We start from the raw sequence: 72,089 nt of genomic DNA, 5'->3' as shown, positions 1-72,089 counted from the left end.
CCAGTTTCTCTCGCCCCCCCCCCAAATATCATGCACTTAAACACCCAATAACACATAGGAGACCAAGTAGAAAGCTACAGCATATAATGTAAGCAGTAATCAATGCCTTGGAGGACTGCTCTGCCCACCCTGCTTGTGAATCACCCTAATATACAGGTGGAGTGGCTACACCATTCTCTGCCAATAATGCAGCTCAGAAAATAATACCCCATATAAGGAGCGACACAGACAGAGAAAAGTGCAAATTGTGGTGAAAAAGAATGTCTTGGTGACGTGGCACCTTTTGCCATTGAGAGTCTGCACCGGCTGTCTTCAGTCACAGAGCAATGTATTTCTCTGGAAGCGCTGAAATGAACCCAGACTGCCTGAGGTGTGGTGTTCAGGCACTCCACAGTCCTCTGCCCTTGCTCAACAGCAACCGTCTCCCCTCACAGAATGACTCAGAAGAAAGGAAAACACAGGTTTTTAGCAGCTAGCACATCCCCGCCCACAACATCACCATACCATGTGCATCGCTGAGTGCCATGCAACAATTTCTTGAAATGACTCACATTTCTCCAATCGTCGTCATATTCACGTGCGTACCATTACAGCTGGAGCTGCTTACCTCAGGACAACGTACTGAAAAACTTGCCACAAAGTGACCATATCCCTGCCCACAACAACACCATATTGTGTGCACCCCTCAGTGCCATGCAACAAGTGCTTGAAATGACTCACCTAGCTCCCATCTTAATCAGGGCGTGCTTAATCACCTTGTCAACTCACATAGATAGAAGTGCAGAACACAGGAACAAATGGACAGCCTTGAGGTGTCATGTATGGAACAAGGAATGTACACAGCATCAGTCCACCCAGCAGCACCCAAGGGTGGGATTCCACCTTTGGTCATCTAGTGCCGTGCTCTCAATGCCTTTGAACATTGAACTCCAGAGTGGGCTGGGGCCCGTGTGAGGAACACTGCTGAATACTGTGACTGGTGCACTCCATTAGAGGCTGGTGCACAATGGCTGGGCTTGCACCCATGGACGCCCGGGACTCTGGCTGGGACACTTTTAAATCATGCCCCTTGGAGAAGTCTGGGGCCCCTGAATGCCTGGGCAAGCCCAGTAGCACTTCCTTGGGACACCTACTGGACCCTACCTTCCATCTGGGCCATTAGTTGCTGGGATTGTTGGTCCACACCTGCTCCAGGGACCCAGTCCGAACATCGAGGAGTCTGTCCAGCTCCTGTGACATGCGTCTGTCCCACAGGGAGAACCTACCCACCTACTATCATGGACCCCTGATGCAGACAAATGTAAAAGAAACCCGTACCATCTGTGACTCAGGCTATTTGGTCCAACTGCTGTGGCCATATGTCAAGTTGGGCCTAGCTAAAGGATCAGATGGCCCGGGATGGTCTCCTCCACCACCACTCTGTGGTCATGGGATCACGCCTGACATAATGCCACCATCCATGGTCTGGTGGTTAAGCAGCCATCCGCAACCAAGGTCCAGCCTCTCTTCCCTGACTCCCACAGGCTGGATCATGCCACTCAGCTGCTGGGTGGGCCACGGCCAGCTGGTGATCAAGGCACACTGGAAAGGGAGATGAGCACTCAATGCTCAGCCTGCATCTCTGCAGGTGCGCCCAGGGTGTGTGGGAGTTTGCTATGCACACTGTGGCACAGCTGGAGGAGAAAGAAAACTGACCCTTGTGGCACCGCCACTGTGACAGCACCATTTAAAAAACCATGCCCCAGAGAATGACTCCCAATAGACTGCAGTGAGCTAGCTGTTCTGCTACTTACAAACCCCTGACCCAAAATAAGGTTGTCTACAAGTGACAATATACCACATTCTACACAATCATGTAGTGCACTATGGGTGTCAGAGCTTACCCTTCTATGTCCAATATCAAGTCCTGAGGCAAGCAGCACTATGCAACGGCACACAGGCTGGCTAGCTTCTGTCAACTGAGGCCCGATAGTGCTGTTTTGCCATCACAGTTTAAGGGGGATACTGACTGAAAGGCATTCATTCATAATCCCAGAAATGGCCTCTTGGCCAAATTGACTCCTCAGCAATATCAATAGTGAAAATAGTTTGAGATTGATTAGGCCCCAATACCTCAAATAATTTGCTGCACCAGATGAAACTGGGGTATCTGAGTGCCAGTCATCCTGAGTGATATGTCAGAGGGATCCAGACACTACATGGTTTGGCATGCCATCTGCACCTGTACCCAGGTCGGACTAATGATTAGCATGGCAGGATCGCTATAGACCTCCACCACAGTACACTCTGGCTCCACCCAGCCCAGGTATACTGCCCCATTTCTTGGGTCCTGTCACACACACTCATGCAACACCTCCCCAACAGTGTGGATGAGAGGTGCTGATTGTACCTACCGTTCAATTGGATCACACCTTAGCTGCTCTATGCCATCCCTCACCTCCATATGGCCACAGGCTTTGTTTTGGATCTCCAACTCAGACAAGTTGGTCTGTGCAACTAGATGGGCGGGTGGGTAACTGACATCACTGCAGACCCCTGCAAACCTTTGTGGGCCTTCATGCCAGTTGGTGCAACATGGTTGGGGTACACTGAGGACATACCCCCAGTTGACTGTCGCATTGGGAGCAGTGGGCTTGGTCCCCATCTCTGCCCTGGTGACCCCCAAGAGATGCTAGGATGGTTGCCCAAGGAGGCCATGAAGGTGGTCAATCTCCCTCAACCACACACACATTTTTAAAATATAGCTAGGGGTCAGTAACTCTCTACACCAGAGTGGTGTCCCACCTGCCACCTGTGGCATTCCCAGCCAACCTGGAGTCAGTCACAGTGCACCACTATGGATGTAATGAGCCCTACGTCAGCTGGATGTGTACAGGTGGTGGTCCTACAAAGGGATCCGCTGGTTTGCATGTCCAAACAGCCCACTGTGTAAAATCCATACCTGTTCACCTCTTGATGGTATCATGTCCTCTGCAACTCACTCTTCAATGTAAGTTGACTGACACAACTCTATTGAGTCCATGAGTAATTTGAATATTATCACAAACAAGAATGTTTCTTCACATCTTGATTTATTCTCAAGATCTACACAAAGCACAGCCGACACGTGTTTTGACCTGGCGTGTTGTCCTCAAGGCTGTTAATAACCAAAAAGAAATCATATCAGTTCAAAATATAAAGTATTACATACCCATGTTACAAATTGACATTGGGTGGGGTGAGCAAACAAAGAAGATAAGACAAAATTACATCTGTCAAAAATAGCACATAATACTCTTATTGATGATTGTATATATTTGATTATTGTTGCTGATTGGTATGCCCAATAACTTCAAATATTTTGCATGAAGAAACCCTGATTCCCTGAAATTCCTAAAATATTCTGTGTGATCTGCCAGTTTCTACCAAGGTTTGGGTGAGAAAAGACCCATAAATGTGCAATTTGAGTCCCCCATCTACACAGCACGTGCTCCATAAAGTAGCTGGAAGCATGCTCAACATTCTTATCTATAGTGCCTAAGTGATTCAGTACAAAAAAGCGCTAATTATACCACCCAAGTAATTGGTGTGGTGATCTATTCAATGCCACATATAATGAACTGAAACTCACCAAACTCTTCAAGTTTTCGTAATTCTAAATCAAAAAACATTAAATATTAGTTCTTGTGTACTATTATACACTCTAGTGCTCGTGATCTAGATTCTTGATTGGCGGATTGACTTACCCTGGTGGAGTATAGTCAGCACGATTCCCCTGGATGTAAAGTTCTGTAATCAAAAAATCCTGTATGCCTACAGTTACAGATACTCTCCTTATGCGATAGAGAGTGTAAGTGGGATGAGTCCCAGTTCGTAACTGTGGAAACAAATGTTTTTTAAAATATATAGACTTCAGTATTTGCGCTGAAATCGTAGCTGATAATACTAAAACATCTTGGCCTGTTCATTTTGTTTTAATAGCATATTCTTACCTATATAAACGTGTACTTATTAGAATGTCCAGTGATACGAAAGAAAAAGTATCATATGCTGTCCTTAAGTCTCACACTATCTCCAAAGCAATAAGTGTGCAAAATGCGGCGCTGTTAGGCAGAATCATATGCAGTACCCTTGGGAACACCACACACAATTAAGACTACAAGTGACAGTACAAATTCACCTTTGGTACAAGCCTGTACTACACAGTAAAGTGGTAGTGATGGCTAAGCAGCCAGACTTATCTCAAGAGTAATGTGAGCAGTATCAATAGTTACACAAAGGACAGCAATTACTATGGTTCAACAAACACTGACCCAAGGTTTCTGAGTAGAAGAATAAACATGTATTTACACATTAGTTATAAAACATTTCACTATTCTCAAACAGTTGAAAAATAACAATTTTAATACACTACACCACACCCAATAGATTCTGGACAAGTTAAGCTCAAAATGAAGTCTGAGCAAAATGGCACTCCAGTAATTTGAAAAGGGAGGGAAAGACAAAGTTAGACAAGAGTTGGGCAGCACAAACAAGTAAGTAAGCAGGGCAATCTAGAAAAAGTAACTACAGTGAGGAAATCAAATCAAGAGGCCTGGGCCAAAGTCAATGGACCAAATGCTTTGCAGAGGATCACACAGTTCAGAGTAGTTTGCGGTTAAGTCTTTGCCAAGAGTTCAGAACGAAGTTGGTTGGACGAAAAGTTACTTTAAAGAATAGAGAAGGACAAGCCCTTGGATTGGCAAAAGATTTCAAGCACTTTTACCCTGGTCGGACGGAACGAACGACCGGATTTGAACAGAACCTTAAATGGAGAAGAAGGCTGTAGCTGAGGCGGACGTTCCTGGCAGGTCCTGCAGGGTCACGGTTCCTGAAGCGACTGTTGGACTGACATGATGTAGGAAGAATGGAGGGTCCTGCACTGCCCAGGGAAGAAACCAGAAGCAGAGCAAGCAACAAATAAAAGGTGCGCCTGGCTATCCGGTTCACTGTAGCTGTGCACAGCAAATTCGACCAGAGGCGGGAGGCCTGGCTTGCAGTTTGGCGAACTGGTTGATCCCACTAGCTCAAGGGGAGAAAATTCCTTGCAGATCTTCCCTGTCGTCGAAGTTTGGAGATTCGAACCCGCAGCAGGGCTTCACCGGGATGTTCAGTCATAGTAGAGGTCCTCTTCTGTCAGCTTCTCTTCGGTTCTCTCGATCCAGTGGCGACTCTGCCTTCTCAGTCCCAGAGACCTGCTTTTTATGCAGTTTTCCCCCACTCACACAGCCTGGCTGTCAATCACACAGTAGGGTGGCTGTCCCGACGGAGCAGTCACCGCAGCCAATCACACATAGTGCGACATGGGTCTCCACGGATACCCTGTGCAGGGAGTCTATAACCCCTTCCTCACATCCGGACCCCCTCAGACATTCAGTCACCTAAGGAGGGCTTCTGTGCAGAAGCCCGCAAAAGGACAGTGAACAAAGGAACCAAACCTGGTATGGCGCGCAGAGTAAAACACGAGAAAGTCTTTTACAAAAAGAAATGGCGAATAAACCCAGCCAGAACCAAATAGAAGTAATTGTGGTCCAGCGGGTTTAAGTTTGAGGCTACTAAAATAGCCTAAAACAGTACCAAGGATATTTAAATAGACCGCGGTAGGAAAAATAGGGTAGATACCACTGCCACCAGACAAATCTTAATGAAAAGGGAACAAAATAACGTTCCATGAGAAACAGACAAAAATGGATAACTATTAACCCTTTCCAGAACTCTATGTAAGATAGTTTGTACTGGGTCTGTGGATTTAAAAAGACAAATAAAGTCAATGGCAACTTTACATGTTCTGGGAGACAGTAGTCAGTCCTAGAAAATGGAGTTTAAAGTGGGAAGTCTGAAAAACAACAAAAAGACAACCCTGAGTCACTGCACTGAAGGTGCTGTGTAACACACAGTAATAAGATGATGCCTATGGAGTAGGTGAGGCTCCACAGTCTATGAACACAAACATGTTAAACACACACAGCAAAACACATGTGAGAATTGGAAAAAAAGGCTCACACTCTTACCAGGTGAAAAAAATAAATCCTATAAATCCAGCAAAGCTGCTGAGGGACTCAGTAGGTAAGGGAAATTAGCCATTCTGAAGAATTCTCCCTAACAGGCGCGCATAATATGGCGGCTCCCGTTCCTGGTACAGATACTTGAAGGTGGGTATGTGTCACAAAAGTACCTGTCATCAAAAAACAATATGCAGTTGAGCAGGGCTCATAACGGCAAAGTCCTCACCTGTTATAGCTTATTTAAGTGAGTTGGATCCCGCGTTGTCTGTTATGGCGCGCGTCCTACGCCATACTGCAATACTACTTGTATTGTAAACAATGCGCATGACATCACAAGCAACATGTGATGTCACACGCATGCGCAGAATATAAACTGCGCTATCAGTAATGATTGAGAAATCACTGCTCATCCGTTCAAACTAAAGATGTGGAAACATATTTGGGCCATGAATCCACTCTCGTGCACTGGATTTGTAAAATGATTGGTCCCTAATGTTCAATGACAAATTGGCAGGAAAGGTACTCAAAATATTTCTTGTTGCAAATCTGATTTGGGAAGTGGGCAAACTCGAGATTAGGAAAAATGTTGCATGTGACGTCACGCGCATTGTTTACAATACAAATAATATCGCAGTATGGCATCGGCCACAAAAGATGTCATGTTGATATGGAGAAACATTTTTACAGCGCATTAGATTTACTAATCCCTATATCTCATGAACATTACAACCGTGTAATATGGAACACAATGCTCATTCTTGAAAGACTACATTTTTAGTCTTTCCTCATTTCCTAATCTCGAGTTTGCCCACTGCTCCATTCAGATCTGCAACAAGGAATATTTTGAGTACATTTCCTGCCAATTTGTCATTGAATCATGATACAAATCCAGTGCACCACAGGTGCACCACAATCCAACACCACAGATAGCCACACGTGGCACAGCCAGCTGGCCTGGGTAGGGGAATGTGCGTTGATGTGTTCAACCCATGACCACCATCACCAGGTGCATGCTGTGTGTCAGGCTCTCCTGACACACAGTATTGTCACTGCTCCAGGTCCCAGGATTCAGCAAATAGGGACCCTCTGACAGCAATTGCCCCATGGCGAGGGCCATGGGGCAATTGATGTTGAAGTGACCCTCAGACAGTCATAGGGCCTCATTACACAGTAATCCCTTCCCGCCCTACACCGAGGTCCCTTAGCGGATCCCTTCCCTAACGCCTGGTTTACCAGGCGTTAGGGAAGGGACCCGTTGAGGGACTTCAGAGCTAATAATAGGCCCGCTAATAGTGGGCCCATTATTAGCTCCATCCCTATTGAGCCCTATGGGGGCACAAATGGGAATGGGGACTGGTTCCCGGAATGGGGATTTACCGGGTCCTCCATGATCGGAATGACCCGGTAATTCCCTATTCCGGGAACATGGACCCAGAATGCGGTAAGGGGGTAGCCATGGCGCTAATAGCGCCATGGCTACCGCCTACCATGTAATGAGGCCCATAGCCTCACGAGGAACCCGAGCTGCATGCTGAGATCGATGTGACAATGATCAATGTGTCCCACAATTCACACAAATACATTGCAGCTAGCTGCATTTTTCATTGATGCATGATCCGAGTGATCCACCAACAGGAATCACAGACAATTGTTATCCATCTAGATGTCAGCCTGAACCTGCCGGCACAGGAGAGGCTGGGTGGAGGCAGCACCACCCAATCTGCTTGTATGGTGAAACGGACCCATGCCCTTTTTAGCATCCCAACCGGGATTCCAACAAGACCATTGTGGTGTATAAAAAATTGGTTCCCAGTACACAGCTCAGTAGGTCTGCCTTCTGTCCTCTTTGACAGTGTGATAGGGCTTCACATAATGATGGCGTCCAGTGCTGAGACAGGCATCTGTGTGCCCTCTGCCAGACCACCAACTCCATCACAGGACCCAACTATGAGCACATACAAGTGCAGCAACTATAAAATAGACATGTGGAGCTGGAATAACCACAGCTGCTGCCGCCAGACTTGCCCTCCTTTGAACAGACGTACAAGGATGTGAAGTGTACACATTACAATCACAGGGCCACAAAAGAGTCCTGTGACGCAAATGTAAGTCACTACCACCCCAAATTGGGATTGTGTTACTTGCATGCCTGCTGCCTTCCCTGAATGTGTTAACCTTTTCTCAGGTTCACTCTCTGGATTTGAATACTGATTCACCCTTACCTGTGATCACCATGGTAGGCACAGGTAGTTGACAGGGGACACACCACAATGTATGTATGCATTCACAAGGAGGTGCGAACTGACCAAGAGTAGCCACAGTCACCAAAGCAGAGGGCCACGCCATATCGGACTAGGTCTGATTAGTGTGGGTATCCCAGGAGGTCAGCGTTTGCCACCATGTATTTGCTACACATTCAGCACAGTAATCCAAGTAACAGATGCAGCCATGAAAGGGAACATCACCAACTCAAAGACCCATTTGCATTGTCACTGTACTGGAAATGTGTTCAAACACATGTATGGTTCTATCTTTGAACAAGCATATTCCACTGGCAGGATGTACCCGGTAGCTACTTGTGCTAGAGGCTTGAAATGGGGGGATACTTACACCAACCTCGGCTCGATCTTCACGCCCTCAGGAATGTCTGCTGGTGAAAAGCAACAGAGCGTGCACCCTCCCTAACACTTGGGGTGGTGGACAGGTCAACCACATGGGTAGCAGCAGACCAGCATGGTCTGGGGGTACTTTTTGAAATGGAGAGGCTGGGCTCAGGCACTACTAAAAGTGGGAGAGGTCCCTACAGGCACCACCATCAGTGTGGTGAGAGGGGGTTTGGCAACCCACAGAGTGTTTGTTCTGTACCGCTGAACATGTGTCCTCAAAGGGGAAGGGTGAACAGAATGGCAGAAAAGGGCTTTACTTGGCCTAACACCACCCAACCCTGTCCTCTCTGACTGACCACCACTGAGCTGCCAGGATGCTCAGCCTTTGCTCGGCTTGGAAGTTGAACACACCCACATAAGGGGGCCCACCCAAGGTAGCATATCCTTGACATGGTCCAATGGTGGTTGGAAGCCAATTGCTTAAAACAGCAGCCTGTGAATGGGGGAGGCCATGAAAATATGAGGAACGGCCATGTGAGAGACCCCAGCCCCAGGCAGAGTCACAGTTGTGGAGCAAGGGATGACAGACCTGGTGAGGTATGTTGTATGTAGAGATTGACTGGGTCCTCCCAATAACAGACAGGTAACACCAAAGAGTGTAAGAATCAAAGAAGACACCAAAATCAGAACTCCGGAACAGATACATTACTGGCAGAGGGGTAAACACATTGCCAGCAAAGTATGTTAGGTACACTGGACACAGGGGTTTGTCTGTTCTGGGCTGTGGACACAATACAGGGCTTTTATGGCAGGCATACATGTTAGAGTCACCCACTTTCATGGGCCCATGGGGCCTGTGGGATACCCTTGGATGCATGGGAAGGAAAGGGACACCAAGGGAGGAGGGTAAGTGTTGGAGAGGGAAAGTACGAGTGGGGAGGCTGCTGGAAAAGAGGAAAGAAATGGGAAGGCTGCTGGAAAAGAGGAGAGATAGGAAAGCATGGGTTGCTTGGGAGCAGAGAGAGATAGTGGGAATGGGTAGCGAGGAGGAGATTAGCTGGTGAGTAGATGTGAGACTAATCAGCTTCCGGGGCACCAGTGGTCCAGGGATGAATATCGGTTTCTAAATCATTAATCAGCCCCACACTTCTAGTACACCAGAAGGGATCCGAACAGATTGGAAAGACAGGCAAATTATGAACATCCATGTCCAATTTTGGTAACGTGGACGGAACAGCAGGCTTTTCTCCGAAAGGGCATGAATCATTGGTTAGTTGCAACAAAGCGAAAATACAATTATTACCCATTAAAAGAGACTGTCTAGTCAGGGTTGTGGAAAAATATATGCTTTATTATTGTCACAACAGACAGTTCTAGCACACTACAAAATACAACTCAACCTGTAAAGAAATGCAGAGGACAGACATATTCAAGGAAGGAAAAGGGATGCACTCTGGATACTGACAGGTGAGTAGTCAGTATAGTAATTCACTGCAGTTAGTTAAGGATACCATGGGAGCAATGGGTCATAAAATATCACTAGGGGTCTTCGGAGAAGGACCAAGGGGACACAACCACAATGTGCCTTGTGCTGTAGGAGTTCTTGGTACTCGAATGGGTTGAGCCAGTTTCACTCTGCTTTGCAGCTGCTGAGACAGAGTTCAAGATGGGATACAGCTGTGGGTATCAGGCGGCAGGCAGTTCAGTGAGCAAAACTGGACGGATGGCTGCAGGCTGAACTACACAACAGCTCAGTGTCAGGAATCATATTCTCAGTGCTGGTTGGTGGTTCTGAAGCACTGGTCAAGGCGTCTGGGAAGGCTTTCCCGACTGCGGCATAACAAGAGTCATCGATGCAGTCGGTTGCAGCTCAAGGCAGTCGACTGCCTCAAAAATGTCCTTTAAGGTGTACGTCGGTAGATGCTTGTCGATGCACTCCTCCTAACTTCTTCACTGGGCTCGAGTTGTCCTTTAAGGCAGATAGCCTAAAGCCAAGGAGAGTGCTGCAGGCAGCTGCCTTGTCTTTGGTTTGGCTCAGAGACTCTCTGGCACATCCCACCTAGGAAGCTTGCTGTAGATCCTAACAGGTCATGCTGTGTGCTGGCTGGCTGGGTATCAGTTCTGGAGCTGCTAGAGAGTTCTCGGGATCCAGTTTCTCCTCCTGTTCCCTGGGAGATGTTTAGGGGAGGGATCTTGCTTCACTCTTTGAGGTCCTGGCCTTCCTTCACTGGCAGAAGATGTAAGGCAGACTGTACCTTCAGCCAGGGTCCTATGATGAGTTATTCCTTCTGCTTCTGTTGAAACCTTCAGATGATCTGCCAAAAGAGGGGCTCTGCCCCCTTTTAAAGACACATGGGCCACAGAGATTGGTGTAGGCTAAGCCTACCTTAATGAAACAACAATCTCCTGTATGCATGCAACTAGAGTGCTTTGCAACAGAAAAGGTAAAGAGGTGAAAACAATATACTAAGTCAGACCCATCTTCCTGTCTGTTGTGGATCATAGATTAATGGAGCTTTCTGTTGTTCCTGATTAAAGTGACAGCTCTCCCTTGAAGCTGCAGTGAGACCAGACGTTCTCTCTCAGCCAAACCACATTGTCAAGGGTTTTGACCCATGTTGAATCCTTAGACTGGGTAGATGTGGGGATGAGCTGTCACCACCCATTATTCTATCCCAGAACAAACTAAATCAATAGACTGGGTGGATGTGGGGATGAGCTGTCGCCCCCAACATTCACGCCAGAATTCAGGAGAACTACGCAGTTGGCACAAGACCACTCCAAAGATACAACCTTCTTGTGGGGGGTTCCACATCACCACTCTACTGTAAGGATGCCATCAAAACAATGTTAAGCAAGGGTCCTATACTATCAATCAAAAGACCACTCTATTGAAATGCAGTAATTCAAGACAGAGCCCAAAAATCAATGCAATACCGGTACTCACCACTATCAGAAAGCCGGCGTTTTAAAACCACCAGACTTTTGTGTAAAACTGAACAGAGGAACCCAAACCAGGCCAAGGAAGGACTTGCCAAGAGGTGGATACAATGTAAAACTATATTCTGAAATGACTTGAAGGAAGTAATTATTTATTGTATATGTAAAAATTGTAAGTTTGATTTAAACTGGGAACTAAAGTGACATTTAGCTGAATTCTGCCTGACAACTACCCCCGACAGGAGAAACCTGCTCAGCCACTCTTCCCAGGCCTAGCTGCATCCTGCTTTCCCACCAAAAGGAGTTGACACCTCTCTGATTAGATTAGGGGAGGGGCGCCTGCATGAGGTTGCACAAAGCCTTGTCCTGGACTCAGGCAAATGTTATATTGGGGGGGCCTTAAAGTGGCTTCCTCTTGGGAGAAGTGGGAGGAGAAGTGCCTCTGGGAGCCACCCGAGCTGGAGGCGGGGGCAGACAGAAGCTTCCCCCATGTGCTTTGGAACCTAAACCACACCCATCTGGGCCAGAGCATAAATTTAAAAAAGATAGATAATTCATAGTACGGACTTGTCAGAATTATATAAGTAATATCATTATTCTTGTGATTTTCCTGTGCACGTTTTAAGAGGTGTTAGGACCCTGTGGTGTATGCTGGGGGTTGCTAGCGGAAAATAGGGTCTTACTCCAAATGTCTGCATGTTAAAAATCTGACACTTCATCAATTAATGTCCATACTCCTTGCGCACATGTGTGTAATTTTTGGTAAATGTCCGATATTGGTAAACCAGTCAAAAAGCGCAAAATGTCATTTTTGAATGCAAGCCCCCAGGAAAATCAGACGCGGACAAGCATGGACCATAAGGAATATATAATGTGTACATGTAATTTCAACAAATTGTGTATCTGGGAAATATGTATTTGAATCAAATATAGATTTGTGGGCAAATGGACCAGGGGAGGATCCTCTGACCCATAAACAGACCTCATCATGATGACAATCCATTTCCTTCCCCCAATCATGGGAGAGGGGAGAATTGGGCCAATGACAAGTAGAGAGGGGCAGGCTCAGTTATGCCACGCACACACCCACTTTCAGAACATTGCATAGGGGGGGAGTGAATTGCCAGAGAAAAAGTGATTATATTATCTTTTGCTAAAATCATATCAAGTATTTCTGAACTGCAATTTATTCCTCATTGCTTTTCCCTTGAAACCATAAAAGTATTTTTGCTACCTTATCCATCCTATACCAACTCCTTATTGATCGTAAAGAACTGTGCTACTGTAGGGTTACCTATTGCTGATTACTTCTCATATTCACAAGTGTGCTATCCCTTATCAATTTATTTATAGAAGTGTGATAAATATATATATATATATATACATATATATACATATATATATATATATATATATATATATATATATATATATATATATATATATATATATATATATATATATATATTATTTAATTTTTCAAATAAACCTTTTAAGTTTGCAAAACAAGCCTACTTCTTGTCCCAATGGGGTCAAGGGGGATTCTAAGAGAGGGGTGTTATACAAGGGTTCATCATCCAGATTATAACTTGCCATAAAAATATATAAATAAGGGCTTCCCTTGGGCATCCCAGACAAGGCACTGACTTTGTGGGATTGCTTGATTGGAGTTACTTACAACATACTCGAACCTTTTGAATGGGGTCCCCCTCCGGGGATGACTACTGTAAACATGTAGTCCCAAACATGACATTTCACTGTCAATCGATACTAAGGGCGGGAGCTGGCATCAGGTGTACACAGTGCATATGAAAGGGTGCAGGCCTCTGGAGCCAAGCCCCATGTGGCCCTGTAGGAATTAAACTCTGAATAATATGTGAATGCTGTCACAAGCTACAGGGCTCAACAAAAGGACACAGCCAAATCCATGGAGCCTTTGTTAGTTAATTAGGCCGCCTAGGGCAGGGCAGAGGTTTTTACCTTTCCCTTCTGGAGAGGCATTGTGTACCTGTCGGAGCCCAGCTGTCATGGCCACTGGTCAAGGGCCATTAACGTTATGCCCTGCAATGGTCCCAATGGACCCAGTCCTGGCGCCTCTGGTGCCAAGTTCATTTACAAGTGTGCTCTGCACACAGTATGCTTAAAGCACGTGCACCTAGGCCGGGCGTGGCCATACAGAGGCATTGGAAGCATGTGCAGAAGGCAAGGGGAGTGGCAAGGTGGGGCCACAAGGAGGGGCCTAATGGGAGGGGCTGGGGCCAAGCCATATAAGCCATACCCACTGAAGGCTGGTGCTTTGTGTTAGTCTGCTGGAGCAGTGCAACGCTTACCACCATCTACAGATCCTTACCTGTTCCAGTTCAGCACGAGCATCTTAGTCTTTGGAATCCATCCTGCATCTTACCTGGGACCAACCACGTCATTGCTGGAAGTACTGCTACTCGCTTCAAACTCTGCAGCTACTGTGTGCATCTTACCTGAGACCAGCCACGCCATCGCTTGAAGCACTGTCACCCGCTTCCAACTCTGCAGCTACCGTGTGCCTCTTACCTGTCTCCTTGAATCCACCTATTGCAGCCCCTTTCATCTTTACCAGTCCCGAACACCCATTAACACAGAGTCATCTTCCGGTGCAGCATCCTCGTGGATCCTTCCGTCTGGCAGCCGGCAGGAGTTCGGAGCGCCGCTCGCAATCAAACGCCGACTGGCAGAACCTGCAAAACAGACAGAAAGGACAAGAATAGCAATTGCATAAACTTTAAATGCTGGGCAGCGCAACTCGCAAACTCGCGCATCATCCAGAAATCCAACTTTGTAGGTGCTCAGGATTGGCCTCTCTTCCATCACCAGGTACTCGTGGGCCAGCTTCATATCTAGAGGGAGAGGAAAGGACAATATAATGTTATGGACAATAATCATTGGGGAAATCACCACAAATAATACAGATTATAATCATTGTTATAAAACACTTACTTTCAAGGCGGGATTGGTCGCAGTCGGTCTGGGCCACCACGCAAAGGACCAGTGACGCAACTAGGTCCATCCATGGCACCCCTGCTGAGAGAAAGCAGGACAGAGAGCTTCCTTACTCTAAAACAGGGGAGCTTGCATGGGCAAACTTTTGCTCACTTCATTTTGGCACAAAAGGGTCGAGGGGAATTACGACACCACCACGCCATTCTCATTGCCTCTCATCTTCTCTCAGGGGCGGTACCAGCATCCAGAGCCTTCAATTTCGCAGTAGCTGGGGGAGAGAGTCTATCCAAGGGAGCCAAGTCCTGGGAGGGCTCCAACCGTGCCCCAACATCCCTGCAGAGACCAGGTGAGCGTAACACCAACTGAATATATGTCGGGGGGGACTGCATTTGTAGGCTGTGTCTGCCTAGACTACACAGGTATATGCATATGTCGTGCAGTGCGCATAGGAAAATATTGCGGATTAGCCTCACACATTGATAGCCCCAAAGGTTGATCTACCATCATTCAATTTAATTTAAAATTTCAAAAAAGCTCAGGCGAGGGCACACCCACTGTGCGGATGATCGAATTCCTCACAAGATGAGGGCAGAGAAAGGGGCTGGTAGTGAGGGTGAGGGCTGAGAGAAACAGGAAGAGGAAAAGAGACACAGAATGAGAGAGAACCAAGAGAGATAGATGGATGCAGGAGCAGAGAGGCTAGTAGGCCTACTGGTGGAACCATTCAACAGGTTAGGGATGAAGGGGGACAAAAGGAGAGAGTGTGAAGGCCAGACAGGGAAACCAAGTCAACCAGAAAAAGTGGCCTCCTCAGCTTCTCTGCCATCAACCCACACAGTCAGTACAATATGGCAGGCAACCCAGTAAGAGACCCACGTCCTTGCTCCCCACTCATATAAGTATGTGGCTCACCCACTACAGAGCCCCCCATCCTCGATGGACACAATAGGTAAGGGACAGGTCATCTTTCCCTAGCTGTTGCTTCCCTCTCATTCCATGCCCATCCCCAGTAGGAGCTGTACAGAGGAAGGGACAGGGAGGATAGAATAATAGGGTGTATTGCGAACACATGCAGTAAGACCAGATGATGTGGGGATGGGAGGATGTTTCTCAGGCATTCACCGATAAAATACAGTCACATACAAAACAGTCACGCACAGTGTAACATGTCAAAAGGAACTGGTCATTCCTGCTGCAGTCTCCACATCTCCTGTTCCCTCCCAGTCCATCTGCACATCTCTGGCTTCTCACTTCACCAATAAAACCCAGAAACTCCTGTACTCTCTCTCCTCTTTGTCTCCCTCTACCTCTCTCAGCACCCCTCTGGCTGCCTCTCCCTTTCATCCTCCTTTGTCCTCTTTCTGTATGATCACACTTGACAATGTTTCTAGACAAGTCCGATCTATGAAAGTGTTGTCCAAGCAAGTGCTCCCTTGCTCCTCCAGAACCATCAAGGACCACATCGTCACCCTCGCTCCAGCCTTGACTGATTTCTGCAATCACTCTTTTGCCACTGGAACTTTCCCCTCCACCTTTAAGCACTCCCTTGTGCACCCCACTCCTGAAAAAACCTTCACCGATCCTTCCTGTTCGTTGAGAAAACTCTTGGAAAAGCTGGCCATCTCCCAGTCTACTCTCCACACTGCATCTGTTGGTTGTCACCATGACCATAAGTCTGGCTTCAGAGCAGCCAAAGGCACAAAAACTGCTCGCCTGAACACTCGTGAAGATCTGCTCACTAATCTCGGCTCTACCCTACCTTCTGTCCTCATCCTGCAAGATCTTTCCTCTGCGTTCAACACAGTCAATCATGCCATCCTGATAAATCGTTTCTGTGAGAACCTGGTTTTCAAGGATCGTGCCCTGGCTTGATTGACCTCCTTCCTCCTGGACTGACCCTCCCAGGTCCAACTTGGGTCCTTTCTTTCCACTACCTCTCTCTCCACATATGGTGTTCCCCATAGCTCTAACCTCTCACCCTGGCTTTTCAACATCTACTTGGCGCCCTTGGCCCACCTCATCTCTACCTTCTGGGCTAACTTTCAGTATTGTGCGGTTGACACTCAGCTCTCCTTCAGGCTCCCCTCAGCCTCTTCTCCTCTCTCGCTCATGTCTATCCATGATTCAGGAGTGGTGCACCTCCAACAATCTCTGCCTTAAAGCCAGTAAGACTGAGATCGTTCTCATTAGGATCCCTGCTCCCGCTTTCCCTCTTTCACTCTGGCGGTCCTCCTTCGGCCCTCTTCCTGCACCTTCCTGTGAGGCAAAAAACCTTGGTGCCATCTTCGACTCCACCCTCTCCTTCTCTCCTCACATCACAGACCTCGCTAAGAAGTCCCATTACCAGCTGCTCCTCCTCAGAGGTATTCTTCCTTTTCTCAATTTACCCCAGAGGCTAACTGTCACCAGATCCCTCGTTCACTCTAGGCTGGACTACTGCAACAGCCTCTTTCTCAACCTGCCTCTGCCCTCTGCAACTAATCCAAAACAGGACTGCAAGACTTGTCTTTGGCCTCAAGCACAGGGTCCCTATCTCTCCAGCCGTGACATCTCACTGCTGGTTTCCGGTGGCTGCAAGGGCCAAGTTCTAGGCCCTCTGCATCATTCACAGGGCTTTCTGTGGATGGGGCCTGCACTACATCCAACTCTCTCTTCCTAAACATGTTTCTTCTCGAGCCCTCCGCTCAGCCACCTCCAACTCTCTTAGAGTCAGACGCTTCTCCAGGCAGAGAGTGGGTGGTAGATCTCGCTCCTCTTCCGTTGCCTCCCTCTGGAATGGCCTCCCTGCCCCTCTAAAAATGGAGCCAGATCACCTAAGGTTCCAGAATCAGCTCAAGACCTTCCTTTCGCATCTGCTTTCTCTCTCTCTCTCCCCTGCTGACCTATCTGACTGCTGCACTGACTAGTTGCCTGGCTACCCTCAGAATCTCAATGGGCACCAGGCTCCTCCATGACCAGTAGCCCCAGCACTGCTCTTGGGCCTACCGCACACTTGGGGCTGTATCTGTAACCCTACAGTCCCCTGTCTCCTTGGACTTACCCAGAGCCCCGCTGCCCTGGCTAGAGTAATACTGCCCTGATTGCACTTCTCCCTTTCCTCCCCCTGATACTTCTACTCTCCCTCCCCCTTGCACTTGCACGATCTGAATGACACAAGGTCTACATAAGATCATTTGTTTTGTCCTCACTCTATCTTCCCTACCTTGTCTTGTCACGGCTAGAAACACTTGTTTACAGGCGTGCTATAAATGACTCATCATGTCATATTATATGAGAAAAACATTAGGTAAATGAAACTTCACGCGATATATTGAAGATGAAGAGAAAATACAGTATATGAACTGTAAACAAGAAGTGACATATATGTGAAACACAGGAAAAGACTATCAGGGATCCACATGTGCCAAGCAGTCCAAACCTAGATGCCCCAAGTGTCCCAAATCCTTCATGTGGAGTGCAGGGAGACATAAAGGCAGGCTGCCCTGCCGTCTGTGAGCAAGTCAGCTTAGGTACTCATTTGGCCAGGCACACTGCCAGCTGGAAAAAAGCAGGACTCTCTGAGAAACATCACAGGCATTACATATACTACGACACTGCCATGGGCCGACAGGGTGCCCCAGCAGGGCAAGCTGTGCTGGGGCATTGCGTGGGGCATGACCTTTCTCTGGCTAGGGAAAAGGAAGAGCCAGGTTCTGAGTTCCTTCCAGAATGAAAAGTGGTCTTCTACATGGAGGATGCTGAGTGGGAGTGAGTTCCATGGTGTAGGAGCTTGGTCGGAGAAAGAGGATCATTCCACTCAAGCAGAATTGAAGGAAGGGATCACAAGGAGAAGTGCAGAGCCTGATGTAAGATTTCTGGTGGGTTGGTAGCCTGTGAGTCAGTGTGTAAGAAGGTCAGGACCTGTCTTGTGAAGGGTGCAGTGGGTCATGCATATGTCCTTGAATGTAGTGTGTTAGCCAATGGAAAGCCAGTGGAGCACCCGGAGGGCATGTTTGATGTGTTCTCTGTGGGCAAGTGCAATGACGAGTCTAGCTGTGGAGTTCTGGATCCATCAGAGCTTACTGAGTTGATTTGTAGCGGTGCCCAGAGAAACAAAGGTGGTGCAGTCTAGGCAGAAAAGGATGATAGGCAACATTGCCATGACTCATTGAGGGTGGGAGAGGTAAGCGAAGATACATCTAAGGATGTGGAGGAGTAGATGTCAGGATCAACATACATAGATGATTGTTTTGAGAGAGTGTTCTATGAGAACCCGTGTTACATCCCAGTTTCTTTACTAAGCTGGATGCTGTGTGCGGGGTGCCAAGGGAGGATGGCCAGGGGGGGGGGGTTGATGGAAGATTGATGCTCACCCGCAGACAGTATCCAGTTTCACCACGATTAAGGAGGAGGTGGTCAGCCGTCATGCAGTAGTTGATTACTCTGAGGCACGAGATGAGGCCACAATGGGGATGAGGTGGGGTCTTGAAGATCTAGAATATTATCTAGGTGCCATCTGCATAGTTATAGCAGCGGCTGACCCTATCCCCATTACCTGCGGTGTCCCACAAGGTTCCTGTGTCTCACCCACCCTATACAATATATTCACTAAGCCCCTATTCGATAAGCTGGACAATTTGGGTGTCACCTACACGAACTACGCAGATGACACCCAGATACTCCTCACCTTATCAGGTAACTACAACAAGGACGCCAAATGGATCAACGAAGTCTTCTCCATCATTCAGGCATGGATGGCCACACATGGCCTGTGCCTGAATGATGATAAGACTGAACTGCTCCTTGTCGGTTCACCTAACACCATCCGAAAACTCTGTCCCGGCTACACTAGCTTTACTATTGACGGTAACACCATACCCATCGCCAAGAGCGTAAAAACCCTCGGCTTTTACCTAGACACGAACACCAACCTAGCTGAACAAATCAACATGACTGCCTCAGCCACTGCCTACACTGGTAAATTAATTAGGGCCTGCAGACCATTGATCTCCCCTAACAACTGTCTCATCCTAGCCAGAGCACTCATTCAATCCAAACTGGATTACTGTAATAGCCTCTATGTAGGTGCCAACAAAACAGTAATCAATAAATTGCAAGTCCTACAAAACAACGCACTCCGTGCCGCCCTCAATATCCCCAGAAGAGAACACATCTCCGCCACCAGAACTGCTTGTAAATGGCTGTCCATCCAACAAAAAATAGACCTAAAAACTATATGCCTTACATACAAAGCTCTTAATCATCTTGCCCCGCCCTACCTCTCTAACAAATTTACATTAAGACAGAATACTAGAACCACCAGATCGTCTAACACATTACAACTAACAGTACCCAAATACTCCCTCAAAAGAGCCGGTGGATCCAGCTTCCCAGCTCTGGCCTCACAACTTTGGAACACTATCCCACTGGATATCAAATCCACACCCACTTTCCAACCCTTCAGAACCAAGATCATCTCCTGGTTACTTAACAAATAACCATCCTACCATATATGTATGCATTCCCAATGTCCAATTGTTTTCCTATGTTATTTGCCTATTATTATCTATGCATTAACTGCCTTCCTGTTCAACTTTCCTATGCCCTATTACTACTGTACTATTGTCCGTTACTTGTAACATGATGTTAAAGCGCACATATACCCCTGGGTCAAGAGCGCTATACAAATAAATAAACAAGCAAACAAACATAGCAGGTTGGGCCATGTGAGTGGATAAGGGCGGGGAGGGGGCTCAGGTAGAGTTTTAAGAGTAGTGGTGATCAGGATACCCCCCAACCCCGGTGGGACCCGGTTGAGTCAGGCTGGGGAGGGAGAGCCTATGATGGTGATTTGTGAATGGTCAGTTAGGTGAGAGGAGATCTGTCATAATGCATAGTCCTTGATGCCTACAGAGAGTAGAGTATGTCCGTGAAGATGCTGTGGTCAATAGTTTCAAAGTCTGCCAATAGGTCAAGGAGAATGGGCGCAGCACAGCCTTTCCGAGTCTGCTTTTATTTGTGGATGTGCAACCAGAAACCCAAGGCGCATCCATGGCTGGCCAATGAGCCATGCACACACACACAGACATGTAGGCCAACTCACATCTTCAGTGACAGTCACTATCATCCAATCATCACCAAATCACATAATCCATGCTAGCCCTACATGTGCCACTGCAATCCATAACTGGTCTGCAAATGTCACCAGCCATGCCCAACCTTACCTAATGGTACAGCTGTTCCGATGTAAACCACTCACAACCTCCAACTAACAATGTGCCTCCACATTGGGGCATGGAGGGCCAGTGGCCAGCAGAATAAATGCGGAGTAGGGTGGAAAAAGGCTGCTGGGTAGGCCTCTCTGGAAGTAAGAGTACTGGATTAGGCAAGATACCTGTTGCAACATGGGACACTGTTTAGGACCAGCTAAAAAAGTCTTTCATACCAACTGTACAAATGAGAATCAATGTAGATAATAATCTGCACCTGTATGTGGGAGGCTGCAGCAGTCGACAAGACCATGGCAGTTAACTTCACTGTTCATTGCCGTATGTCCAGTCCTCCAAATTAAAATGGCCTCAAGAGGGCAATGGCTCATGACATGAGGTTAAAAAGTGAAAATGAAAAAGGGTCCACCCTGGATGATGACAAACAAATAAGGAAAAAAGTCCATCTTGGAAATAAAACGAAGGCCACCCTGGATGGAGACATAAACAATAAAAAATAATTGCAACTTTGTTGGGCTGAAAGAAATCAAAATGTCCAACTCAGAGGGGAGTGGGTGGGTGAATGGGAGTCTACATATTTGAACAAGAAAATAATAGAAATAAAAATCATACCACCTGCATGGGCTCATGGACACCAGGGCACAGGTAGGAGAAGTGCTGTGGTTCAGCTGGGACCACTATCCTGTGGTGGATCTTTGGATGGTGCACTCCACCCACGCAGTGCCAAATCATGTTATTCATTGGATAAAGCCACTCGTGATACGCATGCTTGCAGAATGGCCCAAATTCCAATAAGGTCATGATGCTGTTCATCACGAGTGACCACAGAGTCATCATGCGTGCTAACAAGTGACACATCCAACTGCAGGGAGAGAATCTGCCTTAAGGAGTTTCTCTCTTGGTGGAAGAGGTCCCTTTTGGCCAACTGCTCATTGTGCAGAGACTGCTTCATGGTCTCCATGATTCAACGATGGGATGTTCTAGATGCCAACATTTCCAGCTGCACGCATTTCTTTCTGGGTGGCTGCGTCTCTATGCAGGGATTCCTGCCGCAATGCCATATCTGCTGCTGGCTTTTGATCTGGCCATCCACATCTAGACGGTGGGAGAGCTGTGAGGCCTCCAAATCTGCATGACGTTTTTCCATCATGGTGCCGTTAATGATCCCTTAAGGCAAAATATTCTTCATCCTGTGCAGCTGTTGAGGACATGGTGTTCCCAGTTAGACGATGGAGGTCCCTGGCCATCTTCTGCAGAACATTGACATGTCGGGTGGGTGCTCGCATCATCTGCTGCTCTCACTCAGGCTGTCCGGCAGGCACACATCCACCATGCGTGCAAGGCCTACCAATGTGGGAGGCTAGAGTCCAGGTCCGTCGCAGTGGTTCACCCATCATTGGCTACCTCTCTGCAACCATCTATTGGTCACCAGCCCCTGCTGCTGATACCATCACAGGTGAAGGCAATCTTGCAGCCGTATCCACTGTTGATGCAGGCCTTCCAAGTGCCCGGACCAAGCTCTCCTCCTCAGACTTATCGGCCTCATGGAACTCTTGGAGCTCCATGGCATCGAGATTAGCCATACTGGAACCCTCCATGTCCCTCGGTAAGTCCTCCACATCCCATTTGGCAGTTTCTTATGAAGTGTTCGAAGAGTCTGCAGTCCTGATTGCCGACAGGCTGAGGGGATTCTCACCAGGCACAACCCCCCGGTGTGCACTGGTGGATGGTTGTGAATCCTTCACCTCCTCCTGCTCCTCTTCATCATCTGCATCATCACCTGCACAAAGACCGACAGCAACATAGAGAACAATGAGTACCTAAAAGAACATGCATATGTGAATCAAAATGCATACATGCAGACATAAAATACCAAGCCACACATAAATCACACATTGTAACTGAGCACACTATGACCTTTAAGGCACAGATGAATGGCATTAAATGTCCAGCGCAATCATGTCAGGGCAAAGTAGGTTGTGCAACATGGCATGATTTGTAGGATCAGGAGAACATACATGCACACAGACATGATTGAGAGTGTGATTCACCAGTGGGTGGATGGAGGTCCATGCATCATCAGTGAGCCCCTACTCTACTTCAGCCTTGTCTTCATGCAACATGTGGAAGTCTGGCATGTACACCTGCAGACCTGAACTGCATTCAGGCATATGTGTTGCCATGATCTCCATAACCCACATTGCCACATTGCCCTCGGCCAGATGCATGCTGAGTCATACTCACATTCATCACAAGCATGTGTGAGGAGTGTGCAACATGAAAATAACCAGTGCATGCTTGCATGGCCACTGAACTATTGACACTCCAAATGTGGAATGTACATCACTCAAACAGCTATTGTCCTTCCACTTCTACTCCTCTCTGTAAGACGGCCTCATGACATTGTCACTCATCCATATCCACTGGCAGCCAGGGCCAGGGAATTGATGACTGTGACATCAGCCACACCTTGCTGTCATTCCCTGTGAATCATGATTTACATTCATAAAGAGCTATCTGAATGCATGGCACTGTGACTGTTTCCTATGAGATGTGTCTTGCATGTCATTGCCATATATAGGTGTATTGGCACAGCAGTGAAATACAAAATACAGTGATGTGTACTCTAAAATCAACGTGAACCCCACGCAGACACCATGCAACCAACTCCCTGAATGCAGATCATGTGATGGAAGTGTACATGGTATGGATGGCTGAGGAAGAATGCAGCCACCTCTACCACATTGTGAGCATACCCTGCAAAAATGGAAGCACATATGAAATTCACACATGGCACTCACCTGACGTGGCTGCATAGTTGTCCATGCCTCCAACACAAACCACCTGCTAATTGCTGATCAGTCCACTTGCGACCTTATCAAATGGAGTCAGTTCCTCCTCCTCTGCCAAACCGCCTCCAGTGGCCCGGGCAGAGGCCAGTATCTCATCAAGCTTACCCATTGTCCATCGCAAGAGGTTGCCCATCCCCTTCCGAACCTGTCTTGCAGTGCACCTCTCCACGCCACAGGCATTGATGAGGTCTGTGACCCTCTGACAAATTCTCATCTGCTGGGTGGAAATGAGTTTAGTGCCAGCTGAAGGATAGAGCTCCACATTCCTCTGTAAATTCCATGAGGATTTCGAGCTCCACATTTGTAAAGCACTATTTCCTCAGTGGCCCCTTCTCCTTCGAACTGTGCATCTTAATGGGGTGGTGCATCCTCAAGCTCCGCAGGATGGCTCCTCTTGGTCCAGGTGGACCTTGGTGGTGCTGGGGCACCTGTGGTCACACCACTTTCCTGCCCTTGTCCTCACCCTCTCCCTCTCTGTAGAGCCTTCCCACTCATGATACAGTCTCCAATGGAACCCCAGAAAAATAGGCTACATGATGCACAACGTAAAAAAGTAGTTTTGCAAGGCTCTGTGATGTATCCCCCCAAAAAGAAATAAGGTACGTGATGCCTAACTTAAGAGGAAAGAATCGCAAGGTACCTCCCCAAATAAATAAAGTAAGCAATGCCTAACTTAAGAGGAATGGCTCGCAAGGCACCCCCCCCAAAAAAAGAAGGCACCCAATGCCTGATTTAAGAGGAAAGGCTTGCAAGACACCTCCCAAAACAAATAAGGATGATATGCCTAACTTAAGAGTAAAGGTTTGCAATACACTTTCCCAAAACAAATAAGGATGCTATGCCTAACTTAAGAGGAAAGGCTCTCAAGGCACCCCCAAAAATGAAATAAGGTACACAAAGCCTACCATAAAAACAACTCCCAGGCACACCGAAATAAGTAGCACTTGTAAATGCATGTCTGATTTCGTAAGTCTTCCATTTCTGTACCTTCTGGCGCATGACTGGAAATACACATGCCACCCCTTAAATGCCTCTGTCACTGTGTTGGGCGTGTAGGCATGCTGTGTGCACTATGTAATGTGTAAATTATGCGCAAGGACCCCTGACTCTCATTATCACATTGTTGCCACTCGTGAGTATGAGCCACACCAGTTACCCCTGTCTCTTGCCATTTATTGCCTCATCCGCCCCCTGTATTGCCTCCAAAAACAGCATCAGTTGCTCCCTGGTAGTGTGTGAGTGCCTGCTGACCACCAGCACTGCCTTTGAGTGCCTGTTGTTCCCCCACTGCCTGTTCTCCTGTGGATCACCTCTAAAGCTCTGTGAGTGACCACCTCATTTGCCACCATGACACTTTTGGCCTGACCTCCTCCTCTGTCACCCAGAGTCCACAGACGACGAGAAAGCATAGTTGCCTTCCTCAGGCTTACTGTTGATAGTGTGTAAGGGTCCTGTCTGAGCTCCACTTGGTTCTCACTGACACACCCAGGCTCTGCACATCCACCACATGGCCAAGGGCCATGCCCCACGCAATGTGCCAGCTGCAGTTTACCTGCAGGGGGTCCTCTTCTGAGATTCTGATTTTCCGGCCCAGGAGGGTGGCTGCATGACAGAAGAAACTCAGAAGACTTGCACCTCAACCACAGGGGAGGAAGGGGAGGAAGGATAGCTCAGGGGCAATGTGTTTGTTATGGAAGCAAGACAATGCAGCGCAACACAGGTACGAATCCCGATTCTGCGCTTAGAAACCGATATTTGGTATTAAGTGTGTTGTAAATGATCAATTCAAATAAAACTAATAAAAGTAGCTACCATCTGTGGGATTATGAGTGAACACCTTTAAGTCAGAATCCCCCCTGAACAGTATTGATAGAGCTGCACTGTGGAGCCTTGGTTGGCCTTGGATAGCCAGCCTTTTGCCAATGCATAGAGCTGCTTGCCTTGGGACTCCAGTGTGGAAAGAAGGTGTCCACCTCTCTCGCCCATAGTGCATCATTCATAGACCAGTTGACTCTGGGTCAGGGTTCTGCAAGTAGAAGAGCTACGTCTCTGCCATCTTTTGGAAGTCATCCTCTGACCAAGCTTTAGTCAATGGTACAACTGCAAGAGCCTCTGTCCTTCCTGCTGTGCTGTGGGACACACATGTATCTATCACCCACCTTGGTTGCACCCATGGCCTTTCCTGCAGGTTATACTTGGATCACTTTGGCATTGGTATAGTGACGTAACAATGTTTCCTTGATATGTGTTTGTGGTCACATGTCAATGTGCTTGGTTGACATGGAATGTATCATGATTGTGACATATCATTGGGCCTAAACTTGTGTCAATATTCATGCTGATTGCATGGGCATATGTATGTGTGTTTGTGGTAGTTGCCGGTTTACTTATGCTGAATTTGTGGTATCTAAATAATGGTCTAAATAATGTGTAAGCCAGACATGCATTTATTATTTGCAGTACCGTACTTAGCGCCTTCCCCATTCCCATTGAGCCCTATGGGGCAAAAATGGGAATGGGGAAGGGCCATGGAGGAAGGGGGAATTACCGCCCCGCCAACCTTGTAATGGGGTGGTAATTCCCTTTTCTCCATGGCGGAGTCAGTAAGTTATCGGCATGGACCTTCCGCCTGGGTCGTAATGAGGCCCATTGTGCTCGTGTTGTTGGAGTGGCGTGTTTTGGTGTGTGTGTAATGGTGTGCATACTGGGATGGTTGTGGTGATGTGTGAGATGTATCATGATGGTGTTTGGGGTCTCTCATTGGGGATGGGTACTCACTGGTCCGTGTCTATTGTCATATGTTCCACATGGTTTAGTACTGTGTTGTATCTAGTGGCATCTCAATCACCTATGCACATTTGCTACTGGAGGTTGAGTTTATTGTACGTGGAGTTCTTTTCTGGTCCACTGATGTTTCGGTGTTCTTTTGCCACTTGTTTGTCAATGTGGATGTGCTCATACTTCATTCACTGGTATAGGTATTTAGCATTGTTACTGAGGTGGGATGTGGCATCACTGTGGACTAGTGGGCTACACTCACCGCTTGTGCACCAGATTGCTGTATCCCTACCATGGTATGGCCACCCACCTGCACACATCTGCAATCACCCACTATCTGATCTCATTTTATGTATTACCTCTGCCACCGCAGTTTACGGGGTAAGGGCTGCAGTTTCTCCGGGGTGCTTCTAATGGGTGTCATTCAGGGGTTGCCAGGGGTCGCAATTGCGACCCCTGAGGCCCCCCTTGCTACCCCTGTGGTCTCCCTTGCTACCCCTAAAAAAATAAAAAAATTAAACGTTTTTCTTTTCTTTTTTACATTCAGGCTCATGGGCTGTGGCCAGCAGCATGTGCCACTTTGTTTCTGGCGTGGCTGGTTTTCTGATAGCTATAGCCGGAAAGATAGCTCAGTGAGTTGAGCACCTGCTTCTGCAATGTGTGAGTGATCTGCCGGTTGCAGGTTCGACATGAGCAAGGTCAATTCAGCCTTTCATCCTGCTGAGGTTGATAAATGAGTACCAAAACAGGTTGGGTGAAATTGTATGTATATTTGTTCTATATGAAGTGTTTAAGCGTAAGTGCTATATAATAACACATAATTAGTGTTTGGCCTTGGATGTCTGCTTGCAGTCAGAGTGATTTGGTAATATGGGCCTATACGCACTGATATTAATGATGCATATGGTGATCCATTCTTGTATGAAATGTATATCACTTTACAGTGATATCGTAGCCATATCTTTTATAGTTCACTCAGAAACAATGTTATGTGATGCCACTTCCTGTTTTGTCGAGGGGTGAAAGGTTGTGTTCCACCGCTTCCCGTGATGTCACTTTGGGTCGGGGTGGGGGGGTCAAATTACATCACGTCCTGTGATGTCATCAGAGGTCAAGGGTCGTGTGATGTCGCTTTCACTACCCCTGGAATTTTGGTGAAATGACGTCCCTGTTGCTGCTTAGAGTTAGGGGGAGCATGCACAGTTTTCACTGGGTGCTGCTTTGAGTTAAGGGCACGGGCCACGGTTTCGCCGGGCTGCTTAGAGATACGGGGATAATGGGTATTTTCGCCTGGTGCTGCTTTGAGGTAAAAGGGAATGGCTGCAGTGTTGCCAGGGTGCTGCTTTGAATTGGGGGGTACAGGCTGCAGTTTCTCAATTTCTTTATTACTTTTTGACATTTGCCCAGCCCAAAGGTTCTTTGATAGCGCTAGTTTTTGCTTTTGCATTTTGTGGTCGTTCCAGGCACAACTCAGTGGACTGTACGCTGCAGGTTACTTTGAACTTTGAAATCCATGAATCTGGGAATGCACAGAACTTTTCATATACGCATGGCCTCATTACGAGTTTGGAGGCAGTGGTCGAGGTGTACGAAAAGAAGTAGTGGAACTATGTTCCCTGCTGGCCTGCCCTTGCTCCCCACAAAGCCCATTGCCACAACCCCTCCCACACACAATACACCCCTCAAACACTTGCACCTGCTGTTTAAGGGAACGTTCAGTGCAGTGCACTGAAAGTGAAGGTTTCAACTTCTTCCTACACTTTTATTTTAAAACAAAACCATTCCGGAATGGTTTCTTTTTAAAATAAAAGTATAGGAGCTGTGCAAGGTAATTTAATAAAGTATAGGAGAACCGCTCCCGACCGCTGCCGCTCACTTCGACCACTGTTTGGAGGTATTTGAGAGGTAAATCCTTTGAGATACCACCAAACGGATTTACAGTTAGCAGGTGGTGTACATCCCCATTTTCTGGAGTCCATAGGACTCCAATGGCGATTACTGTTGGATTACACGTGGTAATTCCACCGATTTTTGGAAGGAAAAGTGGACGATTTACCATGCTGGAGGTACATCCTCCACTTTTCCTCCATATACCGGCGGAATTACCACTTGTAATTCCACTGGTGGTTACTCTGCCAAAACTTGTAATTTGGTGGTGCAGGAAAAATTGAGGTAAAGGAATTACCTCCACTTTTTTCCCACACGCCACACTCGTAATTAGGCCAATCCATTAATATCCGCTCTACAGATGGGTTATGTTAAATCAGGTGGAACTGCACTCTTGAACACAGCCTTATAGCGGGACTGAAACTCTACACGCTTCAGTCTTAACCCCTCCGGTGTCCTGCATAGTCACTTACTGCAGGCTGAGCTGGCCCAAGTGAATGTTGGTTATGATTTTGCACAATTCTCATTCACGCAAATGCCCGTTGGTGAACCTCTATTTCAAAACGAAAGTGCGTGATTTCTACCTGGATCTATCCCCATTGGAAATCCATCTGTTTCAGCAGTTCAAAAAACGTGTTCAGTATTTATCTGACATTTTCAGCACAGCGAGAAAGCTGCTCTTCGAAATAAGTTGATGCTCTCGTATTTCTGGATTCTGTTCTTTCCATAACTTGCAGGCAAGTACATGTGGTGACTATCTACTAATATATGTGCAATGTAGCTGTAGTCCTTAGCCCACTATGCATGGCTGTCCACATTCAGAAAGGCACGGCATTGTGAGCGCAAGGATGTAAGTAACCTCAAGGAGGGACATGGGACATATCAATTGTCTTTTAGTTCCTGGAGGACCCCTGTGGACAGAACGCCGTACCATCCAATATAAAAAACAGTGGCTCAATTGGACAATTTAAAAATAAACTCAAGACACACCTCGTTAAATAATTAGCCTTTTAAGCTATCTGCTTGAAATCTCTATTCTAATGATCTGCGCCCGTATGCTTCCGGGCCACTTTGGTTGCGCATAACAAATAATAATAATACTAATAATAATACTAATAATAATAATAATAATAATAATAATAATAATAATAATAATAATTATAATAAGCATATGTCTTCTCCAGTACCCATCTTCAGCGGGTTGTAAGTCTTCTTCATTCCCCATCCTCATCTGTTTGTATCTGCCTTTTGCGGATGACAGTCCCCACAGTTGGAACCCTCATGACTTGTCCTCAAGCCATGCCCTGGGGGACTACCATTAGGAGAGCACACTCAGTTGATAACATTTCTTAACCTGGTCGGAGATCTGCTTTCTCCACAGGGATAAGTATAATACGGCATGCACATGGACAATATAGTTCTTGCTCACATGGGAATGTCTATGGGCTACTGAGCAAACTCCATGTAGGGTTGAAAAATAACCGAGCTGGTTCTCTCTGATTTTGGAGATTCCCTTGTCTCTGTGTGTTCCTGGGGATTGGAGTGCGGGGCCTTGAGGTGTGGGAACATCAATAAAGGGAGGCCAACCAGAAAGCAAACAACTGGGTGGTACGTATTACACAGTGTGCGAGCTCAAGACTGTCTGCTGGATCCAGAACGTGGAGGGCAGTCGTACCGAAGAGGGAGCTGTCTACCGGAGTAGACAAACAGAGAGGACCGACCTGGAGGCAACCCGGCCCACAAGTAAGGAAGACAAGCCGATGTGCTAGCACAACTCCAGGGCACCGAGGGAGGAGCAGGAGACCTGCAGGGCAGGTGGCTGGCAGGAAGAGTACAAAGAGTGAGGATTGCTGCGACACAGCGTCAAGGGAACACGTGGTGCGGCAACACAAAGCTAGCAGGATGAGGATTGGGAGGCAATTTGATAGGCGTACTGTCCAACACACGTGTGTCAACTACGCGTGCACCAGCACAAGCTGCGTATGACACAGGAGGGTAGCGCGTAACAAGTGCAGCCGTGTATTACAGGCAGCCAAAAACCGGAAAAAAAACTGGACACACACCTCCACTAAATCAACAGGGAAGTGCTTCCCCACAGAACAGCTGAAGGACCACCCTTACACCAAACATCCCAGCAGACCAATGGAGGAGACATTCACATGTGCAACATGTGCACCACGCACAGCAACATACTACATGCATATCAACCGGGCCAAAAGATCATCCACGACACAACGGGGCAAATAGGCGGTGTACGCCCACCGCAGGCACAATAGACACAGGAAGGAGAAGGAAACAAAGAACACAACACCAAGGGAGCGCACATATGGTCAAAAGGAAGCACAAATAACCCAAAAGACACAGAATAAACGTTCGGTTGAAGGATGTAACGTGCAGAGGGCACTAAAATCAGGACGCCAGTACGGCTCACAAGAATATAAGAAGTAAAGTGTACAGCAGAGAGCGACGTAAGCAAAACAAGAAGCAATGAGAGTGGAAGCAAGGCCAACAGATGACAGAGAAGCAGAAACATGAGTTGCATGTGAACGAGGAGATCTTGATGACCCCGAGGTAATGAGAATGCTGGAGAAGGCAAACAAGATGGCCACAAGAGAGACTGCCCAAGGAGGGGGCCACAGGTGAGACTGCCCAAGGAGGGGGCCACAGGAGAGATCGGCCAAGGAGGGGGCCAAGTAAGAATACTGGCCAAGCAGGGGGCCAAGGAAGAATACTGCCCAAGGAGGGGGCCAATGAAGAATTCTGCCCAAGGAGCGGCCAAGGAAGAATTCTGCCAAAGGTGGGGGCCAAGGAAGAATACTGGCCAAGGAACGGGCACAAGAGTAACTGCCCAAGCGGGAGGCACATGAGAGATTGCCCAAGGAAGAGTCCAAAGAAGAATATGCCCAAGGAGAGGGCCGGATGAGGTACCAAACAGGCCGACCCAGGACTGGTGGAAGCAAGTTTACCTAAGGGTGAGGAGGACCCAGAGGACACCCTAGAAGAGGCAGTTCCCAGTGCCAAACTGCAAGGAAAGGAGATTCAACGAACAAAGTGAGCCACAACTAAGGAACCTGAGCACAGGCCAGGAACAGAAGTTCACAGGAAACAACCATGCATGCCCAACAAGGCGACCGGAGATGGAGCATGAGGCAGCCACCCACACAGACCCCCACAACCAATCCATCAACACCAACAAGACAAGGGCTTTTAAAGAAGCTCATCCACACCAACAAAGTAGCACAAGCAAGAATACCCATACACGCAACAACCCAAGGACAGCACAGACAATGGCACCACACAGAAGAAAAGAGAGTGGGGTCAAGTCTCTACACAGGCACATTCAAGACACGGAATGACCAGCTACCAATCAGACAGGCCCAGTCGAGTGAGCAGACAAATGGGGAACTGCACCCAAACCCAAGTCCGCCAACATCTGGTGAAGCATCATCACTACCGAGCGACGCTGTAAAGATAAGGCCCAAGACAAAAACAGAAGCCCATTAGAATAAACATGAGAGTCAAGTGATGAGCATCACTAGACACTGCAGCATGCCCATCTCAATGGGGGGAGGAGGGAGAGGCAACAAGCGTCACCCAGACACCTTCGGGAAGTGGCACTCAATTTGACTGCGACGAGACTACCCCTTCCGAATGCAAAAATGATGCTATCTGGGAAACATCACAATGAGACCACCACCTGGAAGAACATAGCACCTCACAGAGTAGCGGAACACATCAAGACCGCAGTCTCGCAACAGGTGGCCCCTGACAGGGGTAACACCCTACCCACCGAGGACACGCAACCACAACAGAACAAGGGACTGGCATGGAGACAGCATGCTTCAACACCGGAGGCTCCACAAGGTCTGCAAGGGGAGAGGAACGGGTACTCACGACCCGAAACAACGGACAAAATATGGACAGTAGACCGCAAGGAAGGCGCAGGCAAACACTGGTTCTTCCCAGCTGGGGCCTGGACCACAGCATCCTTCGTAGGTTGCACCGCCACTGCCGCTGATCAGCAGCTCCCCGAGCAAGAGTCAAGGGCACCCCCCAGCTACCAAGAAGGACACGTGCAGCACAGGCAGGTCCATCAACAACATCATCGGCCTAAAGAAGGTGCTAGCAGATCTACTGGGCTAGAATCATCAACACCCACCATGACGATAATGAGCTGTAAAGAGCCTCTACTGGACAACCAGCCAAGCAGCACACCCCAGGCCTGTACCAGCACCGCAGAGATCCCGGCCGCCACTAAAGCAAACAGCACACATCCTACTACGTAGGCAGCCTGTGCTCCAACTGCGATGATCTCCGGTGACGAAAAGGCAGTCCCTGACACCTAAACCTATGATGAACCATGGATTGTCAACACAACCAAAACGTGGGACCATACAACAACATCAACCATCCATACAACTACAACTCGCTGATTGCCCAGTATGTATACTGTGGTGGGATAGCAAACAAAGCAGCCCACAACAACGGCATCCGAATAGCACACCCGCCAGCATGAAGGACGAGGAAATTGGAAGGAGAAACTGAAGCATAGGGCTACTCAACAGGATGCCAAAGAGATGGAGTACAGGGCCAATAATGTGAATGGCCAGAAACAAGATCCAAAGAACAGCCTCTAAACATGGCTCGCCAAGGAGTGAGAGAGAGAAGGGGATCAACAACAACAAATGCCAATGTTGTCTGGGTTGAAGGGAAGGGTGCTCAGATGGAAAGGCAGCAAAGGATGCCAGAGAGAACAAGGCAAATAAGGAAGAACAACGTGGAACAGGAGCGAGTGACAGGGGGTGAGGAAGATGTCATTGCCCCCAAGGTAACCGAGAGCCACACCAAAGACACCCAACAGTATGGACCTTGAGCGCCAAGACTGGGGGAGGAACTTCCCATCCTGAGCAGCTGTGCCAGGACATCACACAGGTCCCGGTGTGATCACAGAGAGGAAGAACAAGAAAAGGGAACTAGATCAAGGTGAATACTCCGTCAGCCACCAGAACACACAAGAAGAAAGACCACCCCTACAAAGATGAAAAGCAAGGGGGGTGTTGTGGCAGTCAATGTGGCCAGCCTACCTTTAGAGGAGAGCCACCTTAAGGGAAGAGAAGGGAAGCCAGAGGGCACTGGGACGAGGGGAGGAAGAGGAGGGGCTAGTAAAGCCAGGACACTTCACCTGTAAAGGGAAATAAAGAAAGTTGGAGATTCTCATGTCTCTGTGTGTTCCTGGGGATTGGGGTGCCATGCCTTGAGGTGTGGGACTTCAATAAAGGGAGGCCAACCAGAAAGCAACAGATACTTGACATTGTGAATTTCTAAAATGCAGTGTACATTCTGTAAAGTGCAAAATACATTTTAAAGTTCATAATCTCTATTGGACAGATCCAATTGTAAACTATTTATGGAGCCGACTATAGCCAATACCATTGAGGTTGTCGAGCCAACCAGACAGCACTGCCAAATGGTCTCCTCATCTCCGAGGGTACATTTCTTACTAAGCCTCTTAAAGAAAATTGATCTTTTACCCTCCATGGCTTCACATCCAAGGTCCGATAGCACAGCGAGTAGAGCAATCGCTTTGGCATCTGTGCAGAGCCTGCTGATGCAGGTTCGAGTCCCAGCAGGGCCAAACTCAACCTTTCATCCTTCCGAGGTCGATAAATGAGCAGCACACACTGTGGGTAATAATAAGCAGCGCTCAGATACCTGAGGGTTTGTAGCACTATATAAATGCTAAATTATTATTATTACATGATAACAAAAGATGTTTTAGTGTATCAGGTATTAATCCAATCTTACAGAAGTGTCAGGTTGCCTACTCTGCCCTCATTGAGCCGTATCGAACCAAAACTTCCCTGGTCGTTGTCAAGTTCCACCTAAAATGAAGGAAACAACATCTGGTGCACCTATCAGGATAGATTGAGAGATATGGAGCTAAGACACTGGCCAGTTTATGGTCACCACTCAGATGATTCAAGGGTTTTTAAGAATATAAGCCATTCACAGTGGCTACCCAATTGGCTCTAAATAGATGCTGCTTCACCTTCCCAGGATTAGAAATCAAGTCATGTTCTGTCAGACCAATTTCCCCAAGCATGCTCACACAAAATATTGAGAACTGTAGGGTATTTTGTGGAGATTTGGGGCCTGACGGTATTTTCTTACCGCCGAAAAATAACTTAGCAACAATCACTCCTTGTATTCAGATTGGGCCATGTACAACAATAATACAGTGGATATGCATTATTTCAGCACCCAGACATGCATATTTGGTATACGTGGTTGGTATGCGTGGTTGGTGGTATTTTGGTGAGCATAATTCCCTTGTTTTATTTGTGGCCCCAATGTCCAGAATCCCTTATCTTTGCTTAGATTTTTCGTGTAATCACTAGAGAGACCTCAGGCCTACATTTCAGGAATACCACATTTTCAGTGTTAGTGTTAGTGTGCCACATGGGCGATCTCACTGACTTATTTACGACAGAGAGCTACATGTGGTAATTTTGTTGTAATTTCCACTACCTTATATACGGTAGGGAACTATGTCCAGAGAGTCCCTCTTCCCGTTGGCTCATGTACCTCCAACGAGCTATGCTACAAACAGTCACTCACAACTGTCCATACTGAATATGATCATGCACACATCTGTCTTAAAATGACAATTGCACTGTTTAAAAATCTCCCCACATCATCAGCACTGTATTGGTAAATATAAAACACACCACCCGTCTGCTTTCAAATATTTTTCTGTATTATAAAAGTTGCATTTAAACACGATCTCACTCTTTACAGAAATAAATAAAATAGCACAGTAACAGCATTGTCTGTGATACACTGAAAAGAGAGTGGCGGAGAAAAGAACTCGATTTGCAACATTAACATGTGATTAAATCACAGGAATCTCCTTTCCTACACTGACTGAATATTCTCGTACACACTCAGCCCCCACACTTATGTAATTACCTTATCTGTTCAGCCCGAGTTTTCTTCAGCTGTTCTCTTTCTGAATGTGGCTCCCTTGAAGATTAACCCCAGTGAAAACGATTGCCTTTCGTTCTCAAACCGGGGTTATTATCTGGAATTCTCAGCTTTTGCAGATAGGAATGCTTCAGCCAGGAAACAGGTCCTTCTCCCAGCTCTGCCAAATCTCGACTGTCCTCCCTCTCTCTTCAAACTCCCCCCAGCAAAACCCTCATCACTGCCTCTAGCATGATACTTGCTATGACGCTGCTCCAATCAGAAATTAATCATGCCACATCCTCCCTCTCTACACAATGGCTTCTTTTTACAGTAACCATTTGTAACCAACTGATTTCCTGTACCTTCGCCCTTGGCTTCCTGAGTTATGTGGACAGAGCAGCAGAGAAAAAGAAAAAAAAATGAATGTGCGTTTAAAAGTTCACTTTCAGAGTAGGCCAATTTCTGCAGTGGAGACACATTTTTATTAGTGGGTTATGTTAAATGAATTTTTATTAGTCAGGTTGTTTATTAATAATGTTAGTTATTAATTTTCAAATGTGTCTCTTGCACCATAGGCATTTCAGGTGAAAAATAGTGTGCATTTTTTAATGTGTGTGCTTTTAACTGTAAAAATAGATTTGCATCTTATATGTTAAAATAGTTTTTGACTGAATAGCCTGTCTTTCCATGTTAATCTGGTAACACATATAGCAATGCACCGCACCCATGTGGTGGTGCTGCATAAAAAAAATTGCTACCTGTGCAGTAGTGCTGTACAATTGCTACCTGTGCAGTAGTGCTGTACTCTGTGCTGTAACACGCCAAATATCCTTACATACCCTCCTTTTGTTTTTAGAACTTGGCTACAATCCAAGCCAATTCCTAAAAACAACTTGTTCTTTCTTTTTTCTTTTAAAATGCATGTGTATTGGGATATCTTTCTCTTCCTGACGTAGCTAGTAAAATCAGTAACATTTTCATTTTTACTGATAGCACAATCAACCATCCACCCATGATTAGCACCAGGACAGCCAAACCCACTATTGAGCGTTCCCCCCAGGTTCCCCAATTAAATCTTTCCACTTCTATTATCCCCAGATTACTAATTGTAATATTGTTTTTTCTCAAATTCATTTTTATAACATGTCTTTCTTTGTGATTCAATAAATATTCCACATCCGGGTCTATTGGAAAAGTATCCCTTTGAAAAAAATCGATATTTTCCACTTGGCTTTCCCAAACATCATTTGTTACATGAAACAATGTTAACCCCTTTGGAACCTGTAAATAAAAAACATTATATTTCACCTGTTTAACCACGTATGTTCCATGGTTTAAATGTACTACCGTCATGTTCTTTAAACAGGTGCTGATCAACCATTTACCTCTGACCATCTTAGCCTGTGCCATTTCTTCACTCCCCATATTGCTAATAATCACTTCACATCCCTCTGATATACTTGGGTCAGATTTCAAACCACAAATAGCATCTGTGGCATCAGGAACAAACGGTTTACCTGGACACATATAATTTTGTTCTTTAAATTTTACACATGTTTCCAGGCTTGGTATTAAATAAACTTCAGGTTCCCATGACTGAAATGCCACCACTTCTGGAGTCTTAATCTTAATAAATTTGTCCTCTTGCCAAAATCCCAAGTTGTGTACCCACTACGTTTGATAAATAAGTTCAGGGGCTACATATGGGATGCATAGCAAAAATCCGATCTCTAGTCTTTCCAAGTCCACATATAACGGCATTGCATTACCCATTTCGAATGCAATTTTTACCTGTATTATATCAATTTCCCTCCTGGTCAATCTTTCTATCATTTGACGAATAATCTCCTGCGAAACAAAATACAAGGGGATATGTCCTTGAATCAATTGTGAAACTGCAGTTTGAACTTCTCTCATATAATTTGTTAATAGTCTATCAACAGGACTCATTATGTTCAATATTTCATTCAAAGTTCTGTCATGCTTAAGTATTATTTTAGTCGCCCGTTGCATTAAATCCGCTTGTTCATTTAGAATGATTGCAGTTTCATTTATGAATCTTACTTGTTCATCCAGTCCCCCTCTAATTCCATCTAATGTTTTTTGTATTATTTCTAGGTCAATACTCAGTGTTCCTACCGAAATAGAATTGGCTGTTGATATTGTGGTACCTATTATGGCTCCAACTATAGACATTACCATTGATATCGCGAGCATCACCACACCTCTCTTTCCTCTCTTCTTCTTAATGTCTGCTGAATTCACAAATGTTTTTTCCAATTGCATTAATATATCTCTTATTGACTGCTTAGTGTCCTCTTTTCTTATTTCCAGCCACTCTTTAGTCTGTTCAATCTTAATTCCGGTATTGTTCAAGTGTTTTTCAATCAAAATCTCAGGATTCAATAGTATGTATATATTTTGGAAAATCATCCTTCTATCACTCATGATGAATCCTGGTGCCTCTTCCACCGCAATACCAGATGCTGGTCCAGGTTCAATGACAACCTTTGCTTCTGAATTCTTGAAGATCCCTCCAAATATCATCATCATTAACCATATCATCGGTATCATCTTCAATGCTGATCGCTTTGCAGCCTTGGTCTTCACCCCTCTTTGGGGCTTTCCCGGAATCCGTCCACGTGGGCTCCAGGACTCCATCGTCTCCCGTGGGCTCTGATCCCGGAACCTCCGACCAAATAATGTTAATTTTCTAAATCAAATAGAAAATAAACAAATTAAGTACATAGCACAATGCTAACTTCACCCTTTTGCCAAAAATAAAACATGCTTGGTAAAAATATTTCGTTTTTTTTTTCTGAAATTAAACACAAGTTAAAAGAAAACAAGCACATATAAAACAGCATTCAATATTTAATACATTTTCTCTCTGCACACCAACCATGAGCTTCCATTATATATTTTTATTCATTTATTTATTTATTTTATATTATATATTTTTACATATATTACAGTGTTTATGTGCCATTATAACAATCAACGTTTTAACTTCTTTGTCACTGCCTCCTGATTGTACCCATTTATTTTCTCTTTTTGTGTTCAAGGGACTTTATCTGTTTCTACATGCTCAAGCTGCCTGATCTCATGTCTGGGATGGCATGGTTTGATTTGATTTACATGGACAAACTGCTCTATTGCCGTTTCACCTTCATTTTTCAAAATTTTATAAACTACAGGAGAGACCTTATCTATAATTCGAAATGGCCCCTGCCAGGCTGCTAGAAATTTAGAATTTTTCTGTTTACTTTTTCCAAAGTGAAACTTGTACACCTGATCCCCTACACTGTATTCCTTTACTGATGTCTTTTTGTCATAATAAGACTTTGCACTGTCAGCAGCTCTTTCCAGATTTCTCTGCACAAAAGCAAATGCATGTTCCAAATGCCTCCTCAGTTCATCAATATATTCATGAACTGTGGATGCACTCACAAGTGTCTGCTCATGTGTTCTGTATAGTAGGTGTTGTGGTAACACCATTTTCCTACCTGTCAAGACCTCATGGGGGCTAACACCTGTTGCCTTGGCAGGAGTTGATCTGTTTGCCATCAAAACCAACGGTAAACGTAAATCCCAGCTGGAACCTGCTTCTGCCACAAATTTCTTTAAAATATCCACAACAGACCTATTGCTTCTTTCAACTGTACCTTAAGACGCCGCCCGATATGCGATATGTAGTTTCCTTTTCACACCTAGTATTTGCCATACCTTACTCATTAGAGTACTTGTGAAATGACTTCCTCTGTCTGACTCAATTCTTTGTGGCAACCCAAACCTTGAGAACACATGGTTCACCAGCAATGTGGCTGCTGTTTGCGCACTACAATCTGGTGCAGGAATGCATTCAATCCACTTCGACATCAAACATACCACACTCAAAATATAACGGTGTCCCCTGCTTGACCTTTTTAAAGGACCTACATAGTCTATTTGCCAATCTGACCATGGGAGAGTTAGGCCTCTTTTCATCAATGGTGCTCTATGCATTGGTGAAGCAGGTTTAAATTGGGCGCATACTAGACATCCTCTAGTATATAATTCCACATCTTGGGACATATGTGGCCAGTAAGCATAATCTTTTAGTATTTCTAATGTTTTTTGTGAACCTCTATGGCCTGCAGTTATGGCATCATGTGCATGGTGTAGCATTAGTCCTCTGAATGAAAGGGGTACTACCCACTGTATTTGTCCTGTTATGGACTCTCTAATCATGAGTCCATCCTGTAATCTAATTCGTGTTTTGTTCTTTAATAACACCCTCAACTCCTCTTTTCCCATACAATCATTTTCTGTCAAAGAATTTTGTTCGGGATCTATCAAATGATTATAATAGATTCCCAAAATTTGATCATTCTTTTGTGCCTCAATCAAATCTTGGTCTGGCGTGTCATGACTCCACTGCACCACCGGTTGATCTACCTCCTTTGGTGCTTTAGAACGTGTGACTGCATCAATTTGTATTTCACCCATTAAATAATCAATAGGTAGCAATTCTCCCATCACAGCCCCAATCTTAGCCAGGTGGTCTGCCTTATCATTTCCCTCCTTATCCTCTCCTGGTGATTTTAAATGCCCACGAATTTTTCTCCAGTATATTGTTAACTTATTCTCTGACACCAATTTGTCTATGGCTTGTATCATTTTTCCATGCTTAAGTGGCTTTTTGTTGTATGTAACCATGCCTCTTGCTTTCCAACCAGGCAAATATTCCACAAAGCTATTCCGTGCATAGTCAGAATCAGTCACCAGGACAATTTCACTGAACTTTTTATCAACTGCAGTAGCAATTGCTTTATAAATGGCTGCCAATTCCGCCACCTGACTGCTCCTATCTCCAATCCTCATCCCTATACTGGGGACACCTTCACATTTCAACCAGACATTTCCTATTCCTACCACTAATTGTTTATTACTGTCATTTTCAATGTGAAAAGCGCAACCATCCACATATACAGTTGGCAAATCCTTGCATGTTTTTTCATCAAAAGCTTTGTGTGGTGATTGTTCAAATTCCTGCAAACTAGTTTCTACTTCCATTTCATTTGGTATTTGTTCAGCTGCACAGTCATGTAAGTCAGCTAACCCTTGAGCAATTGGGTTCTTTTTATTTTGTCCATATCTCACTTCTACGGGAAAACCTTGTAATGCCAGCGTCCATGAAGTGATTCTGGATTGCGCTAGATTACCTGATCTAATTCTTTTACTCTCTAAAAATTGCAACGGTTGGTGATTTGTTTCAATAATCACCTTTTCTCCCTGAACAATGGGGCGGAAATGTTGTAGCGCCCACACAGTGGTTAATAGGGCCTTTTCACATTCATTAAATTTCATTTCAACTTGGGAAAATGCCTTACTTGCATATGCAATGGTTTTGTGATTCAAATCGTGTTTTTGTGATAACTCTGCTGACATACAATGTTCAGAAAAACCTATTTCTATAAAGAAATCCCTGTCCTTTATGGGGTATGCTAAACATGGTGCCTTTACAAGACATTCCTTTAATTTAGCCACTGCATCAGACTGCCCTTTTTCCCATTTCCAGGGAGTATTCAGTTTAAGCAGTTTAGTCAATGGTTGAGTGATTTCTGCATAATTTTCAATGAACTTTCTGTTATAGCCTGTCATCCCTAATAAACTTTTTACTCCTTTCACATTTTTAGGATCTTTTAATCTTTGTATGGCCTCTATTTTCTTCTTTTGTGGATTTAGCCCATGTTCAGTCACTTCATGCCTTAGAAAGTTCACTTTTTTCTTGCACCATTGTGCTTTTTGCAAAGATACTTTGGCGCCTGCTTTCTGCAATTGGCCAAGTACATGTCTTATTTCATCAAAATGGCTTTTCAGGCTTTTATTTTTTATCAGGACATCGTCCACATAAACTATTGTTCCTCTTTCCGCTGCATCCGGCATGGCCTTTCTCAAAAATATGCCAAATTCACTCCCACTATTGATGTACCCGAACGGAGCTCTAAGCCAGGCATATTGAGTCCTGTCAAATGTAAAGGAAAATAAATGTTGTATCTCCTCTGCCAATGGCACGCACCAATATCCAGAGGTGAGATCTAATGTGGTAAATACATTTGAGCCATGTATCTGAGCTAGGCCCTGATCAATGAATGGCAGTGGCCATCTAGATACTGGTACTCTTTTATTTAACTCTCTCAAGTCTGCACACAGCCGCCATTGACCATTTGGCTTTAACACACCTAAAATAGGTGTATTGGATGTGCTATGAATGGGCCGGATGATTCCCCGCGATTCCAAATTTTTAATAATCTCTACCAATGATTCTAAACATGCCAGCGGTAGTCTATACTGGTGTACAAACACTGGATTTCTGCTACACCCTTCTGGTAGTGTGGCCACATGTAAATCAGTTAAACCACAATCATAAGCATCTTTTGCAAATACATCCTTAAACTCCATAAATATCTCCCTCAGATTGTCCCTCTCTTCATTGCTTTCACACGCATTCGCTAAGGAGATCTGTTCTTCTACCATTTTGGAAAATTCTGGAAAATCTTCTGGTAATGGAATCTCGGCGCTTTCCTCTAACTGTGTGGCTGTGTCTTTTTGTAAAGCTGCCACTTTTAAATATTTTGGCATATCAGCTTCCACTTCAATGGGCTGATTTTCTGTTTCATTTTCATTTAAATTAAATATTATGCAATCCTCTTGATGGCAGCACACTGTCTCATTTGAATCATAAGGATACACAGAATGAATTTTAAATATTCCTTTGGGCTGAGAGTCCAGGTGTTCTGGCAACTCACCCTTGGCATCTACATACTTTTCACGAATATTTCCAATCACCATGTTATTTAAATCTGCCGTATAATGTGATTTTTGTATGGCTATTCCTAATGGGGAGTTTTCCTCTAAATGAATATCCTGACAACCTTTATTATTTACCATAATTTTTACAGATCCTTCACCAATATCTACCAATGGAATGTATTCATAATCCAGGCCTTGCTGTTTTATGGATTCATTCAGGCATACAAATGCATCAGAACCTTTCATCTGCTGTCCATTTTTGCATTTCAGTGTTATTGCAAACTGTTTTGTAAATGCAGGAATAATAGTATCTTTCCTCATTTGTAATTCGATTGCATAAGGAACCAGTTGTGCACAATGATAAGCCCTTCTTTTGTCTTCAAATTCAGGTGCCGGACCACCTAGGCGTGACCATATTTTTTGATTAAGGAAATCTAACACCATACACATTCTGTGCATGATGTCATTTCCCATGTAAAATTCATTTTGTGCTCCACTCACTATCCATACATTATGGTAAATTGTTTTCTGCCCAATGCTAATTTTAAGCATGCATCTGCCTGCAATTCGGTTTTCAAAGTCTGGACTGTCCAAGCCAGAAACATATTGGTTTTTAATCCTAAATCTCGGGATTTCTTCCCTCTCCATTATTTTTTGCAACAATTTCTCATTAATGAAACTCCTTTCATGTTCAAGCGCTAAAGTGGCTTTTATTGTTTTAAAATAGTCATTTATACCAACATGAACCCATGGTTGCTCATCTTCCATGTGTATTTCTGCTAGAGTGGTAATGTGTTTTTCTGAATCTGTTTTAGGAGTAATATTCTGTTTGCATGTTTTCTCTTTTAGATAAAAACGTAATGTGTGCTCATCTATGGCAGTCTGCCAATTTTTCCTTGGGTCCAAGTATATTTGTACAGGTAGTTTTTCATTGTCGCTCTGCATTTTGTCTTGACACATTAATATAACAGTGACACTAGGTATGCAGCTATTCTGGAGATATACCTCCACAGCATCATTTGTTTTGGCAACGGTGTGACATTCATTTATATTGCTGTTTTGTGATTTTAGTTTCTTAGGCCTCAATGGTTTTTTGGTTAAGGACCACAGCACTCCATTCACCCCATCTATTAAGGAGACAATCTTTTCATACAATCTGTCCCCATCAGAAATGGAATTTCACAAATAGATGTGATCAATACCTCTTGTTTCATTCTGTGCTTTCCTATTTTTATGTCAACCTCAGTTACACCTATGATGGGCACCTCCTCCCCATTAAAGTTATGCACTGGGCCTTGATTTTCCTTCACTGTGATCTGACTCCGTGGGGGTCTCCCTTCATTGATACTCTTTACCAGCTCCTTGGACATAATTGTGGCCTGTGCGCCAGTGTCAATCATAGCAAAGGTGTGGCATTTTTCTTCTACAGTGATGGGTGCATAATATCTGTCCTCAACTTCCTCTAATACACATAAGAAATGTGAATTCTTACTGCTTTCAGGGCTCACCTTTCTCAGGTCTTTTTCACTTTTGGCTAAACACATTGGTAAATGGAAAGACATTTTTCCCTCCTTTTTACCCATTTCTGCGCGAGAGACTTTATTCATTTCTCCATGATCAGAGGTTTTTTGGAGTGTGGCCACTGTTCGCCCATCCACCTGGATAACATCAGAGACCACACTACAACCTTCCAACTGAACATGTGTAACAACATCATTCATCAATTTGTCATTTTTTAATTCTGTGCATTTGTGATCATTTAGTGTGATACTAGCCCTTTCAGCCTCTTCAAAAATATGTGGCTCAAAGAATTCTTCAGGTGATTGACTTGTACCCTCCTTGTGAGTATTTCCTTTTTCTGTCTGTGTTTGGTCATTGTTTTGCTTGCCCAGGGAAGGAGCTATAGCATCCCCACTTACACCCTGTCCACTGGTATTCCCCATGCAGGAGTCATTTTTCTTAAGTCTGTCCCTTTTTTCTTTTGGCATTCCTAATGTTTCTTTTTCATTTGTACACATCTTTACTGTTTTATTTAGCTCTAGATTAAACCGTACCTCTTTTTTAGAATTATTTGCACTTTCTGTCACAAGTTCATTTACTGGCACTTTCACATTTAATCCATTAGGCATCTCAGAGTCGTTATGCAAAATTATATCAGAGCAATCTGTCATTTTGGCACTGCAGTTATCATGAGTACTTAGTCACTTTTCGGAAGCCCCCCGGTCATTGCTATGGCCATCAGCCCCCTCTTTGGAAGGTTGTTTTTGCGCTGTACAGAGCTTTCCTATTTGCTCAGCTAACATTTTCACTTGGGCCTCAAGGCACTGGAACCTTTCCATCTCTCTAGGATCCTCTTTCTGTGGTCTAGGTCGATATTGGTTGTTTTCCCCCTGATTGGATCTATTCTGATACCTCTCAGGTGAATGATGTCGGTTGGGATGGTTTCTGAACTCTTGATTCATTTGTGGAGGGGAGCGGGTTGCACCCATCCTTTGATTATAATCCCCTGGTGGGGAATCATTGTACTGACGTGGATTGTAGTTCACGTTTTGCCTCATGTCCTGTCTCTCAGATTGGGGGTACTGGCCCCTAGGTTGATTTCCATTATCAGTAAATCGAGCCACATATCGGGGCCTATCCTGATTACCATATATCATGGTGTTGGGATCAAATCTGCTCTGTGTCCCCAATGACTGGTAGGGACCATCATTTCTTTGATCTTGATTTTGTCTCTGATTATTGTTCATACCTGCCATATCAGGCCGATATCCTACCCGGGGTCTGTTCCCTAAATACCTAGGGCTGATGTAGCTCTCTCTATTACTAGGATCATGTGATTGGAACATTGGTCCAGGAAATGGCGATCTTTGTTCAGGTGTCACATTATTTTTACCTTGGCTTTGAGCAGACTCAAGGGACATTTTGGCTGACCTGATTTCCATTACTGTGGCTGAGGGTTCTTTAGATTTAGGTCTAGTATCTTTCATTTTATCACTTTCTCTACCCTGACAATAGAGTACCTCATATAGTTTTGTGCTTTGATGTACAATCCATTCAAAGGACTTGTCACGGTCAAATTCACGGACCAATTGGGATATGATGTCTTTCTGTAGCCCATAGAAGTATGCAGTTTTAAACTCATTGGAATTTGAGTCAAAAGATACATCAAAGCGAGAAAATGCTCTTTTTAAGTCTTGTAAAAATTGGCGAGGGGATGTATTAGGTCCAGCAGTAATTGTGTAAGCGACTTTCTTTGCCTCCTGCAATGACTGAAAAGGAGAAAAATGACGCCTAATTTCTTTTTCAAACTCCAACCATGTCATATTCTGCTATTCATTTAATCCCCTTATGATGCTGGCCGTCGGGGCATCTAAAGTTAAATGAAAATATTGTCTTTACTGTTCCTTAGGTATCTGGAGTGCTTTAAAAATGTCATGCACCGCTTCTAAGTGATCCTCAATGCAGCATTCACCTCCCTTTTTAAATGGTTTGATCAGGGCTTTAATGGATTTCATTATTTAATGGGGCTACTTGTTGCAATGCATAGAATTGCACTATTTTGTGATTCAATCCTGTTTTCTGGTGTATGAGATTGGTGGCTGCCCCCAATGGGAGTATCAAATCCCCCAAGGGCGCTGCAACCAAGTTCAGTCACCGGCCCAGTCACTGGAGCACTAGCTCTTTGGGCAGAGCTAGAATTCACCTCCACTCCATTGAATGTGGTACCCTGCCGCCTCTCCTGGGACCTGGGAATGCACATTTGCTGTTCTAAGTCCTTACACTTTTTAAGGAGTCTGTTGGCTTCATCTTTCAAATAGTTGTTTTCACCATTCATCTTATTAATCACCTCCTGCATGTCGCACATTTGCATTTGGCATTCAGTGAACTCTTTATTTCTCTTGTCTCTTTCTTGAATCATTTTAATCATTTCTTGTTCTGCGCTCTGGAGATCACATTCTTTTTCACAATGTTCTTTTTGTAAAATCTGCATCTCTGAAACAACCTCATCTTTATCCTGTCTAATGTGATCCACTAAGGCTTTTAAGTGTGCCAGTTCTTGCTCACTATCTTCAAATTGTTTCTTGCTTTTGGATAACTGAGTATCAAAGTCTCTGCATTTTAATTGCATGTCTTTTTGGCATACATCCAATTCTGCTCTCAACATTTCCTGATTTTTACTTGCCCCATCTAATTCAGTCTTTAACCTGTTAATTAGCTGAGTATCATTCTCTTGCATTCGCAGGGACTTGTTTAAAATAAACCATATTTTGCCGCATAGCCGTATTAAACAGTCTTTCTCTGCACTTTTATCGGCTGCATTCAATAATCTTGTAAGGCAGACCTGAATAATGCTGCCTTCTGCAAAAATATTGTCTAGTTTTTCTTTCTGCACCTCAACCTGAATGCGGTTACTCCATTCTAACGTGCTATTCGACGACCAATTCCCATGTGCAAACAACTTTGCCTCTAAATATTGCACTAGATCTGAGAATGTGGTTTCCCTTTGTGACATTCTGAAATTTGTTTTTAGTGGCACACTGCTATTATAAAATGGGTTCCCTTTAATGTGCAAATGGCAGTGTGAGACACGCTTGCCACGCCCAGTAGGTACTCTATGATCACTTTCCCGGCCTGCAACGCACCATAAATATGTAGGGTATTTTGTGGAGATTTGGGGCCTCACGGTATTTTCTTACCGCCGAAAAATAACTTAGCAACAATCACTCCTTGTATTCAGATTGGGCCATGTACAACAATAATACAGTGGATATGCATTATTTCAGCACCCAGACATGCATATATGGTATGCATGGTTGGTATGCGTGGTTGGTGGTATTTTGGTGAGCATAATTCCCTTGTTTTATTTGTGGCCCCAATGTCCAGAATCCCTTATCTTTGCTTAGATTTTTCGTGTAATCACTAGAGAGACCTCAGGCCTACATTTCAGGAATACCACATTTTCAGTGTTAGTGTTAGTGTGCCACCATGGGCAATCTCACTGACTTATTTACGACAGAGAGCTATATGTGGTAATTTTGTGGTAATTTCCACTACCTTATATACGGTAGGGAACTATGTCCAGAGAGTCCCTCTTCCCGTTGGCTCATGTACCTCCAACGAGCTATACTACAAACAGTCACTCACAACTGTCCATACTGAATATGATCATGCACACATCTGTCTTAAAATGACAATTGCACTGTTTAAAAATCTCCCCACATCATCAGCACTGTATTGGTAAATATAAAACACACCACCCGTCTGCTTTCAAATATTTTTCTGTATTATAAAAGTTGCATTTAAACACGATCTCACTCTTTACAGAAATAAATAAAATAGCACAGTAACAGCATTGTCTGTGATACACTGAAAAGAGAGTGGCGGAGAAAAGAACTCGATTTGCAACATTAACATGTGATTAAATCACAGGAATCTCCTTTCCTACACTGACTGAATATTCTCGTACACACTCAGCCCCCACACTTATGTAATTACCTTATCTGTTCAGCCCGAGTTTTCTTCAGCTGTTCTCTTTCTGAATGTGGCTCCCTTGAAGATTAACCCCAGTGAAAACGAGCGCCTTTCGTTCTCAAACCGGGTTTATTATCTGGAATTCTCAGCTTTTGCAGATAGGAATGCTTCAGCCAGGAAACAGGTCCTTCTCCCAGCTCTGCCAAATCTCGACTGTCCTCCCTCTCTCTTCAAACTCCCCCCAGCAAAATCCTCATCACTGCCTCTAGCATGATACTTGCTATGACGCTGCTCCAATCAGAAATTAATCATGCCACATCCTCCCTCTCTACACAATGGCTCCTTTTTACAGTAACCATTTGTAACCAACTGATTTCCTGTACCTTCGCCCTTGGCTTCCTGAGTTATGTGGACAGAGCAGCAGAGAAAAAGAAAAAAAAATGAATGTGCGTTTAAAAGTTCACTTTCAGAGTAGGCCTATTTCTGCAGTGGAGACACATTTTTATTAGTGGGTTATGTTAAATGAATTTTTATTAGTCAGGTTGTTTATTAATAAGGTTAGTTATTAATTTTCAAATGTGTCTCTTGCACCATAGGCATTTCAGGTGAAAAATAGTGTGCATTTTTGAATGTGCACGGGTGGTTTTAACTGTAAAAATAGATTTGCATCTTATATGTTAAAATCGTTTTTGACTGAATAGCCTGTCTTTCCATGTTAATCTGGTAACACATATAGCAATGCACCGCACCCATGTGGTGGTGCTGCATAAAAAAAATTGCTACCTGTGCAGTAGTGCTGTACAATTGCTACCTGTGCAGTAGTGCTGTACTCTGTGCTGTAACACGCCAAATATCCTTACAGAACTTATTTACAAATCTATCACCCTTCATACGAAAAATGGTGTGGAGATCTGCAAGAAATGATTCCTTTTTTGGGCATAAGATTTTATAAAAGAAAGATACACATTTCCATTGGGCTCTCACTTTTAATGAAAATATGCTGAGTTCATATTGTACGGCAACCAGGAGCACACAAACCAGAACCCTATGTGTTTTTCTCCAACTCAGACCCTCCAGAACTGGTAAAAAGTCTAAAACCCAAAGAGCCAAGATCTCAACACCATATAAAATTACAGGGATGATCTTACCCTCAAAACATTTAACAGCCTGCACCATAGAGAATTTTCCATACCTTGCATCAAACCTGCAAAGCTCATTAGAGAGGACAACTACACAGGCCTTCACCCAATCTTTAAGATTAAACTTCTGAGGTTTTGCAGCAATTGGGAATCCCAAATATATAAAATTATCTAATTGCTCGATCACGTTTGAATCAATATGCCAACAGAAACGTGCACCCACTTCTGACACATAGAGGTTAAACAGGCAGGGTGCCAAAACTCAACCATGACTGACTTCTCTAAATGTTGGAATTTTGCGAGAGAGGCATCCACTTTAATCAAGACTGATTTGCACATTGGACTCTGCGTATAGCCTAAAATTGTATCTCAAGAGCCCATCTGGTATCCCCCAATTTTCTTAAATTTACCCACAGTAATCCTTGATCAACTGCATCAAATGCAGCTGATAAATCAATGGTTGCCAGAAAGATTGAGTCCTATTTTTGTAACCAATCTTGGCTCATTATACTCTTTAGAATGAAACCATTTAGAGCAGTTCCCAATGTTTCTGAAAGCTCATCTGCCCTTTCTGTATTCGTAAATTGTAGATTGCCAATACTCTAGATGCTCCAACAGCAAGGCCGCAAAGACCCTGCTGCCGGCATCAAGTATGGCCATGGGTCTGTCATTTCTCAGATATTATTGTGAACACTTTTTGTATATAGGCAGTATATGGGCAGATGACCATGATTTTGGGAATCTATAGGAGTCAGCAAAGAATTCAAATAATTTGGGCAAACTTTAAGCCCAAAGTTTAGGGTTCTGTTAAACAAAACATTCGACAATGTATTTGCACCAGTGGCCCTGGAGGTCTAGATGTTCTCAATTACTTCCTCAATCTGGTCACAACAGACATTTTTCAGCTATTATTGGGCTGTACTATTTCAATTTTTATGGGACTGATTCATTATTTTGATATATCTGTTCTTTTTAAATGTTTGGCCCTGGTAAAAGGCTCCAATCATCTTTCTCAATTCTCCTTTTCTCTGTGCTACAACAGGATGAAAACAGTGCATATGTTTCTTAATCCATACACACACTCTCACCTTGCCAATTGGAAAACCAAACTTTATAAGTTTGTCAATGAACACTTCATAGGTAACCACTGACAAAGTGTTATACCTCCAATCGGATGAGCTGGAACTCATATATTTCGTGGTGTTTTCATTCACTCGTTGCACAGTGTTAGAATTCCAAGACACTCTGCTATCATCCATGTTCATCCTTAGACCAGATGCAGTGGTCTCATCCTTGCAATTATTTGATGTTACGATTTCGAATTCCGTGATCATAATACTACGATCACTGAACTCTGTGGGTTGTATGAGCAGAGATGTACATTTCTCAAAGAGACCCTTTGTAACAAAAATGTAGTCCAACTTTGAGCAAGAGGTTCCATTAGTCCTGGTAAAATTACTTGGAATATCACCGTCCATTGAGCCGTTCAACATTGTTATGTCCATGCCGCCCAGACTAGATTGCCAGATAGACCCATAGAGTTCTTTCCCAGTCAACCTTTGAGAAAGGCCCATAATGGCATCTCTACTCATACAAGTAGTGTTTATGTCCCCAGAGAAGACGATTTTACCTTCCAAAAATGTATCAAGCCATTTGTTTGCACTTGTCAGGATGCTATCTATAACCGAGGTCAGGTTACAAAATCCGGCATGCATATAGACATTAAGAATCAAAATATCGCACCAAGTACATCAAGTACTGTTTACTGTCCGGGAACCTGCTTCTTGGATCGCGCTCCTGTCATCTGTTTCAGCGTTCTGCTTTGGACGTGGGACTTGCTCCTTGCTCTGTGTAGTGTTGCTGATTGTCCACAAGGAGGACGTCTTTTACAGCAACACCAGTTTGCCTGGAGGCCAGAAATAGAAAAAGGCGCCAAACACGCTGACTCCTCCTTCTGGAGTGCTCGCCTCGTTCTGACGCTATAAAAACATAGACTCCAGCGCACCCGCGCTGCGCACCAAGTACATCAAGTACTGTTTACTGTCCGGGAACCTGCTTCTTGGATCGCGCTCCTGTCATCTGTTTCAGCGCTCTGCTTTGAACGTGGGACTTGCTCCTTGCTCTGTGTAGTGTTGCTGATTGTCCACAAGGAGGACGTCTTTTACAGCAACACCAGTTTGCCTGGAGGCCAGAAATAGAAAAAGGTGACTGAATTGAGCTTGTTGTACGAGCTGTGCACGTTGTGCACAACTCATAACTTATATCGCAATTGTACTTCATATTAGCTCTGTGTTTAAACATGTCCCAACTTTGATTTTTTTTTTTGTTTTTCTTCTCTTTTCTTTTCCTTCTACTGTTTCTGTTAAAGGCGCCAAACACGCTGACTCCTCCTTCTGGAGTGCTCGCCTCGTTCTGACGCTATAAAAACATAGACTCCAGCGCACCCGCGCTGCGCACCAAGTACATCAAGTACTGTTTACTGTCCGGGAACCTGCTTCTTGGATCGCGCTCCAGTCATCTGTTTCAGCGCTCTGCTTTGAACGTGGGACTTGCTCCTTGCTTTGTGTAGTGTTGCTGATTGTCCACAAGGAGGACGTCTTTTACAGCAACACCAGTTTGCCTGGAGGCCAGAAATAGAAAAAGGTGACTGAATTGAGCTTGTTGTACGAGCTGTGCACGTTGTGCACAACTCATAACTTATATCGCAATTGTACTTCATATTAGCTCTGTGTTGAAACATGTCCCAACTTTGATTTTTTTTTTTGTTTTTCTTCTCTTTTCTTTTCCTTCTACTGTTTCTGTTAAAGGCGCCAAACACGCTGACTCCTCCTTCTGGAGTGCTCGCCTCGTTCTGACGCTATAAAAACATAGACTCCAGCGCACCCGCGCTGCGCACCAAGTACATCAAGTACTGTTTACTGTTCACGGTGCGCGGCGTGGGGCGTGGAGTGAGCAAAGCAATTGTTTGTTTCAACTGGAAGCAGTACGGCAACGGTACTTAAGTGTAACTGTCCTAATTTTTCCTATGTTGTGCATATTTTGAGAGCATTGTTCTATAACAGCTATAATATAATTGGCTTGACAAGTGGCTGGGTGGGAGGTGTCCGTAGAAAATTGAGCATTTTAGACTTTGCTTGGTGAAGTGTCGGCGGTACTATATTAACATACACGATCATTGTTGTGTTAGAGTTGCAGCATGGTTAAAAAGTTGAGAAATGGGAAAAGGTGCCTAAACGGGTCGCCCTCCACCTTAAGCGAGGGAAATGTTTCAGATGAAGAAGATGTTCATGAAATGTTCAATCAGACAAAAAAAAAGGCTAAATGTGTCAATAAAAGTGCTAGCGAATTTGTTGATCCCATAGTAGTCTCGAGGAAAATAGAATCTGCAATTAACCTGAGTAATATGAAGACTGTATCAGAAAACAACAAACTAGATACCCTAGCCCAAACCCACAGTGAGGCAAACGTGGAACTTACTTATCCTTTGAACCCTATAACCAATGTACCAATCACTGATAGCTCACTGTTGGGGGCGTTGGCTGAGGGATGCAATACATCTATAATAGACATCTCATTGGTTGCACCAGTGGTTCTTGCTGAACTTCATAGTAGAACTCGTCTATCAAATGGCCCATCGACACCAGCAGCGTGCTCACGTGGACTTAGAGAACAAGTCCACTTTCATGCTGTAATCGCAGACAATTTGAATCAGCTAGCAGAAACAAGGTTGAACGATATTGGTTGGGTATCAAAAGGGAAAATACAAAATGCGAGTTCACCTACGAATGAGTTGAAGGGAAACCTAACAGACATAACTTACTCACACTCTCCGGTCATTGGCTCTGACATATTTATCCCTAAATTGACCTCAGATGAATCTCGTCAACCAAATTCCTCACTTCCTCTATTTCCTCTGGAAGACACATTAGTGGATCTTAATCAACAAGAACTACAGAATTTTCCAGTTCTGGCAAGAATTCTGAACTTGCTGGACAAAGGTCATGAATTTACACATGGAGCAATTGGTGCCCTGACTCCAGCCATTTCAGAAATCAACGCCAAACTGAGCAGAATAGAGGGATTTCTGATGGCGCAAGAAAAATGCCATTCTTTTTGGGCTGATCAAGTGCTTAAGGAAAAAACAAAACAAGAGAATATGCTGGTGGAACCCAAGCCAGAGGCAAAAGTGGGGAGGGTGACTTTGTTAAAGTCCCAATCCACGCAAACGATCTCTTGGGATGAAACTGACATTACTGATATTGACATAAGGGCGAATGCCATGGAACGGAGCACGAGACAGCTGCCCCCATATGCTGAAATAGCCAAATTACAACATGAAAGGATATTAGTACTAGAAAAGATTCTGCTGGCTGCAAATCTAGTGCCAACTGAATTTATGGGGGAGAAAATCGCTGTCCATGATGAAAGTAAATCACCTACATCAAATATCACTCCGGATAGTCCCACACCCCTTACAGATTTGATTGACCTCAATGAATGCTGTAATATAGAGCAAAATGTGTCTATTGAAGCCCTGGTAAATAATGGTAATGAAAAAACCTCTACCTTTTTCATGTCTCGCAAAGCCAAAAAGCTTCATGCGAGAGCTATGAAAAGGAAGACTCACGCTGGCATACAAAATGTTAATTCACAGACAGGACTTATCATAACAAATACCAAAAATAAAAAAACAATAAAAAAAATAATATTTTGCCCTTGACAGGCAACATATATAAAAAAATTTCCGATATAAAAACAAAGGTTGAAACTGTCATTGATCTAACTCAATTAAATACAGAAAGCCAGGTGCTATTGGGGATGAAAAAAAACAAAGAAAAGGTGGATATATCCGTAGTGTTACAGAAATCTCCAGACAAGAAACTAGCTCAGGGGAGTGGCGTACCAGATGTACAACTCAAAGAGACTGAGGCATTATCAACTCCGCTTCTTGTTCAGACGCAGCTACAACGGTTCTTCGAAAAAATGGATAAGAAAATAACATCATTATCCCAATTTTCTCAAGGCTCGGGGCATAACATTGATGGTAGTGATCTTATTACTAAGACTCGGTGCGTCAGTGAGCAATGTGAAGTAAGTAACGTGGATAAAGATAATGTCCCCCTTCAGGTTCCTGGGGATGTTAATTTACAGGCTACTCCCAGCGTTTCAGAGGCATATGTAAAAGCACACCTGCTTAGTGATAGTAAAACCATAGAAAAACAGGGAGAGGGGAGAATCTCAAATGATAAAGAAATATCCCAAGTAATGAAATTGGTAATGGGGTGGACGGTAGATCCGACAAAGGTCGATAAATCCAACCTAAACCGTGCTTCTCTAATGAAAGTGTTTCACCAAATTCCTGCATTACGAAATTTAGTATCGAACGACATTGACTGGGTTAGACTCCCTTACGTGCCTAATAGCAGGATGCTTTGCAAATTTCAATCTGTAATAATTGCCTCCCTGATATGGAAACATGAAAAAGATCTCTCAACACTGGGCTATGGTTTGTCTTTGTACTCCTCGATGGAAGATGCTACTTGCTTTGTTGAACACCAACCGGCACTAACTCAAAGTGAATTTAGCCCGGATGTACGTGATAATCAGTTGGCTAGTCTGCATGAAAAGATCAGAGTTCAATCTGAATCAGTGGCACAAATTGCGACAAGCCTTGCGCGGCTAGAGCCGCTAATGAAAACCCTAACAGGGGGGTCGCAAGACAAAGTGAATCTATAAGATAATGTATTAGTAATAAATTCCTGGAATTGCTGTGGATTTAGAAACTTAGTTGCATGGTTCCAAAATTGCCACCAGGGGGATTTACCCGCGATAATAATAGCCCAAGAAACAATGGCTCTACATGATATCTACTTAGAAGGCTATATGGCTTATAGCTCACATGCTGTGAGAGGCCAACTTGGACGTCCTTCTGGCGGCCTGGCGATATTCATAAAACACGCATATTGCGTTGAAACTTGTCAAGTTTTTACATCCACAGATATCCTAGCTATTAAATTGTCATCAAGTACGCAAATATTTTCAGATATTCTTCTTATTGCACTTTATTGCAATTCTATTTTAATGTCTGTTGATAACATAATTGAAAAATTGAATCATGTGATGTCTGATGCTGTAGCAGTCAATACTAATATGCAAATCATTATAGGTGGTGATTTCAATTCTAATCTTTGTGTAAGGAGTGTGTCCACTGAGAGCACAATTAATCAATATGCGATATCATCATATGAAAGGGAGCAATTGTGGACAACTTACTTCGAACTATGGGACATGCAAGTCATGCCATTTATGGAGCAAGATCCATTATATACCTGGGCCCGTGGCACAAAGATTTCGACTATTGATTATATTGTAATCTCAGGGGCCTTAGCAAACACATCATCAATGTGTAACATCATACCTACCCACCTAAGTGATCATTGCATTTTGGAGTGTAGGCTGGATTGTAATCTTCCAGTATACAATTCTGTACCTGCATTGTCATTATTGGAATTAGATCGTAAAGCCATCTCTATTAGATGGAACTCAGGTTTATACAGGCACTTAAACTATCTGGTAAATAGGGACATAGTTAAAACGAACACTCGAATGATGTCCAAAAAAGAATTGAACTCATGCGAAAAGAAGAACAAACTCATGATACACAGTCACATGGAATCATTAGCAGCCCGAAGAAAAAACGAAAAACATATAAACTCTGCGAGTGCTTACAATGTAGCAATCGCTGCAAGGAAAAAACAGAAAAACTTTGATTTACGTAAACTATCTAAAAACTATAAATCCATAAAGTCCTATGCCAATGAAAAAAAGGCAATTTTGATCAGTTACAAAAACGATCTTAAACAACTTAAGATTAATAAATATATCAAATCAAATCAGAAAATGATCCAAGACTTGATTAAGAAAAATTCAGGGGAAGTGTGGAGGGCATTAAAAGATCCATTGTTGAAGGGTACCTCGTCGTTATGTTCAGCGGTGAGTGGAGAGGTCTGGATCGAACTATATCGGAAGAAATATGCCATGCCCCTAAAATTTAGCAAAATTCAATGTCCAGACTTCATGATAGATCTCCCCGGCCACTGCCCTTGGAGCATAGGTGATATCGAACAGGTAATAAGGAAGCTGAAATCTTCCAAAGCTGCTGGTCCGGATGGGATCCCTCCCTGCGTTATAAAAGATGACCCGAGGCTTTGGTCAGAAATTATATTAAGGCGATTGGAATGCGTATTCCAAACTAAAACTGTACCAGAATCATGGCTATCGGCAATTGTGATACCCGTACATAAAAAAGGAGTGTTGAATGATCCCAATAATTTTAGGCCGATAGCACTCATAGATGTCACAGCGAAGATCTTTGCGGCCTTAATTCTGAAGGATTTAAATGCATTCATTGAAAAACATAAGATCCTGTCTCGATGCCAAACAGGTTTCCGGAAGGGAATGGGCACTCACCTCAATGCTATCATGATGACGCATTTACTGAAGCTCTCTAGGCAGAAAAATCAAGGCCCGATCTATATGGCTCTGCTGGATATATCTGGGGCATTTGACTCTGTAATAAGAGAAATACTGTGGCAAAAAATGGGTGAGTTACACATACCATCTGAACTTATAGCTATGATAGCACTCTTATATACTAATACCTCTTATAGGATAAAGATCGACAATACCGGTCTACTAACTCCTCCGATTGCCACACACATAGGAGTGAAACAAGGATGCAACCATGCTGCCACGCTCTTTAACTTATATCTTACTGAGATTGATAATATATGGGCCACTTGTAATTCATTTGCGGTTAAACTGGGCGATTTACGTCTTGAATGGCTGGCTTTTGCGGATGATCTGATTTTGTTCGATATAACCCATTTTGGTCTCCAAAATAAACTGGAATCTCTAGTCAAATTCTGTGATACCCACAATTTGATCTTAAATTCAAAGAAATCTAATATTCTGATCTTTACGATCAAGAGAAAGATCATTAGGTATCAATGGAGTATTAAAGGGCTGCTCATACCCCGTGCTTTGGGTATGCTATATTTAGGGTACAATCTAAATAACTCAATTTTCTCTACTTCCATTGATTGAGTTCTATACACTTAAAGTCGAAGCAATAATCATCTATGGCTTAGACCTATGTTCATTAGAAATTGGGAATATCCAGAATAAAACTCAAGGTAAAATTTGGAAAGAAGTTTTGCATCTACCGTCATCTCTTCCAAATGTAATAATTATCCATGAACTTGGACTTAAGTCTCTTGCACATAGGCACCTATGGCGAAAACTTGATAGTTATGCTAAAATGTTGGACCCTGTGTCAAACTCTTTATATGAAGATCTAGGAAAAATGCTCAAGCATGGCACGCCGAAATCTGTTTATGCCGCTGGTCAATATTGTCAAGAAAATCTGATAGCGATAGCAATGGATACAGAGGACTTAATTAAACGGCCCCAAATTGTGAAGTGCAAACTATTTCAGCATGATTGGGCAATGACAGCCGATAAAATCGGCAATTATCCAGCATACAAGGAATATGCAAATTTTCGCCATAAGCAGAAACCGCTAATCCCTTATATCAGGCAGGCTCCATGCCAAAAGATACGAACAACATACATGCGTTTCAGATTTAATCTGTTCCTAACAAAAGAACGAATAAATTGCTGGCGGAACATCGAATTATCACATGTAGATGCTTGTAGATTCTGTAAGGTTCAATCGATTGAAACTTTGAAGCATCTTGTGATTTATTGCTCCTATTTTGCAAAGGAGCGCCTAAGATACTTAGGTAATTATGTGGATACATCATTAAATCATAAATCTGAACTACTGTGGTTACAATGTATGTGGGGGTACAGGCAGCCACTGATTATCGACCTATATTTTTTTTTGTCGGTGATAGTGATTGACAAATATCAAAGTTACGTATGAATGAAGATCTAAGTTTTGATAACAAATTGCTGATACAAATTGCTAATTGTAATATCACTCTGGAAGGCTCAGGGCTGATCAGATATATTTCAGTTATATGACCTAATGGCTGAATCGAAATTATTCCTATCATGTTCGTAGTATATTGCTATCTTTATTGTCTTGTATTTTGCATTATATTCTTTTACTTTTTGCTTGTTATGTTTGAACTTGATTTTTATATGACAGAATAAGATTTTAAACCGATGTTGTAAAGATTTTGATATCGGAAAACAACAAGAAATAAAAAAAAAAAAAAAAATATCGAAGTCACACTCTACGGAAATCCTGATGTGGGTTGCCAGGACACCAGGACACACACTAAAATCATCGACAATAAAAACAGATTCACTAGTTTTCACAAGTGTTAGTAGCCTGCCAAAGGACCAACAATAATCACCCTTTTTCACTGCCAGAAAATTGGAAGCATACCCATCCGGTTATGGCGCTTTCATTAACCACGTTTTCTGTAATGATATTACAGGATGCATTTTTAAAGGTTTGACCTACTGTAGGAATAGTGAGTAGATGAATGTGACCTCTTGTATTCCAAGACTTATATATTTAAGGTAATTGACTGGCCAGCCCTTGCTTCCTAACGCAAAGAGCACCTGCCATCCAATACTTATCACATGATTCATCAACTGTTGTCAAAACAATGTTCAATGTCTGTATTCTGTGACCTTGTCCCCTAACGGGATCGAAACAAACCACAATTTAATTTGGCATAAGTAGGTCTCCATCACAGATGCTTCCTCGATCCCAATTATAACCCCTATCCAAATAGGGTGTAAAATCAAAGCCGAGTGCACAAACAGTATGTAAATCACTCATTACAATATCATCTTACAGCTTAGACCTAAAATAGATAACAATGCAATCAGTTCTAAAATGTTCAATAAATACAATTCTGTCAATATCACAGGAGGCTATTGCCTTGAGATTTGGAATTGCGTTCAATAACTGCAATACATTAGTGCGGTCCAACACCACATGTTAGTTTTCTGTTAGGACGCTTTCCAATAACACCTTAAATGCAAATTCTCTACCTTAATCGTCCACCAGTAGATTTTGATTGTTAAATCCAATCGTTTTAATGAATGAGGGTCCAACTTGTAAATGATTATCAGGAATCTGGAAATCTCTACCCATTTAAACCTTTCAAAATATTATAGGTTTGATAATGATCATTCCAACTTCCACCAATCCGCGATGATCTATTAGCATCAGATCAGCTGTTACTATACATGGAATTATCTTGAAAGATGGGGAGCACCACACTCCCATCTAAGGGAGGTGCCTTACTATATAAGGTACAGAGAAGGGAATACTACTCTTGGGGGATGAGAGAGATCCATTGTCTCTTATTGGTATCAACTGGGGCAGAGTTACCTGCCCCAAACCAGCAGATATACTAAGGGATATATAATCTGTCTGGAGTGGGGTCTCAACAGATGGCATTAGTGATGAAATTAAACCATTTCGAGCTGGGGTCTACAATGTTTGTTATTTTATCAATTGAACAATGAGGCATTGCTCCTCAATCCCCATTGCTTATTTAACTAACACTTTCTTCAAAGATGAATTGACACATTTTCTTGTCACCTGTTTATTTAAAGAATAAGAATTATAAGCATATCTTTGGTTTCCCACATCTGTTTACCATCCCATCTTTTCCAGGTTTTTGTTGGATTTAATACCAACCACATGTCATAATTATTAGCAAGGCTTTTGATTTTGATTGCTACCAATTTCACTGCTGCTGACCCAAGATCATCTTTGGGAATCGCAAACATCACAGATAAAGGCATGGTTAAGTCAACTGTCTCAGTTAAAGTTAATATTGAGGAGGGACAAACAGAACTTGAATTTATTATACCTGGATCCTCAGCAACCAGTGCAATACTATGGACATCATCTTCCCTTACTTGTCCATCGGAATGTGGGTCAAAACTGTGTTGATTGCTCCACTGGATTGATCATAGCCTGCTGGAGACACACAGATACAATCCTCCTGATTCGATTCCACAGTATTTTTTGAACTACCTCTTGTTTTTGATTACAAAGAAATTCTTTGATAGTACTATGGGCTTTAATATTCTCAAACTTAAAATGAAGGGATTCCAACATGGCTGAGTGAATTTTTGTTTCTGTCTGGATTCCCTCATAAAGGGAAACCACAACACAGAGAACGTGATTAATCTCAGTCAATATATCATTTTGGCTAGCGTCACATCTGGTGTCTAGATGCCAAAGCCTTGTGTGAATTCTCCTCGGTGGCACCTCAGCTTGTGTAGAATCGTAAGATGAAAGTGAAGAATTCCTGTTTAATGGTGTTCTTGGAAATATATCAGGCAGTGTGTCTATAGTACAAGAGTCATTCAAAGAATCATGAGCAGGGCTAGGTAGCACATTAGCTGTGTTTAAGGCAAGAGGCTTGATAGTAGGAGTGAGACTTAGATCATTAGAGATCTGAGAATGATGTGCACAATCATGACTGCTTATTAAGTCTGATGGCATTGTTGTTGATGTTGCAAAAAAGATGTCATTTTCCCCTGTTCTAGACTACAGTTGATTTTTTTAATGTAAATCAGCTTGACAATGAAAAGGGGACAAAACAGCACTTACAGACTGTGACGGAACATGAGCCAGGATAGGGTCAGATCGAACCTCTGTTGGAGACAGAGGCAGGGGTAGATTGATAGCCATTAACATTTCTTGGTCGGTTTTGGGTGCCAGGTTTTTTAGCTGTAATGAAACAATCTTGTTACCACTTCTCAAGTACATGTGCAAATGTAAATAGTGTCCAGTCCGTGGCTTCTCCCACAGAAATCCAAACAAAGATTGTGCAGGCTATAACAAACAAAATAATGGAGGCAACATTCAGTGTTTGAAACTCACAGCTAACAGTTCACCCACCACAAAATCACCTGGTGTGTTAATAATTGGCCCTCGAGAACCAAAATCCTAAATCCCTGAACCCACAATTTGTTTATACCAGTGCAGTCCATTGGTTACCTGGGCACATTATGATATTATTTGGAAATATAGTATGCATTCCTGGTCAAACAAGAGGGATCTCAAATAATATGACGAGAAAAAAGTTAATAAAAGAGCAATACCAAGGTATATCATTTCACTCCCTGGCATATGGTGTTCAAGCATTGCCATTTTATGTTATATGGTGTGAATAGCTGATCATACAACATCTGTGCTCAGCATGTGACTGAAATAACGGCACATAGCACAGCAGTACCAGGGCACATAATGTCCACAACTAATATCTGGTAGGAGAATCTGCGCAAGTGACGGCATTATTTCTCATGCGTTTACAAGATCTGAAATATGACTGCACCTCTCATATAATGGCAAAGTCTGGGAAAATGGTGCCATTGCAGCATCACACTAATACCCCCATTATACAACACTGCAACATACATGACTCTACGTATACAATCACCCACAAAGCACACACTTAAATGACAAAATAAATAAAGCCATAGAAATATATATTCCATAAAATGCACATGTCCACATCAATCCCCTGTCCACCGAAACATTTCTTTATACATTGCAGAACGCATAGCCAGGCTAGCCCGAATGTTTTGCCAGTGCTTGGTGTTATTCGTATGTCTAGTGTCCCATCCCCAGCACCTCTTGCAGGGTAAAGCGTTGCTACCATAATATGAGGCACACGTAATTAGTAGAGACTGTGGTTCTCCACTTATATTGAATAGCTGGATTTGATTGTTGTGGAAGGTGAGCACAGCAAATGAATACATGACCTCGCCTCTATTTTGACCTGGACAGTTAAATATCTATCCACTGTAAGAAATGCCTGGGCTTAATGTTGGATTAATGTTGGATGTGAGCAGGGACGTAATTTCACCAAATAGCCAGGGGTAGCGGAAGTGAGATCACCTGACCCTTGACTTCTGATGACATCACGGGAAGTGATGTAATTTGACCCACCCCAAAGTGACATCATAGGAAGCGATGGAACACGACTTTTCATTGCTTGACAAAACAGGAAGTGGCATCACACAGCATTGTTTCTAAGTAAACAATGAAAAATATAGTTACAATATCACTGCAAAGTGATATACACTTCATACAAGAATGAAATACCATATGTATCGTTAATATCATCGTGTATAGGCCCATTTCCTAAATTACTGTCAATGCAATCAGACGTCCAAGACCAAACGATAATGATGTGTTATTATATAGCACTTACGCTTAAGTGCTTCATATAGAACAAATATACATACAATATCACCCAACCTGTGTTGGTACTCATTTATGAACCTCAGCAGGATGAAAGGCTGAGTTGACCTTGCCGGGAGCCACACCTGCAACCTGCAGATCACACGCCCATTGTAGCAGTGAGCGCTCATCCCACTGAGCTATCCTGCCGGCTATAGCTATTAGAGAACCAGCCACTTCAGAAACAGAGAGCCAAATTCTGCTGGTCACAGCCCAAGACCCTCAATAGAAAAAATAAATAAATGTTTTTTTTTTCTTTTTGAGGATAGCAAGGGAGAACACAGGGGTAGCAAGGGAGAGTTCAGAGGGTAGCAAGGGATACCTCATGGTCGCAGTTGCGACCCCTAGCGACCCCTAAATGACGTCCCTGGATGTGAATATGAATGTCACAAAGCTCGGAATTCAGCATGATTACAGCATTCGCCCTTCTTTGCAAGTGGTGGACTAACACATTTGAATTAATCATAACTCCAAATATCGCCCAGGGGAACCTTCCCTTTTACATTATTTAGCTTGTCTTCTACATTCCAAAAGGGAACTAGCCATATACAAATGAACTGGCAAAACACATCTGTCCTCCACGGCATCATAAAAGCGCAGCCATGTGTTGGGCTTCTTGGGACTCATCAGAGCAATGCAACGTAATTCCCCCGGCCCCCGCACAGGTAGCAATGAACACATATCCGTGCATACACTCTCACATTTAGGGGGACAAAATAAACCAAAACATGATGGATACAAGGCTTTGAAAAACTCATATACAATGCCACTACTCTGGGCATCCTTCCCTACCATTGTTTGTTATCACATCTAGACCATTACGTAAGGCGTCTAGCATCATTTGTCTATAATTATATTTTAAAATACACTCTAATCTGTACCCATTGATAAACTATACTCTGAACAAATAGAATACATTTTAAAATAAAAAAAAAGTAATTCCGAATAGAAAGCTCTTTTTGTGGTGGGAGAAATATTGACTTATATAGAGTTGTTGCTCTTCTGTAATGGCACAGCACATCAAAATGCAATGGGTGGGAGGAATCTCAGAGCACTTGCGAGTGATTATGAACAATGGAATGCTTTCTTCAATTGTCACATTTTAGGGTTGCCTAGGTTCCTAAAGATTTCAAGGGTGATTTTGGAGGATTTTGTCTGGAACAAGTATAAGTGCTCAGAATTATGGTGATCCCAGAAATAATGGAGCAATTTAAGATCCTAGGGTTACAGAAATTGTGTAATATATTTAATGATCCTGAGTTAGGTTGTTCTTGCATGCTTCCTAGGATGCACTCAATGTGAGGTCATCATCGGGCTATTAAACATATTTGTCTCTGTTTTTGTGTAATATAGGGATTTTCATACAGGCTTCCTTCAATTTAACAGCCGCAGGTTCGCATTTTAGTACAATCTTTTCATCGGGCCCTATGTTCACATTTCAACTTCGCAATGAGCTTAAAATCTCCGTAGCTACCACTATTTGTTTGGTGCAGGTTGTCTGAACAGATATCAAAGGTCGATCTGTCTAGACTGGCAACGCATTACTGGGATCATTAATTAAGCAATATGACCCGAGGTAATGCACTGAGGCTCGGGGGCATTACGTGAGTTAGTAATGCCCCCGCAGCAAGGGTCATATTGCTATTAGTACCCCGGCCCGCAATACATTTGTGACCGGGGCACTAAAAGCAATTTTTTCTGACGCTGCGTTTCTGGGCGGAAAAAAACAAAAAAGGAACGACTAAGAAAATGGCTGCCGGGAAAGGGAAAACGGAGTCCGTTTTCCCTTTTCATGGCGGTCATTGGGAGCAGACGCGCTGGGAACAGAAGAGTTTCTGAGTAGTAGTGGGAGTCTGCGGTATGCAAGGCAAAAGGAACACTGTGCGGGACCCTCATCAAGCTCGGCACCACCCTGGGGGAATGCTGGGACCAATATTCAGATACAATATGCATGATGATAATGTTGCGAAAGATGGAAGTATGTCTTTTAATCAAACCTTAAATCTTTCACCGAGCATAGAAACAAGGGGGCTACGCCTGGCTCCTCTGTCCTGACATCCAAATGTACCAGCCAACTCTGTATATGGCAAGTAATACTATGCACAGTTATGATACCATAAGAAAGAAAACATGTTCATGCTGGCACTGCCAGAATCCCCATGTACAAACATTCTCTTTTTGGGTTTGCCGTTAATGCCAGTAAAACCCTCCTGTCACAAAAAAAACACATTACTGCTGCAGCCCAAAGAAAGCATGTACTTGTTGACTGCACAAGTGCCCCCAACCTTCCCATGTAAGAACACACATTATGTTGACCTCACTCCATATGTGACTAATACATGCTATGCCAAAGAAAGAAAATCTCCAGTCTGCCTGTCCTATTGTGCTATAAACCCTGGCCCCTCCTCCATGTAATAACATTAATCAAGGTGGTTTTGCCCAATAATACTAGTAAATTATGTAGGAAAACATTGATTATACAATGCCCCTTGCCTGGGCCCCAGCCTTGCATGCACCCATTCATTCCCATTCACCCAGCAGCCACTCACCCATTGATGGTTGGTGATTAAGTTGCCAGAGCATGCAAGCGTAGCAAGGGAGCCTGAACCAACCAAAAGTGGTTTGGGGTGGGGAAGGTTCCCTCCGTTCCCGAGAAATATATCTGAATACTAGTTTAAAATGCTGCATTATATAGCACACTTTCTGTGAAAAACTGGTTAAAAAAACAGACAATGTGCAATTGGTTTTAACTAAAAAATCCAACAGATACAATTGACCAACAGTGCACAGCAGCATTTCCATAATGCTGTTGCCCACAATATATGCCAATATTAAAACATGTCCACGCTGGCTGTGCTCATACATGTTCACTTTGGTAGCACCTATGTGTATGCCAGTATTTTCATATAAGAAAAGAACATGCTCATTTTTGCTTTGCACATAATGCCAGTAATAATACTATAAGAAAATATGTCCAGGCTGATTCAGCCAATACATGCCACTATCCCTGCAGAAGACATATTCCTGTTGGCTTCTCCATTCAAAATGCCATGCCACAACAAGAAAACATGTCCAAACTGGCTGCATAAAAATGCCAGTCTACTTACTTAATAAGACTTATCATGTAATACCATATCATGATTGCTTAATCGTGGCTTCATGCCACAGTAAGAAATGGCTAGACTGACTGCACCCAAATGCCAGGTAATAACATATTATGCTTGAAGCTTGCTTTATCATGGATGGATGCAACAGAAATGCACAACCCCCGCAACCCACACACCCCTCCCCACCCGCCACTCAATCCCACCCCTCAGCCCACACCCTCCAAAATCAGCTCCTCAATGGCCATTCCAGCAAACACGCACACACACACAGGGAATGTATTAAGCAAGACCAAGATGGAGCTGCTCTTTGGTAAAAATAGTGTTGCCGGAACACCATTCAATGTAGACCAGAGGCTCAAACCCCCCTAGGTTGAGGAAGCTCTCTGCCCCTGACTGCCACCAGTGTCCAGAACGCTGTGCATTTGGAGTCTCAATACATGCAGCGATATTGCCTTTGCAAATTGCCGTCCTTTGTTCACCATGACAGCCCAAACTCAAACATTGAAACAGTACAAAGCTTTATATCTGTCTCATGTTTTATGCAGACTCTACTGTCATGATGACTATTCTGACAGATGAAATGAGCATAATAGCAAGGGTGCATTGCATGCTCAGTAGGAATGCACATTTTAATTACTATCACAGACACGTTTGATTAATTGGTGGTCATTCTTATGTTCCTTAAATGGATGTTGTTTTTATGCATAGGCACCAAAAATCAACATTCCAGGCACCCACTTTATGCAACACCAAGCTCAATCCCTCTGTCCTAGCCAGACCACTGACAATCCTCCTCCCCCACCTGATCTGCCCCTTGGCCATTTCAGGGCACTACACTGCACACAGCACACAGAGGCACCCATTTGCACAACATTGTCTCTCATTTACTCCATTCACACTGGATACCATACAACAAAGGTGATGCGTGAATCCTGTGGCTTACCCCCAGGATAGGCACAATAATTAATCACAAACATGGGTGTCAGTGGATTGGACATGGGTAGGTGGGGGGTTAACAGCTGAAGAGTACCAAGGACACCAGCACACACAGTCTGTGTTGACGGTCCATTGCCGTGCCCATCTCAAGGAAAATGTGATTGTACATCTGCCAACCAGGGTCCTGCGATCCACCACTGCCCACCTCCTCAGAGTGGACAGTGTTAAGAGAGCTGGTGGAAATGGACGCTCCTTTCCAGTGCTGGTGGCATGTGAGTGGAATGGGCTACCTCAAGCACTAAGAAGGAAAGAAAACCACCTGGTCTTTAGAAAATCTTTAAAGACCAGACTGTTCATGTAAAGTCTTGGTCTGTAGGTCTGCGCCTTTCACTTTTCCTGTTTCAGCGCCTGGATGCTCTAGGGCTTTGACACTATACAAATCCAAAAAATAAAATAAAAAATAATGTTATACTGTCTTACTTCATTCCTTATGGCTGTCCCTGAAAAGACAATCAAACAGAACCTGTACGCGTTGTAGAAAACCAAAACTCACTTGTAGACCCCCAAAACCTTAGTCACCTGGTAGATATCTTAACAATTTCGGGATGCTCTTGGTAATAGTGATCCAGTTCCAAAAATGGTCACATATCAATTTAAATTTGACACTAGCAAAATAAAAGTATCCCTTCTTTATCTGCAGATGAACTACCAGAAACCAAAATTCACAAAAAAGGTCATCCTTGCTCAATCTCACTATACTGAGCAGACATCTGAGTTATATAATGGCTTCCTAAAGATTTTGCAACTTGGCTCGTTTGCATTGTAAACCTAAGGAAAACACACATCAGTTGGTAACCCTAAAACAAATTTCAATTAGAACCCTTCCCCTGTTATTGTACCTTGACTGTGATTATGCCCTACTAATGTGTCAGGTGTTTAAAGTGCAGAGGTATTTCCACCTTATCTTGCTATGCCTGACATGCTGCTCTTTTAGCCATGTCTGCTGCCCTGCTGGCAAACATTGCACTTTTTGAGGGCTAATGCCTGCAAGACTACTATCTCTGGCAATACCCACCTAAAGAGGCCTTTCATTTGTCCCCCAGACCATTTCCAGCAGGTGGAAGCCATTCCCAGGGGAAAGAGGAAGCGCCTCTGGCCCCTTGTGGGAGCTACTGTTACCACAGTCATTGTAATCAAAGAGGCAGCAGATAGGACCTGAAGGCTTTGGAGGCCAAGCACAACAGAGCCTGTCTCTGACCTCCCAGGCCCCGTCTTCTAAAGAAGCCTTTCAAGGGCCCGACAGCTCCAAGAAGACATCCGCACTTTTGATGTCTCCTTAGCCTCTAGGCAGCGCCTCACCTGGTCAAAGGCTGCAGGCTGCAGCAATAGCAGCTCTTTTGAACTCTGAGGTCAGGTCAGGCTGTTTACCCAGCAAAACAAAACACCATCAGTGACTGATAGCCTTAAATTAGACCCGTTCAACTACAGTTCAGAACATCAGAGGCCACGAGTCTGCTCCTTATTGCAATGTGCTCATCACGCCATATTTGTTCTAGGGTACTTTCGGAGAAGTGCAATTAATTTGGTATTCTTTCCACTGTCTCGGACTTTCATGGGTGCTTTGATCTCACAGGATTTGCTTAATCTGATTCAATGTCAATGCCACCCCCCTCTCAGCCACCCATTTACATTCAGGCTTCCAAAAATGATCTTCAACTCAAAGTGTGGTTTGCCCCCATAAACTGTCCCTGTCGACATTCATGCATTAAGCAGCATTTGCACAAACCCTGCAACCGTTAGCTGCCCATTTACAAACTCGTACTTCTACAACTCTAAATACCCCATCAGAAGCCAATTAGGAGCCCCGCCTCCATTCTCGCATGCATTTTGATGTGCAGACCGAAATGGGATGTGGCCTTCGTAAACAAAGCTTGCTTTTTCATTGGATGTAGGCATGGGTGCAACGCTAGTCAACCTTGCTCTGATGACTGGTATGCAGGCTCCCTCTGTCTAAAAACCCAAACACTCATTCAGTTAGAGATTGAAGTGATATATAAATCATTGGTACACCGTACCACCAGTTTCTTTTTATTTTTACAGAGCGTACCTTTAGTGCAAAGGCTCAACAATTTTATGTGCACATTTGAGGGTTATTTCTGGTGCTAATTACTCTGTGTGGAAATATATATTAACTAAGGAGATATTTTAAATCATTTATAAAACATTGTGGTTTTTAAAGATATTGGAAATGTATATAACAGTAGGAAGAATATTGTGATTGTTAGGGTTCTGGAACAATGTAATTCTAAGGTGTATAATGTGTATGTTGCATGTTTTAAAATGAATTTGCTGTTTGATGTATTTATACATTGTTAAGCAGTGTAAAGATGTTTTGGGAAAACCAGTCATACTTATTAAATTGAAACATTTTAAAAATGCTCTTTTTAAGATGGGTGTTGAAATCGGCCAATCAAGATTTGCTGTATTAAGGCAAACTAGGAAAACAAGGGTAAATAACAAACAGGGTTTCAGTATATTTAAAGGGGTTGTTTAGAAGTTATTTAATTGATATTACATTTTGAGATTGTAATTCATATATTCTGTAAGTGTGCTATAAATTAAGCATGTTTTATAAATGTCATGTTTTCAATTAGAGGCCTGGGAAGAAGAGGAGCAGAAAGACTCAGACCACACCACAAACTAATTATGTTGCTTGCCAACCAATGTCACTTAGGAGCAACAACATTTTGAGGCTCAGCAGGCTTGTTTCAAGATTAAGAGTCATGATGCAAATGTCCATTGGCTGGAATTTGAACCAGAATTTGAATTGAATGTCACCAGTGACCAATGGAAAATAACCATTGATCATTGTTACAGCACACACCATCCCCCAGAAGAGACAGGCAACACAGAAGATGTTTATATAATTACTTGCAGACCCACTCACACAATCCACAACCTTTAAAAAATGTTAATCAAAGAAGCAGACAATGTTCCCTGTTTCCACAATACATGCTGAAAATTGGAAATATCACAGATTAAAATAACTGAAGCATCTTTGGAATGAATTGATGAGTTTGTTCATGATGTGGACTTCACTCTTGCTATTGTGGAGGACTTGTCCACCATCATCAAATCACAAACCACTGTACTGCAGGAAGATAGGCTATTTAGGGAGCCAAATTACTTGTATTTGACTGTTGCTGCTATAGATTATAAAAATGATTAAATGTGATTATAAAGTACATCAGAGGATTTGTGGAGAGCCATTGGTGAAGTTTACTTGTGTAGTCAAAGACACCAACCTGAAAATCAAGGGTAGCTGTGTCCACAAACAAAATACATTTCCATGATCTGCTTAACCTATCCTTGGAAAAGTGCCTGCTCAAAATCTACTTTGTTCATCTACTTTGTTGTTTAGTGGATCAACTTTCAGTTTTTGTAAATGTGTGGTACTTGAGTTATTTGCTAAAACCGCATACAACAAATATCAGAGCAATTTCTTGTTCCCCACTATTAGCCAGGCCTGGAATCTGGAACAGATATTAATGGACAATGCAGGCAAAAGGCTGAGGTTTTTGGTGATGGACAGTGTGAGAGTCCTGTTTTTTTCTGCTAAACACTGCACTTAACAGTTGCGAGACATGGAGAGCAAAACAATAGTGAGTTAATTCATCCTGCAAGTGACTGAATTTACATCTTCTGTTGCCATTGAGAAATATGGTTTCACTAAATCCAATGAACTTCTGCAATCCAGGGGAATGCAAATAGACCTGGTAGCCACTGACCAGCATGTTGGAATAGCAAAGACTAGGCAAGAGCAATTCCCACATATAAAGCATAAATTGGATATATGGCATGTCGCAAAATTAAAATCTAAAGAAATAACAGCTGCTGGTAAAAAGAAGGGTACAGAAAACATTTTAAATTGGTCCCAGTCTATCAGCAACTATCATTGGTGGAGCTCAAAAACTTGTGAGGGATCTGTAGATATTCTTCTAGAAAAGTGGTGTTCAAAGCCGCAACATCGTTCAAACATGTACTCTTCGGAATAAAACATACATTTCCATGAGCTAGTAGGGAGCAGGAGCGCAAGCACACAGAGCACCGGAGAAGATTGTGTGCGACAAAACTCTTTCAAGAAACATAAAGGGACTCACAGAATACTGCCACACTGGTGATTTAAGGGTGTTTGATAATATGTGCCTAAAGTAAAGGCCTAAAAAGTTGCATTTCAGCATTGACAGTATGGAGGCCAAAACAAGACTAGCTGCACTTGCACACAACTAAAATGATGGTAGGGAACAAGTCAAAACTTCAGGAACTTTCGGGATGATTCGTCACAACATGGCATTTACAAAAAAGAAGGGCAGTATAGCCAATATTCCAGCGGATGGATTTGAATTAGTTAAAGATCTCACATTGACTGTGCTGGACATGCATACACATGGAATGGCTCCAGATTCTGTTCCTAGGGCCCAGTCTATGCCACAGAGCATTGCAAAAGTGGTTTGTCTTCCAAAACTTGAACCTGTTGAAAAGGTTGACTTCAAGATTCAAATGATTGGTTGCAGTCTTTGCAATGTTATCCAAAGCAAGTTTCAGTCATTTGTCTAATGTTTAGAAACTGTATTGATCACACAAAAAAATGTAATGGTATAACACTTGAAATATAATTTTTGAAGATTTTTTCAAAATATTGTTTGTGATGTAATATTAGTAGATATGTATTAATAGTTCTGTTTTATTTTTCCTTTTCTTAATTTCTCCCCTCAATAACATTGATTTATATTTACAACAATAAATGACAATGTGCTTATTTGAAGTATGTGTCTTTATTGAAAAAACATGGAAACGGTTTTTAGGATTACAATTCTATACACATATATTTTAAAACATGTGTAAATGGTCATGGTAAAATGTTCATTATGAGACATAGAACATTGACAGTAATACATTCACAAAATTGAATCTTTAGAGTAAAACAGATGCCAGATGTAATATTACATTTGTTGCAAATTATCTTGCACATAGAACATGGATTGACAGGAAAATAACTATTAATTATGTGGTTGATAGTAAACAAATATTATTACAGGGCTGAAGTGGAGGGTACACATGTGGGACAGAGTAGCTACACCGTTTTCACAAGCCCCCCACTTTTTTTGTGACGGCACCTTCACATGCTAATTTCTGGTGAAACAACATTCAATTTGTTTGTTAATGAGTCCACCCACTTTTCTTTTGGGACTTGAACACTTCATTATGGTCTGACCGTGCAACACGTCGAGCAAATAGGCTAACAATGTATGGATTTTAGCATGCAACTAAGATGCAATTAATTGTAAACTTTGAAGTACCTTACTTCTCTGTCACATTGCATTAGAACAAGTCTTAATTGCATCACATGTTAATACAAGCTTGCATCACCTTGTTAGAACAAGTTGAGCCAGTTCCACAAGGAGTTGCATTGGCTTGCAAGTCATGTATAGATCTTACTCCAAAGCCACTAAATCTAATGACCTAGCTTTCACGATGTATACTCTGTTTCATTTACCTAATTTACCTAATTTCCATACACATCACCCAATGGTGTTCTTCCATTGCACCACATGCTTCATGCCCCTTCACCCTCTGCTTACTTACAATGAAGTTTAATATCTCGATTATCCTTTTGTGCCATGCCTTTCCTGTTCACTCAATTCCCTTCCTTTACATGCCACGCAACCCCTTTCCTTTGCCCACATTGTTCATTGACTAATTGCTTGTAACTCACCCCCATCTATTGCCCTGATTCACATGTTCATAGCAGATCACATTTATTTGAGATTCGTCTGCTGCAAGACACAACAAGAAGTTGTTGTCAGGTACTTGATGGTAATTTTAGCTGTGGGGTCTGCACCTGGACAACACAGTGAAAGATGCTGAATGGACTTGACATTAAGGGGTCGATTCATGGAGCAAACGTGCCCCGAAAATCCCAGCCCAAGCATGCGCAAGGTAGCGCAAGCGCGAGAAACGCAGCGCTCGCGCACGTGTGCGATTCAAGGAAGACGCTGCGCGTGTTTCCCGCTGTCCGTGCGCCCAATCCAGCCATGGCGCACGAAGGCATACACGGCGTGTGCTACGCGCACAGCAGAAGCGCACATAGGGC

Source organism: Ambystoma mexicanum, chromosome 6q (genome assembly GCF_040938575.1).
Source record: "Ambystoma mexicanum isolate Mex_15411 chromosome 6q, UKY_AmexF1_1, whole genome shotgun sequence".
Taxonomy (NCBI): Eukaryota; Metazoa; Chordata; class Amphibia; order Caudata; family Ambystomatidae; genus Ambystoma; species Ambystoma mexicanum.
This window is presented reverse-complemented; position numbering follows the sequence as displayed.